This window comes from Malania oleifera, chromosome 8, assembly GCF_029873635.1.
Source record: "Malania oleifera isolate guangnan ecotype guangnan chromosome 8, ASM2987363v1, whole genome shotgun sequence".
In the NCBI taxonomy this organism is placed as follows: domain Eukaryota; kingdom Viridiplantae; phylum Streptophyta; class Magnoliopsida; order Santalales; family Ximeniaceae; genus Malania; species Malania oleifera.
In genome coordinates, this window is record NC_080424.1 from 63942499 (window position 1) to 64014587 (window position 72089).

Genomic DNA, 72089 nt, shown 5'->3' on the forward strand with positions numbered 1-72089 from the left:
CCAAGGTTGATTCCCCAGACTTTCTGCTCAGTGCATCAGCTACCACATTTGCTTTCCCTAGGTGGTAACTGATAGTACAATCAAAATCTTTAATTAACTCCAACCACCTTCTCTATCTCATATTCAATTCCTTCTAGGTGAAAAAATACTTTAAACTCTTGCGGTCAAAGAAAATCTCACACTGCTCGCCGTATAGGTAATGCCTCTAAATTTTCAATGCGTGTACCACTGCAGCCGATTCAAGATCATGGGTAGGGTAGTTCTTTTCATACTCTTTCAACTGTTTGGATGCATACGCCACCACCCTGCCATGCTGCATCAATACACAACCAAGTCCTTTCAAAGACGCATCACTGTAGATAGTATAACCCTCACCTCCAGACGGGATGATCAGTATTGGCGCTGTGACTAGCCTCTGCTTCAATTCCTAAAAACTCTGCTCACAGCTGTTGTCCCATTCAAATCGAGCATTCTTTCTAGTCAGTTGTGTCAGAGGCCCTAATAAAGCTGAGAATCCCTCAACGAAACGACGGTAATAACCAGCTAACCCCAAGAAACTCCTGATCACCTAGACATTCCTCGATTTAGCCAAATTCACTACCGTATCAATCTTGCTAGGATCTATAGAAATTTCGTCTCCTGAGATAACATGCCCCAAAAACACAACTTTCTAGAGCTAGAAGTCACATTTACTGAACTTTGCATACAACTTCTTCTCCCTGAGCACCTACAAAACCTGCCTCAAATGTATCTCGTGCTCCTTATAGCTCCTCGAATAGACCAGTACATCATCAATAAAAACAATCACAAACTAATCTAAATATGGATGAAAGATCCTATTCATCAAATCCATAAATATCATAGGAGCATTCGTCAGGCCAGATGGCATAACCAGGAACTCATGATGCCCATATCTGGTCCTGAAAGCCATCTTCGATACTTCTTCTGCTCTCACCGTTACCTGATAGTAGCTTGACCTGAGGTTGATCTTAGAATATACCCGTGTACCCTGGAGCAGGTCAAACAAATCATCGATATGGGGTAGAGGATACTTGTTCTTGATGGTCACTTTATTAATCTCCCTGTAGTCTATGCACATCCTCATAGACCCGTCCTTCTTCTTCACGAATAGTACTGCAGCTCCCCATGGAGATACACTAAGTCATATAAAACCCTTATCAAGTAAATCCTGTAACTGATCTTTTAGTTCTGCCAACTCTGTTGGCGCCAATCGGTATGGTGCTTTAGATATCGGCGCTGTACCTGAAAGTAGATCAATGGGAAAATCTATCTCACAATCAGGTGGCAAACCCGGTAATTCATCTGGAAACACATCAGTAAACTCCTTTACTACTGGCGTACTGGTGAGCTTCACTTCATTCTCTGTTGTTTCCTTCACGAAGGCCACAAATCCTTGACAACCACTCAAGAGCAGTCTCTTCGCCTGAACAACTGTAACCATCTGAGGTAGAGATAGCACTCATGACCCTATAAATTTGAATTCTAGTCTCCCTGGCAGTCTAAAGATTACTTCTCTCACATGGCAGTCTATATTGGCAAAATTAGCTGCTAGTCAATCCATGCCAAAAATAATATCAAACCCATGCATGTCTAGCACTACCAAATCAGTAGATAGAATCCTCCCCTGAACATCAATTGGACAATCACGGAGCACCCTACTACATCTCACTACTAACCCAATTGGTGTAGCTACTAATAATTCAACATCTAGTGTTTGGGTTTCGACCCCACACAATTTAATACATGCCACAGATACAAACAAGTGTGTGGCCCCTGAGTCAAAAATTGCAATAATTTTAAATGAAAACATATTAACCGTACCTGTCACCACGTCATCGGCTATCTCAGCATCACCCGGCGTCAAAGAAAAAACCTTGGCTAAGGCTATATTCTGCTACTGGCCTCCACGTGGCGCCTGGTAGTCTCCTTGAGCAGGTCTAGGAGCAGGAGCAGTGCCAATCTGAGCCTGACACTGCCTCATCATATGTCTTGGCTCCCCACACCGGTAGCAAACACCTCGCCTGGCATGACACTCCCCCAGGTGTCTCTTCCCGCAGAACGAGCAAGCTGGAGATGGCTACACACCCTGAAAACAATGATTCCCAGTCTTCTACCTCCGATCTCTATAGTAGCCACCTCTCTTTCACGAACCACAGCCGACTCCCTGCTAGGAACCAGAAGGTGTGGATCTCTTTTTCTGCCTCTACTTCTTAGCCTCCAACTGCTCCCCAATCTTCACTATAATGGCTCTATCCACTAGCTCAGCAAAATCCTGCAACTTCAGAATCGACACCTGCTTATGTATTTCTCTCCTTAGACCTCTCTCAAATTTTCATAGCTTCTTTGCTTCATCTGGTACGATGTACGAGGCGTAGTGAGATAATTCGATGAACCTCGCTGCATACTGTTGTACGGTCTGCTCTCCCTGCTTTAGATTCAAGAACTCCTCAATCTTCGCTTCCCTGGACGAGGCTAGAAAATACCTGTCTAAGAATGTCTCCTTAAACCGCTCCCATGTCATCTCCACAGGTACTGTCCACTGTTGCTCTAAAATTTTCACTGCCGACCACCATCTCCCGGCCTCCCTGGACAGTATGTAGGTAGCAAATAGCATCCTATACTCCTCTAAACACTGCAGCACTGCAAATATTTTCTTGATCTCCTACACTCAATTTTCAGCTACTGCAGGATATGTTCCCTCGAGCTCTTGGCAATTTCGGCCATAACTTGCTATGCCACGCTGCGCAAAAATGCATTCGAATCACCACCCGCAGCACCTGAGGGTCCAGCACCCTCATTCCCACTGGCATGGGCACTACTGCCACCAGGGTCCATCCTGAAAAACAAATAACTTAACTCAGAACCCCTTTACTATACATATCACGCAACCAATATAGTACTTATTCCTAATTAATTCTTCTCTCCTAATTTTAATTCAAGGTTCAATCCTGCAACCTAGATACCCAACCCGATGAGAGTTTATCATGACTTTCTTGAAATCGTCACCCTAGGAAAATCACACAAACCACACGAAAGTCCTGCATCTAGACCACAAAACCAGACCTCAAATTCCCTTATCCTATACTTTGGTATTATTAGTGCTACATTCTAGAGTCCACAGAACCTAGTATCCTAGGCTCTAATATCAAACTGTAACGACCTACTTATCTTAATATAAATGAAACATAATAAATAAAATAGTCAACCCGAATCTGTGGGTAGCGGGGACACCTGTCATACACAGCGGAACCTAGGCAGTAGTAAATGTAAATAACATTCATCAACCATAAATTACATAATACCAGAATCTACTATATTCCCAAAGATACTGTGTTTATACATTCAATTTCCAAAATATCAAAATAAACCAAGGATCTTACAACAAAAATCTCCTGATCCTAGATCAGAACTTACCCTTCTAGCAAGAAAGCTCAACTCACTCAGCGGCGGCCCTGACCCGCCGGTCTCTCTAGGTTTCCTAAAATAATTTAAACTTAGGGTGAGAAACCTCTCCGTAAGGGTAGATAAATTAAAATCAGTTGTGTGGCAACATGAATATTTAATGTTGTAATACATATACCGTACATTTCACATATCATAAAACATAGATCGTAATATGGTTAAATAAACATATAATTTCATACTTCCAAGTAATCACACTAATCATGTATTATCTGATATAATCTAAGTACTGAAAACTACCTAGGATGAATAGTTTGCTGATGTCATGTATTACCCCCCATGAAGGGGTGTGCAGTCCGAAGGCGGGACCCGATAATGGCTGGCCAACCACTGCCAAGTCAAAAATGTCTGTAAGTACGATGGGCCTACCACACCCTAGTCTGAACTATCAGGTGGATGTCTACAACTCTACACTGAAAGCCACATTGACTATCCATCTCCCACCCTCTCGTGGGGTGGTTAGCACCAATCTAATCATAGATATCTGATCTATAAGCTACGATACCATGCTTGAAACTGTGCTAAACTAACATCCGAGTTCTGATAATATATAATACATAAACATATACTGTTTATCGTAAATCAAATAATAACATTTTCTGAATACTACATTAACATAATAATTATGGCCTCGTGCCGAAAATATGAATAAATGAGTCCTTGCACCGAATAACATAAGTAATTACGGCCTTGCGCCGATCATCAATTACGGCCTTACGCCGAACATATCATATATTTTGAAATCATAATTTACTGTGTTTATCATGTTATTCCTGAAAATATTTGTCAACATGCTTATTTTGTAAATTTAATTTAACATGGTATAATATATATATATATATATATATATATATAAAAAATAATATTCACGCCACACGAATTAAATGAAACCATATATTCCGTTCTAAAATCACATTTCCTGTACATTTGCAGTATTTTCCCAAACTTACCTTTTCTCAATTATACTCATATATAATCACATGCTTTCTGAAAATTATTCTACTATTAAATAATAGTAATTTCAATGGAAAATAACTGTTTTAATTTATCCCCTTACCTGGAAACTGAAAAGTCCCTCTATAATATTGGTCTTACACCCGTAGGAAACCCTGAGCAGTACCCTGAAAATGATAATTCCCAGAACTAAACTTCAGTATTTATTCGAGTACATCATTTCCTTCAACTGTGGAAAGACCAAATTTCGAATAAAAAATCTTACCTCAACTTAGGGATGAATTTCGACTTGCTTCCACCAACGATCATCTCCGGCAGATTTGGAGAGAACTTCCCCAGGAGCATTGTGGTGGCCTCGGATCATCGATCCGGTGACTAAAAGGGTTGAAATCGAAGATAGAGGAGAGAGAAACCGTAGGGAGAGAGAGAGAGAGAGAGAGAGAGAGAGAGAGAGAGAGAGAGAGAGAGTGTGTGTGTGTGATTTTCTGATTTTGCTGCAGTTAAATCCAAGTTTTAGGCTATTTATAGAGTCGGATTCGTCGACGAGACACATCACCTCGTCGAAGAGTCCTGTAGAAAGTTCATCGACGAACCTGCACCCTCGTCGACGAATTTCAGACTTCCAAAAATTCTCTCTTAGTATCTTCTCATCGAAGAAACTTGGCTTCGTCTACGAGGCCCTTTTGTACCCTCGTCAACGAATCCCCTGTGTTCGTCAACGAGGACCTGATAAATTTTCTTGGGTCATTGCATCCCAAAGTGCAACATCGTCGATTGCCTCCTTCTATTACTGTTTCCATTTCCCTTCCTCTCTATTTAAGTTACATTATTATTATTCAGGTCATTACACAAGGAGAATTTTTTGGGCATCGTAAGATTCGGCACGTCCAACTCAATGTGATGGACGTGTCGGGACTGACCAAATTCATTTTGTACCTCGTATGCCCAAATTGGACACTTGGGTTGGTTTGTGACGAAAGCATGCATATTCCATGTTCTCAGCACCTTGAACCCCGATTTTAACATGTTTTTTAGGTCAAATAGTACAAACATGGGAATCATTGGCTCATTTCATGCAAGTTTCCTTCTCACGAGTCATTTTAAGAGTATTTTTGCAGTACTTGGACTGTGACAGAAAACATTCTAATGCGAACCTTAAACGACATGCGTAGAGACCCAACAACCAATATTAGAATGCTTGCCCAAGAAAGCTAAAATTCAGATTTTTGGTAGGAAACTCCGACTCAACGTTTATAAATGAAACGTGAATCGAAAGTATAAGGTAACGAACCCTGACCCAATGATTATAACTTAATCATGAACCGAAGGTATAGTAACAAACCTTGACCCAATGATTATAATTGCACCACGAATCGAAGGTATAAAACCTCGACCCAATGATTATAATTAAATCACGAACCAAAGGTATAAAATTTGAACGCCACAAGGAAGGATTCCTTGATAAGTTCACAAGTTCTCTAAAGAACCAAGAAGAAACAAAGTCTCACATTTTTATTCCATTATCTTGTCCTCTTACAATGGTGAGATATATATAGCTAGTATGGGAGACAAGGACATTAAACACTTAGCAATTCCTACACAAGCATGGGAGACACACATAATAAATACATCAACTTACTAGACACATTAATGACTCTCACAACTTACTAAAAACTCATGTAAGCTATGTCTTGCAATATTACACCATTAAGTCAAATCCCATAATTGAATAGCACACCATTAATAAGGAGATTACAACCATTAAGCAAGATTAGCTCCATCAAAAACTTGAATTAAGTTTATTAAGCCTTCATTTTTCTTTGGGCCAAGCTTGGAGTGCCCCGTTTTTGAATAAGCCCAAATATCTTGAATCAGCCTATGAAGTACTTCTTTGATCTTCTTGGATCTCGCTCTGGTGATAGGCCTAACTGAAACATGCAATGGATCCTTCAATGGTGCTTATTGATTCTCATCATTCCCCCTCTCTTCAAAAGGATTCGACCTCGAATCCATGTAATATTAAACCAATACGACAAGAAAATATTGTAGAAACAACGAATCAAAGGAGTAGGAAAAAAAAATCTTTTTGCTTTCTTTTCTTTTTTGACGTCTCTTCTTTCTTTCTTTCTTTCTTTCTTTCTTTCTTTCTTTCTTTCTTTTCTTTTCTTTTCTTTTCTTTTCTGACATCTATTTTTTCTCAACTTCGTACACACCACAAAAAAAGAACAATGATGAACACGAACGGAACAAGATAAGACGATAATGAGAAACAAAAGATAAAAGGATAGTAAACCTGATTTTAGAGCCTAAGCCCTAACACCAAATTATGCGAACCTCAATCAACACGCGTTGAGACCCAGCAAACAATGTTGGAATGCTTGCCCAAGAAAGCTAAAATTCAGATTTTGATAGGAAACTCCGACCCAACGTTTATAAATGAAACGTGAACCAAAAGTATAAAGTAACAGACCCCGACCCAATGATTATAGCTTAATCATGAACTGAAGGTATAAAATTTGAACGCCACAAGGAAGAACCCTTGATAAGTTCGCAAGTTCTCTAAAGAATCAAAGAAGAAACAAATCCTCATTTTTTCTTGATTTCTATTTAATGATCAATTTAGCTCTTACAATGGTGAGATATATATAGCTAGCATGGGGGACAAGAATATTAAACACTTAACAATTCCCACACAAACATGAGAGACAAAGACATTAAATACTTAGCAATTCCCACACAAACATGGGAGACAAGGACATTAAATATACCAACTTACTAGATACGTTAATGACTCTCACAACTTACTAAAAACCCATGCAAGCTAAGTTGTCTTACAAATTACAAATTAAATGTAAAGACAAAAGGTCAAAAAGTCAAATCCCCCAATCGAATAGCACACCATTTATAAGGAGATTACAGCCATTAAGCAAGATTAGCTCAATCAAAAACTTGGATTAAGTTTATTAAGCCTTCATCATTCTTTGGGCCAAGCCTGGAGTGCCCCATTTTTGAATAAGCCCAAATATCTTGAATCGGCCCATAAAGTGCTTCTTTGATCTTTTTGGATCTCGCTATAGTGATAGGCCTAACAGGAACATGCAATGGATCCTTTGATAGTGCTTGTTGATTCTCATCATTATTCATATTTCACGTTTTTGGTACCTTGAACCCCATTTCTAACTATTTTTGTCTACTGGCTTTGTCAACACGAGGACGCGTGAACTCTACGAAATCATGTACCCCTTTCACGTATTCATCCAAAAACCTACCCCGAGCCTTCATCCAACCCTTATCCATGTTCACTAATTACCCAGTAACATGTTCAAGTAAATGGTGTTGATTATGACGCGTACATCTTGAATCCTAAAATCAATCATCTTCCGTCTAAAGGGTATAGATCATGTCCTATTCCAGAATGTTGCATTGGTATTGCAATCAATCACTCAAATTCCTTCGCCATAGTCATTCTAAATTTTGGCAGTATCTCCCTGCGGCTCTCCATGTATACGAGATGGGGGAAATGAACATGTTACTAGTTTTCCATCACTAACAAATTGTCACGACACCCCACTATGCACCCAGAGAACACAAGTAGAGACGCGCTCAAAATTTATAATAACAATGAACAAAGTGTTAACGATGGAAACAATGCAAATACAACTTCCTAAATTGTCCACATTGGACAATTCAAGAATGGTTGAAATACAAACATCACTAATCATAAATGAAACAAATAATTAACATGTTCAATTGATTATTAGTCTACATAGTATAACTAATAATCAATTGAATTTCAATAATTGATTTGTCTCATATGTATGATGAAGCATGAATATATAGTAATCATTCTTGAATGGGTCTAAGCGTCAATGAACACATGAAATTCAGTTCTCAATTTGTTCAATTAACCGACATGCAGCATCCTAGTCAACTAAGCAGCATGCATTTCAAAAAATCTACATCAAGCATGCAGATGCTTTCAACTCAACCAGCAAGTAACATCCTAGTCATCTATCCAACATGCATTTCACAATTTCTGCATCAAGCATACATGTAACACCCTAACCTAGAAGGGTCTGTGATATTTACTTTTTACTATTGATTTACAGCGGCGGAAGTAAATAAACTCAATTATTATTAAACCAGAGCGCTAATAATCCATATTACAATCATTTATTTCAAAAGAAGAAAAATTACACAAGCATAAATATCTGGCATCGTACTAATATTTCTAATCAATCTTTATTTTTCTAATCCCTGCCCGCATGCTTGCTAAGCCTAATTTCCGACATGCCCTTCAGAGTCATTTGAAATAAAAATATGATTAGAGTGAGACGATGCTCAGTAAGTAAATAAAATTATTATTAGTGTGTGGTCAAAATGAGCTTTTTAAAAATTTTGTAAAACAATATTTAATACTATAACTTCAAAACTGCTTCTAGAATAAATATAAAATTAAAAATTTCTGCATAAAACTTTTGTCATCAATTACAACAGTAAAATTTTATAATCATATACTATAAATGTTAAATTAAAATTTTAACTTTAAAACTGTAAAAATATTTAATGATAAACATACATATATTTTTCCTTATACGTTTTCCTTATATCGTCATTTAAGCACAAGAATGATCCTTTTTAGGTAAACTTGCACTTTTCTTTTAAATCATCAATAACTTTGTACACGTAATTAAATATGTATAAACATATATTGTAAAAACCACTCTTAGGCCTGTTTGTCGTAAGTCATGTTTACCCCTATGACTGGGTTGTGCGGTTCAAAGACTGGACTTAACTGACTAGCCGACCAAACTAAATCAACGTACGTAAACTTTAAGTGAGATTTTCCTTATTAAGTCCTGGTCCGGAACCAGGTGTGCACTCAGGAGAAATCCACTAACATAAATAACCACTCTGTAAACAGTGTGGGTACACTCTGATCCGTTTAAACTTTAAGCTGCAGTACCGAGCATCTGTAACTTTGAACTTTCGTTGCCATAAGGAGTTTTAAAATCATCTTATTATAATTTATGTGATTTAAAATTATATCGTGAAAATCTCATCTTTACTCATATTTTCATGAATAATGCAACGTAAAAATGAACTCATGCCACACAATTTTTGTGTTAAAAATATATATAATTTTTTTTTAATAGAAAGAAATACTGGAAATTTACCCGAGGGGATTAGAACATTTCTTAACCCAAAAATGAATGCAAGTATATTAAAGATAGAATTTGTATAATTAAATATACGTAAAAATAAATTCATGGAAATTTTATGGAACTAAGTAACATAGTTGAAATTTACTTACAAAATAAACTTGGGTATGAATTTTAAATAAAAAAGAAACTAACATAATCAAATTTACTTACAAATAAATTCGGGTATAAATTTTGAATAAAAATACTAACATAATCAAATTTACCTACCTTCTTCTTGTGCTACGAACACTGTAACTATCTCTAAGAAATGAGATCGGAAAGAGTGGGTGAGTAAGAACTTACTCAAAAATTCTCTCTCCACCACAAATTCTTTCACTCACTAATCCTTCTCTTCCTTGAAAAAATTGTTGTGAAAAATGAAGGTTGAGAGCTTCCTATTTATAGGAAAATTTTGGGGAAGAAATGGAATTTATAAAAGTGTGAGGAGATGAGTGAAATTATAATTTTTTAGAATTAAAGAATGGGCAAGGGATGGGTAAGGTATGGGTTGAATATGGGATGGGGATGGAGGCCATGTGGGAGTGATTGCCACTGTAAAGACCCGAAAAATTAAAATGATTAAAATAATTTTTTTAAAAAAATAATAAATAAAATAATAAATGAACAGATAAAATGAATAGTATGAAAAAAAATAAAAATAAAAATATATATGAAATGAAATGAAATTAGACTAATTATTAATTAGTTAATTAATCGAATATTATTTGATTGAATTAACAAATTAATTAAACGTTATTTAAATAAATTAATTAAGTCATTTATATGATGAGTGTGTGTGTGTATATATATATATATATATATATATATATATATATAAAATATAAAATAATATAAAGATAGAATTATGTGAATTGGATTTCAATTTGAAATCCAACTCAATGTCAGATTCATCCCTTCCCCCCTCTCTGCAATTGCTCCTACTGCTTCTGCTTCCTACGTGCAGCCGCTCACCTCCATCTCCGTCTCTCTCCTTCTCTCAATTACTCGATGAGTTTGCGACGGATTGAGAAACAGAAGGTGCCGTTGGAATCCTGGATCCGCTGCCGACATTTCTACTAGAGCAGATTTTTCATGGGAATGGCTTAGGCATTGCTCCTGGGGAAAGGTAATTTTTTCCCATTTTCTCAATTTCGCCGTTAATATGTGGCTAAATCGACGAACGAACACCACCACGGGGTCCTAGTCATCGTCATCATCATTTTGACGTAGGTAATTTTTCAATAGGGATTTTCTAGGCCCTACTCCAAAGCGAGAATGAGATTTGAGAATTTGGCTAAATTTAAGGGTATTGTTGTTTATTTAGGAATTATGGCCCTAGGAAATATTTAAATAATATTTTATTCAGGAATAATTTATTGAAACTAGGAATTTAATTTCAGGGTCCGGGTGAGCACCACAGGTATTTTTCGGAGTCCCTGTTGGCATAGTTCAAGAAACCAGGTAAAGGGAAAAATATATATATATATTAAATCAGAATTTTATGAATTAAATGAAAAATAAATTGTGTTATATGTACGTGTATATGTTTTGGTATGGGTAAAATGCCAACTGTTTAAATTATATTTCCTTTGAGTTTAGGGTTGTTTATTAGATATGTATGTGCGAAAATGAACTGATGAAAGTGGAAAAATATCTTCACGGTAATTATGTAAAGAATGAAAGGTATTTTCAGTATATAAATATTAAATGTTGGTTGGCTTATTTTACAGGCAGTGTATGAATTTTATTGCTAAATTGTGTGGCATGAGAATCTGTGCAAATATATGTTAAATGTATGAGATGCAGGCTAAGTAAGTTAAACAATAAGAATAAAATATGATATGGACAATGTTGCCTGTGTATGTTAAATGCAACCATGTAAATGTAAGACAGTTGAAAGACAGTCATGTTAGCAGATCTAGCACACTTCTGTGTAGACTAACTGATGACAGCTAAAAGGAGCTGTGTTAGCAGATTTAGCACATTTCTACGTACACTAACTGATGATAGCTAAAGACCAGCTGTAGTACGAAGTAATGAAATGAAATGTTATGTAATAAAATGACGATGAAACGGCAATGAAATAAAATGACAAAGGTAAATGATGTAAATGGGAAAGAGTCACTTAAAGTGAAATGAAATGCAAAGTTAAGTTATGAACATGAATGAAAGTGCATGAATGTATAATGACAGAAAAGAATGGTGTATTATGATATTAGAAGTATGTATGTATGTAGAACATGTTACGATTGGGCGATGCGTACTCTTCGCCTGAGGGCTTGCTGAGTAAGGCGAGTGTACTAGTAGCTTCAGATGTGGCAGTAGCTGCATAATGCACTAGGGCAGAGGGAACCTACTTGTATGGGCGGTTAGAATTCCCTATCCTTAGGGCATTTGCCGGTAAACTATTGTTGAATGCGTGAGTCAAGATCAATTTAACACTTGAGGGCTTACTGAGTAAGGTGAGTACTTTGGTATGTTTTAATTGTGACCTTAGGGTTACCTAAGTATCATAGCAGAGGGGTGCTACTTGTATGGGTGGGTAATCACCCCTATCCTTAGGTAATCTTATGGGTTAAACATTTGTATGTGTTTGATTAGGTTCGGGGAATGATTTCAGAAATTATGTTAACGATTTTTCAAATGTTAAATAATATGTCATATATAAACTCATGTTGGTCACACACTGTTTTAATATATGGTTTCTTCCCTTACTGAGATGTGTCTCACCCGAATATGATTATTTCTTTTTCAGGACATCTTCGAGATCGAGCTTAGAGAGCTCGAGGGTTTTTATAGCATTATTGGAAGATATAAGAAAAAGGGTATATTTTCAAAACACTTTGGGGGAATGTAAATATTTATGTATTAAGCTTTTATGTTTTAAGCCTATTGAGAACAGAATGGTTGTGAAAATACTGAAATGCTTTTGGAGATGTATGTATATATGGGAATGCAAGTGTTGGATGGATACTTTGGATTATAGATAGAAATTAGAAAACTCTGGTATTGTGTTATATGGAGATTTTGATTATGTTTTTCGCTGCGTATGTTATGTTAATTATGGATTATTAGGTATAACGCGCCGGACCTGGATTAAGGGTTCGGGGCATTACAGCCACCATTCCCATTAAATAAATTTTTAATTAATTACTTACTTAATTATTTATTTATTTATTTTATTATTTTATTTTATTTTTATCATTATTATTACTTTTAAACTATTTTTAGTATTCATTTCTTTTATTATTTATTTTTGAAAAAGAATTAAATTTGAATTTTGAAAACTTATGTGGGCCCCATATGGTCTTGTAGGCCCCACACAACTTCGAGACCTAAATGGATCCTACGTAACTCCAATAATCCTCATACGATTTTATGAGCCCTACACAGCTTCAAGACTCGTGAAAACCTCCACACGACTTCGGGACTCATGTGGGCCCCACACAGTCTTGTAGGCCCCGCATAGGATACTTATATTATTATTATTTTATCATATATTTCTATAAATTATGTCAGCCAAAATATTATTTTATGTACTTATTTACGTATATAAATAGTGTCTATCCTGTTTATCTTATGAAATTTCATTTTGACCAAGCCAACCTCCAGGGAGCGACTGAGCCGCAATGGTCTCTGAGCACTCGCTAAGATAAGGTCTTTCTTAGGCATCAAACATGGAATCAAGGATCCTACAAAAAAGCACTTCTATATTGATATTAACTTAATGACCTTTTTTATTATTTTATTATTATTGTGCTTTAATCGTATATATATTTTTGGGTCATCACAATACAGATGCTTTCAACTCAATTACATGTAATTTAGGTATAGAATTAGATGCTTACATTTTCCAATAGAATCCAGCACTTCTAACACCCATGTTAGAAAATGATTTTGTTATATATAATACTATCATAAATGGTGCACTTATATCTAGGCTAACCATGAATCCCTTCAAATTTGGATTTAATCTAATGAAATGGGAAAAAAATGCTATATAAAACTCATTTTAACTAATTCAAATGTTGGTGTGAATGAAACTTGTATTACTATTCATAACTTAAAATTCTGACAATGTGTCTGTGTGTCTATATATATATATATGCATATATTATCAAAACCCACAACAAAGTTAGCAAACGAAAAAATGTAAAATGAGAAATCACAACAGTCAACCCCGCAGAACACACAAATTTGCAAGGTTCAACAATTCGCTAAGTTCTCAAAATCATATCAAGTCACTGGTTCCACTGTTCAACAACAATTATAAGTAGAAAACTCTAATCCCTTAACCTCACTCTCCTTATGTACAACAATACTACACTTCAACAGAGAATATAACACAATTTTTAATAAATTGTTTTGGTGTGTAATATGCTTACACACTAATATTCTTCAAAGATCATGAATAGTACTGCACACTCAAAATAGGATAACATTTTAAGTCACTCCTCATTTTAAACCCTAATTTTATAGATTAGGGTTCATTCAAGGCAAAGAACAAACCAGTAATCACAAAGAGAGGGTTTCAACATATTAAAAGGAAAATGGAAAATTAATTACATAACAAAAATGTAAAAATTACGCCACATCAACATCTTCAACAGAAGAAGAAGAAGAAGAAGAAGAAGATGTCAAATTCCTTTATCTTGTGTTTACAAGCTTGGAATTTGGATTTGTGCAAGTTTGGATAAAATGCAATATAAACTTATGCTGAATTCTGTCTAAAACCTATACAAATTACAATCTAAAACTACAAAATTCATACTCTCAAACACAATTTCACCAATAGAATGGTGTGCTATACAATTGAAAATCAAATTACAAATTTCAATTACAACAAAATATAATCAATTATTAATGAGCCAAAATTATTAATTCAGACATTAATAAATATTATTAATAAAATATTAACTCAACTATATTATCAATTTTAAAAAACAAATTACAAAATCATTGAACAGAATCATTGAAGTAAATTAAACCTAACACAGAAAATTGATACACAACCAGCAATTGAATCTGTAGCAGGAATTGATACACAATTCCAGTCCATGATACACACATCAAGGGAGGCTTGGAGAATTGGGTAAAATTGGGACATTAACTAGAGTATTAGTGACGGTTTTAAATCCGTCACTAAAACTCATAAACCATCACTAATAGTATGTTATTAGTGATGGTTTTCCTAAATCATCACTAATAGTCTGCCATTTAAAATTAAAATTAAAAATATTGTACCAATTAGGGATGAGCATAATTTGGGGAAACCCGAATTCACCGAATTAAGTGACCAATTTCAATCAATTCAGTTCGGTCGATAAATAGGGTCAGTTCGATTCGGTTACAATTTTATCAATTTTTGGTTCATCAGTTATCGGTTCGGTTCATATAAATTTTAATTCAGTTAACCGAATTAACCAAATTAATAATTAATTACAAATTTGAATATAAATTAAAGCTACTCTAGAGTGTTTTGATAACCATTTAGTCACTAATTTATATTTTATTAATTTTATTATTAAAATTAATATATGAGCTACTTAATTAATTAAGTTGAATGATTAGTGATGGTTCTAAAAACCGTCACTAATATAAAGACTATTAGTGACAGTCTTTCTTCCTGGACAATATATATCAGGAACAGTTCCTATCTGTCCACTACTACGAAGATAATAGTCTCATACTGGCTCATCTGAATCGTAATCATCTTCATGAGCAACCCACCCATGCATGCATTGACATGGCTAGTGCAAAATCTTATTTCGGATTAACTGCGTCTGATACCAACCTCGAATTCCTCCACTCAGATGGCTCCTGATAATCCGTATATACACCTAGTTTCACTATTAATAATAGCTCTTCCATTTTTTTCCTCCACTATGTTAAGAACAATCCCAGTACATGGCCAGACATATAGATCGCTCCTTCATATTTGAAAAAGGTTGCTTCTATTAGGAAAAGTGAGAAAAGATCTTCAGGACCTGATTCATTCAAGAAGTTAAAAATGAGTAATGCTTCTGTGAAACCTTTGCACATTAACACTACAAAGTCAGTCTTAAAAAAACTAGAAAAATCTTCCGCAAATGATAAAAGTGGGACTTCCTTGGGGGAAAAGCTATATAATATGATGTGTAAGGGCTCTGGTCTCATTAAACCTAGGACATGCTCTTCTCGATGTATTTTATATTCAATTCATCCAAATTCTCATTTGTGGTGTCAAGTTTTGCATACTAGACAATATCAGCAACTCTTTTTATTTTCTGTCCACTGCTACGAAGATAGCCTCTTAATTAGCTTACTGGTTCTACAGAATTGTAATCATCTTCACGAGGAACCCACCCATATATATATGCGTAGACATTTGAACAAAACACACTAGTTCCCTTTCGTGCATCCCAATATTCCTTTTTACTGTACATGATGAACAACTTCAAAAGATCTCTCAAACTTTATTGCATTTAAAAAAATTAGTCCAATCATTGTAAAACTTCACCACACTGACCTACCGTAGTCTGTACACGATCATTCCAAAAAGTATGAACTTGAAAAGTTTTAAATTTAGAGAATCTTGAGCACGCAGGTTATTTTCACTAACAATGACAGCTCTTACATTTTGTTTCATCCACTATGTTAATTAATAACAATCCCAGTCCATGACCAGACATATTGATCTTCCCTTCAGATTTGAAAGAGGTTGCTTCTATTAGGAAAAGTGATAAAATAAGATCTTCAGGACCTGATTCATTCAAGAAGCTAAAAATGATAGTAATATTCCGTGAAACCTTTACACAATACTACAAAGTCTGTCTTAAAGAAATTAAAAAAAAATCTTCTGCAGATGATGAAAGTTTGTCTTAAATTGCTCATTCAAAATGTACATGATTTTGGGTAGCATTGGTTTTGTTGTGCATGCATCTTGGGCACATAGGTGACCTAGAACACTAATGGGGATGGCATGTTTGTCTGGCATGACGAGGTGATTCCTTAGCCATCTCTATCTCTGTGGGAATGCCTAACCTTTAGGTTTGGATTATCTTTAAGGTAAACTACTTTTTTTAATTATTAGTGACAGTTTAGAAAAACCATCACTAATATTGTTAAATAAATTGTTCTTATATGTTTTAAATAAAAACACTATTAGTGACGATTTAATAAATTCGTCACTAATAATAAGATATTAGTAATGGTTTTAATAAATCGTCATTAATATAGTTGACTTTCTCGGTCAACAATTGCATTATTAGTCACGGTTCCACAAATCATTACTATTAGTAGACTTTTAGTCACGGTTTTCGTAAAACCATCACTAGCCTAGTTAAATAAATAATTTTGATTTTTTTTAAAATAAAAAATACTATTAGTGACAGTTTAGCAAATTCTTCGCTAATAATGGTATATTAGTAACGGTTATGATAAACCGTCACAAATATTATTAACTTTTTCCTAGTCAAAAAAGGTATTATTAGTGACAGATCAATAAACCATTACTAATACAAGACTCTTAGTGACGGTTTAGAAGAACCATTAGTAATAATGCATTATTAGTGACGGTTTTAAGGAATTGCCACTACTATTGTTGACTTTTTCATAGTCAACATGCATTATTAGTAACGACTTATTGAACCGTTACTAAAATTTACTATTAGTGACGGTTACATAATTGTGACTAATAACCTCCTTTTAGTAATGCTTTGAATTCATCACAAATACACCAGGAAACGTAGCTAATATTTTCTCCAGATAGTTTCCGCGCGAAAAGTGGTTTTTCGCCATGGTTCGGGAAAGTTGGGTTTTAGTGACGAAAGTATTAGTGGCGGTTTTAATTTCGTCACTAAAAGTACTTATTAGTGACGGTTTGGGAAACTGTCAATAATACTTGCACTTGTAGTGACGGTTTTTAAAAACCATTACTAATAAGGTGTTTTTAGTGACAAAATTAAAATCATCACTAATACTTTCGTCACTAAAAACTAGTTTTTTTTTTTTTTTTTTTGTAGTGTATGGTAGGAGTCCTTATATGCACTCAAAATTACTTTGATATTCTTGTGAGAATCCAATTAATATTTGAGATACTTCGATGATTTTGAAGAATATAAGAAATTTGAGTTTAATAATATTCTAGAATTTCATGTCTTAACTACATTGAAATTATTACACATTAAATAGCAATCTTAATGTGCTTATCATGTTTACCTTTTTTATTATTATTTTCTTTTAAATTAGTAAGATCTCAAAGTTCAAATCAAATATTCGACCTATTTCTTTAAATAATGACTAAGTGTCAATATGGTTTGCTAGTAAGAAATTTATTTGCTCAATGTATTTTAGTGCTTGTATATCACGATACAAAGAGAAAGTATTTTCTTTCAACTATGATCAAGTTTGTTAATTTTCCTTGTGTAGGATTTTGGTTGGTAATACTATTGATCTACTAGTACTTAATTTGAGTTTGAAAAAATGCGTGTGAGGTGGACAATAGTATTGCACATCTTGGAGTCTTTCAAATTTTACGTTTTCAACTTGATTTCTACTTTAATAATATTTACAAATATGACTCTTTAGTTCCTTTGGATATTTTGCATTTAATGATTTAATGTGATTAATAGTAATATGCCTATCATCATGTTCGTTTCTACAAAATTATGAAGTACTTATCATATGTGCATTGTGTTGTGCCGGGCACCCCACTTGTGCCAAACACCAATACTACAACTATTGGTCCTCAGGGGCCGATGATCAATCCACTACTTTTTGACAAAGTACAACTTTGAGGTGTGTTTTACAAATGAAGAGTTGAGCTCTTTATATAACTTCAACCTCAAGTCTAAAAAACATATTTCTCCAATGTGGGACAAATAATATAAAAAATTCAAAACAACCTTTTATACTATTGTGGAATAATTCTACCAATGTGTGACAAAAAAACAACAAATCTCCACCTTGACGATAAATTCAATAAATTTTTCAGTCACCAACATTTTCTGAAGTTCTACATCATTAGCGCCTTCCAAAATTATTCATACTTGCAAGATATTGATCAAGTCCAAACAATGTTTGAACTTGATTGTTATCACAATCTTGGTCAACATATCTGCAGGATTTTCAATTGTAGCAATCTTTTGAAGAAGTATCTTCCCTCCATCAATAATATCCCACATAAAATGAAACCGAACGTCGATATGCTTCGTTCGTGCATGGTAGACTTGGTTCTTTGCCAGCACTCTGACTATCACAAAACACAACAATGCTCTTTTGAATAACTCCCAAATTTTCAAGTAAACCCTGCAACCAAATAGCTTCCTTAACAGCCTCTGAAGCTACCATGTACTCTACTTCTATTGTAGACAAGGCAATGGTAGACTATAAGGTAGACCTCCAACTCACTGGACCATTAGAAAATGTAAAAATATATCCAGTAGTTGATCGACGTTTATCCAAATCACCTGTAAAATCCGAATCCACATATCCAACAACACGTTGATCAATAGTATTATTTTTCTCAAATACTATACCAATATCAATCGTATTCATAATATATCTCAAAATCCATTTTACAGCTTGCCAATGTCCTTTACCCGGCTCATGCATATACCTGCTCACCATACTAACAGCTTGTGAAATATCAGGTCTAGTACAAACCATTGCATACATCAGACTACCAATAGCACTTGCATAAGGAACCTGTGACATATACTTACGTTCCTCATCTGATTTAGGAGATAAATCCGCACTAAGTTTGAAATGAGGAGTAAGAGGAGTGCTTACTGGTTTTGACCGCTCAGACATGCCAAAACTCTGTACTACCTTCTTTAAATACTTTTTTTGAGACAAACTAACTCTTCCTCTCATTCTATCTCTGCGAATCTCCATGCCAAGTATCTTCTTTGTTCTTTGCTTCACCGAGATCTTTCATCTCAAACTCTTGATTTAACTGAGTTTTCAACTTGTTTATTTCTTCCCTATTCTTTGAAGCTATCAACATATCATCAACATACAAGAGTAAATATATAAAAGATCCATTTTGTAGTCTGCGAAAATAAACACAATGATCATGTTTATTTCTGATGTACTTCTGACCCATCATAAACTGATGAAATCCTTTGTACCACTGTCTTGGAGACTCTTTTAAACCATATAATGATTTACCCAGTTTACATACCCAATTTTCTTTTCCAGCAACCTGAAATCCATCTGGCTGAGTCATATAGATTTCCTTTTCCAAATCACCATGTAAAAATGCAGTTTTTACATTGAGTTGAACTAGTTCAAGATCAAATTGTGCTACCAAAGCCAACAAAATTCGAATGGAAGAATGTTTAACAACTGGAGAAAATACCTCATTATAATCAATGCCTTCCTTCTGTGCATAGCCCTTAGCTACCAATCTAGCTTTGAAGCGAACATTATTTGCATCTGGAAATCCTTCTTTCTTTACATAAACTTATTTGCAACCAATTCCTTTCTTACCCTTGGGTCGTTGGGTTAGCTCCCAAGTCTGATTCTGATGAAGAGACTGCATTTCTTCATCCATTGCTTTTTTCCACTTGTCTGATTCAGAGTTCCTCATTGCTTCTTTGAAAGTGTAAGGAACATTATCATCCACAACTGGAAGTGCATAGGCCACCATATCAGTATACCGAGTAGGTTTTCGAATTTCTCGTCTTGGCCTTTGAGAAACAATTGATTCTTGTTGCTGTGAAGATTCTCGAATTGAAATCTCCTCTTTTTGTACACTATTCCCCACCATAACTGGAGAGTTACCTTGTGTAGTCTCATTTCTTACTGGGTTTCCCAAAATTGTCTCAACCTCCACCTGTTGTTGAGTATTACTGGTCTTCTCTTCAACTCGTGACTCCTTGCGTATTGTTTTCTTCATCATCACAAGTTCATCAGAAGTTACATCTCTACTTAAAATCATTTTTTTCATCTCTAGACACCAAAGAAGGTATCCTTTGACTCCTGCACTTATCCCCAAGAATATTGCTTTCTTGGCTCTTGGATCCAACTTAGATTCTTTAATATGATAATAAGTCATAGTACCAAATACATGTAAAGAATCATAATCACTAGCAGGCTTTCCAGACCATACCTTATAGGGTGTTTTTCCCCCTATTGCAGATGATGGTAGACGATTGATGAGATGACATGCATATCTAACAGCCTCAGCCCAAAACCTTTTGTCTAACCCAGCATTAGACAACATGCATCGAACTTTCTCCAGCAAAGTCCGATTCATGCGCTTTGCCACCCCATTCTGCTGTGGTGTATTTCGAACTGTGAAGAGTCGAGCAATACCTTCATCCTGACATACCTTCATAAACGGGTCACTCGTGTATTCACCACCATTATCTGATCTGATCCGTTTAATCTTTTTGCCAGTTTGAGTTTCAACTAATTTTTTTCACTTAAGGAAAATATCACACATTTCATTTTTATGCTTTATAGAATACACCCAAACTCTTCTAAAAAAATCATCAACAAAAGTGACAAAATAATGCATACAACCCAACGAAGCCATTTTTGTGGGCCCCCATACATCTGTATGGATGTAGTCTAAAATACCTTCAGTCTGGTGGATTACTGTGCCAAATTTCACTCTAGTCTGTTTTCCCAAAATGCAATGCTCACAAAATTCAAGTTTGCACGCCTTTGCACCTTTTAACAAACCTCGCTTAGCTAATTGTTGCAAAGACTTTTCTCCTACATGTGCTAACCGCATATGCCATAACTTGGTTGTATCTGAACCTGCATCTTTCTTAGAAACAACAGCTGCTGAGCCAATAACTATACTACCTTGTAAATAATACAAGTTATTTTTCCTTATTTCTTTCATCAGCACCAGCGCACCTGATTTAATCTTTAAGGTTCCATCTTTCAAAGTGATAGTGAATCCTTTAGACTCTAAGGCGCCCAATAAATTAGATTCTTCTTTAGGCTTGGAATATACCTAACATCAGTCAAGGTCTTAATAGTTCCATCTTAACATTTCAACTGTATTGATCCTATTCCAATTGTTTTACAAGTATTATCATTTCCCATAAAAACAACCCCACTATCTAATTCTTCAAAATTAGAAAACCATTCCCTATTGGGACACATGTGATAGGAACAACCAGAATCCAAAATCCACTCACCAAAATAATGTGACGAAGATGTTCCAACAAGAGAAAAATCTGACTCACTTCCATCATCATTGGCTATATATTGGCATTTAAATGTGTTTTGCCTTTATTTTTCTGCTGTAATTTAGGGCAGTCTTTCTTCCAATGCCCTCTCTCACGACAAAAGGCGCATTCATCTTTAGCAGGTCTCCCACGAGATTTACTCCTCCCATGAGATTTACTCTTCCTTTCAGGCATACGACTCTGAGAACGTCCCCTTATTGATAGTGCTTCTGCTGTTTCCTTGTGGACCCTCTGATCCTTCTTTCTGCATTCAGTACTAATCGATGCAGTATAAACAGCATCATAAGTAACTTTATCTTTCCCATATAATAAAGTGGTGGTCAAATGTTCATACTCATCAAGGAGAGAATTCAATAACAATATGGCTTTATCCTCATCTTTCACCTTTTCATCCAAATTTAACAAATCGGCCAAAATTTTATTGAAAGCATTTATGTGGTCATTAATCGAAATACCTGGTTGATACTGGAAGAAAAACAATTTCTTTTTCAAATAGAGCCGATTTTCCAGACTCTTGGTCATAAATGTATCTTCCAATGTCTTCCACAATTTTTTCGCAGATGTCTCCCTCATAACACAATATTTTTGATTTTTGGCGAGACACAGACAAATCGTACCACATGCCTGATGATTGATCTTTTCCCAATCTCTGTCACCCATATCTACAGGTTTATCATTCAAAGCAATATCTAGTTCTTTTTTATACAAATGTCCATCACCTCACATTGCCACATACCAAAATTATTAATACCATCAAATTTCTCCACCTCAAACCGAGCATTAGCTATCGTCTTCGATGATGATGTCGAAGTCGAAGGGGTTAGAGTTCGTGTGGACAGAGTTTCTACTGCTGCTGCACTAGTTTCTGTCATCTTCTATATATTCAATAACAACCAACAAAGCAAAAGGCCTAGGATGAATAGTACGTACCAACTGTGTCTACTCTGTTTTATCCTATGAAATTCCACTTTGATCAGGCCGACCTCCAGGGAGCGACTGAGCCGCAATGGTCTCTGAGCACTAGCTTAGACAAGGTCTTTCTTAGGCATCAAACGTGGAATCAAGGATCCTAACAGAAGAACACCTCCGTATCAACACTATTCAACCGAGCTCTAATACCAATTGTTGTGTCGGCACCCCACTTGTGCCAAACACCAATACTACAACTATTGGTTCTCGGGCGCCAATGATCAATCCACTACTTCTTGATAAAGTACAACTTTGAGGTTTGTTTTACAAATGAAGAGTTGAACTCTTTATATAGCTTCAACCTCAAGTCTAAAAAACACATTTCTCCAATGTGGGACAAATAATATAAAAATTTCAAAACAACCTTTTATACTATTGTGGAATAATTCTACCAATGTGGGACAAAAAAACAACACATTGATACTATCGTTTGTTTTTTATAAAAAGGAAAATTATTAATTTATGTAATTTACTTGAACAGAATTGGTGCAGCAATGTTTTAATGATAACACATTAAGGAACTTTATTTTTCTAAATTTACGATTCTCACGTATTTCATTCATTATATTATTTATTTCATCTATATAAAAGTAAAACTGCGAATGCAACTCAACTCGACCGTTGAACTCAAACGAAACACAACTCGTATTCTTTATTTCTCGACTCGACTTAAGATTAATTAATGATATTAGATTTGTTAAAATTTTAAATCCAAATGAACACCCTTCTTCTCTTTGATGGGCCTATAAGACGCTCACACCCAGACCAATTGAGTGAGATTGAGATTGAGCCCACTGGCCCCCAAGGGGAGCCTTTTTCAGCTGGCAAAGCTAAAACTTAAAAAGAAGAATTTTTTTTTAAAAAGGAATAAAAAATAAAGCCGGCAACGGCCTTTTAATTTAAATTTTGAAAAAACTAAACTTATCTTTTTCTTACGCTAAGAAGCGAGGGAAAGATGAGGAAAGATCTCCGCCACTGCCGTGTTGAGCCTTCCACAACCTCTCCGCCGCCGTAGCTGCAAGCCTGCAACTGAAGCTGAGACTCAATTCTCATGGCACTAACTCAATGCAGCACTACCCTTCGCAAAAACCCACAAACCTAACCCCCAATTCTGTCTCCTGCAAGCTTCTTGGCTGCGAAACGGATCAGAACAAGATCGGCGCACCATCACCGATGAGCAAAAATTGTGTCTGCCACGGGGGCGGCGATGGCGACGCCGCTTTGTTAGATTCGCTGCTGTGTGTCTCGGGTTCAAGACTGATTCGAGCAGGGCTTGCCAAAAATTGTGCAGGTATGAAAAGTACTCGTTATATTATTATCTTGATTTCTTTTTTAATTCCTTCTTCTTCTTCTTCTTCTTCTTTTTTCTTTTACTTTTTCTAGTGGTACTTTAATGAATTTGAACTGAGTTTTCAAGATTCTTGGTTTTCGCTGAGACTCCAGTTGTGCTTGGTAGCATGGATTTCAAGCTTATGGGTTTATTTGTTGAAGATGCATTTGTTTTTTTATCCCCAACCTCTTATTACTTAATTTTGTTGGCAACAAACCTCAACTGTTATTTTCTTGTCAAATTTATTGTTTTTTGAATCAGATTACATAGTGATGTTTGTGAATGCTGGAGGTGGAGCCCTTGAAGAAGGACATTCCAGTTTCAATGCAAAGCCCGATATGTATTTTCAAGGAGGGGATGTTTTAAGAACTGATGAAATTGTAATTGAAGGCGGTGATTTTCCCTCCATTTATCAGTCAGCAAGGTTTGGGGACTTCTATTATCAATTCAACAGTCTATCCCCTGGAGACTATTTTGTCGATCTTCATTTTGCAGAAATCATAAACACAAATGGTCCAAAAGGAATGAGGGTCTTTGACGTTTTTGTGCAAGAAGAGAAGGCAAGAAATTCTTAAATGAAAGTTGATACTTAGAGATCAATTTTTTCAATAATTCTGAAAAGTTTCCTTTAATGGGTGACAATTGTAGGTCATATGTGAATTGGATATCTATTCCGTAGTTGGTGCCAACAGGCCATTGCAATTAGTGGATATCAGAGTTTCTGTGGGGGAGGATGGGTCGATTGTAACAAGGTTTGAAGGAATTCATGGAAGCCCAATAATTAGTGCAATTTGTATCCGCCGAGCACCAGAATTACTTGGTATCTTTCTCTCCCATGCTTAATTTGTATTACTACACACTTCTGTACAGATAAATTTTTTAGATTCATTTATGTTTCTTTTAATTTGAATAAAGAATCTCAGGTGGAACATGGGTATCTTATCTGCAACAACTGTGCTGCTGAGATTGAGGTTACTTCAGCTCAGGTGACTAAAAATTATATGTAGAACCCGGAAATTTTTTAATTGGCATGTACCTCAGAACTAATTTGATGTGCATATCAGAATAAACTAATAAGAACAAAATATATGGCCAAGTACGAAAAGAAAATAGAGGAGCTGAGTACCAAGTGCCACATCAAGACCAAAGAATGCTATGAGGCCTGGATGTCACTGACAGCTGCAAATGAGCAGCTAGAGAACACTAGGACAGAACTTGACAGCAAGTTCTTCCAATATTACAGTCTAGGTAAGATGGATCTATAGGATTCAATAGCCTTGTTCTGAACTGTTTTTAGGTCGAAAACTGAAAATTTTTGGGTCATGCACAAAATTCATTCAGATCAAGCTATGGAAAAACAAACAGCGCAACTGAGGTATGTTTCCAGTAGGTATGCTCAGGATAAGAAGCACTGGTCTGCAGCCATCAATGACTTGGAAAGGAAAATAAAGGTAAAGCTATAATTCGATAGTGCACAGAGAGCAAAAGAATTTTTTGACAAGCAAAACTTTATTTTAACTTTGGAGGAGCAGCTAAAATATCAATTGATGATGTATCACAGAATCTGAAGCAAGACCATTCTCAGCTCTCTCAGGAGGCACACAAGTCTGCTGATTCAACTCCTCAATTGAATAAGATGGCCTGTGCAGTACAAGCATTGGGTAAGTTTTCTTGAACACATACAGAAATTATTCTTGAAATTTGTGTCTTATGTGTCATTTTGGTGCAGTTTCACAGTGTGATGAATTCAAATTGAAGTACTGTGAGGAGCAGGCAATGAGAAAGAAGCTTTATAATGAAGTTCTGGAAGCAAAAGGCATGTGTGTGTGTGCGCATTTATATTTGCAAGAATTGTGTGTGTGTGTGTGTGTGTGTATTTGCAATGTTTGTAGAGCTTGGTTTCATTTGCATGAGAATGGAACTGACTCGATCTTCTCAAACTAACTCTGCAATCAGGGAACATCAGGGTGTTTTGCAGATGCCGCCCGTTAAGCAGGGAGGAGGTATCAGCAGGACAGGCAGCAGCCATAGATTTTGCTGCAGCGAACGATGGAGATATTGGGGTACTTACAGGTGGCTCCACAAAGAAAATTTTCAAACTTGATCGAGTTTACATGCCGAAAGACAATCAAAGTATGTACCATAGTGATGAAATTCTCTAGATTATTGTCAAGTCCAAATTTTTGCCTTGTTTTCATCAATAGTACGTAGCTTAATTTTCTTTTTTATTGTAAGTGTTCTTTGAATCCATGAATATTTAGTGCAAGTTTAAACTTTTGAAAGTTTCCTCAGTTATTCTGAACATTCCAAATCAGCAAATTTAGCCTGCATGTTAATTCTCTGCACTTGAAGTCACCAATTTTTTTTTTTTCCCTTCCATAAGTTTTTGTCAGTTCTGGATTTCTTTCCTTTTTTTTCCCTCACGGCCAATTTAGTGATCATTTCATGCAATGTTCTAAACTAAAATTCCCAAATTATTTGTTGTAATTTCTGGATCAAAATATTTATGGATATTTAGTTGAGAGATACTAAAACATTCTTCAATAAAAATTCATATTGATTTCTTGTTCTCTTTTCTTAACAGTTGATGTGTTTGAGGATGCCTCACCATTGGTCATTTCAGTATTAGACGGATACAATGTTTGTATATTTGCATATGGGCAGACAGGGACAGGAAAGACTTTCACAATGGAGGGTACTGAGCAGAACCGAGGAGTCAATTATAAGACTTTGGAGCATATCTTTAGAACTTCCAACCAACGAAAAGAGTCATTTGCATACAACATATCCGTTAGTGTGCTTGAGGTTTACAATGAGCAAATCCGGGACCTGCTTGCTGCATCACCAACATCAAAGAAGTATAATCATAATCTCATGCATTCCATTCAAATACCCAAGAATCTGAAGTTCCAAGTTGGTCATTCTATGGTCTTTATTATCCTAGGAAAAACTCCTTGGCATAGTCCATTAAGAAATTCCTAGTCTTGGTTGGATGATAAACAAATTTGCCTCGATTTAAGATCCCCTGCTTTTGGAATGGAAAATAAACTGAGGTTTGTGAAATTGTTTGTATTTTAGGTTGGAGATAAGGCAAGCTTCTGAAGGGGTTCATCATGTACCAGGGATTGTGGAAGCGAAAGTTGAGAACATTAGGGAGGTATGGGATGTGTTGCAAACTGGGAGCAATGCTAGAGCTGTGGGATCAAACAATGTGAATGAGCACAGTAGCCGTTCTCATTGGTTAGTGTCAACCTTTATTTATTTTCAAATTTGATCAATTTTCTTCCTTGTTTTATTTCAAGTACTAATATTTTATTTACCTCTGCTAGCATGCTCTGCATAAAGGTAGAAGCAAAGAATTTGATAAATGGTGAATGCACAAAGAGCAAGCTATGGCTTGTGGATTTGGCAGGCAGTGAAAGACTAGCAAAAACTGAGGTGCAAGGGGAACGGCTCAAGGAAGCACAAAACATCAATAGGTCACTTTCAGCTCTTGGGGATGTGATATCTGCTTTGGCAACAAAAAACAGCCACATTCCATACAGGTCTGCTTTTTCTCCTCCTATTTTTAGAAGACATGTCTTAGCAGTTCCAATATTCTGATATGACCTGGGGTTTTGCAGGAATTCCAAGCTTACACATTTACTTCAAGATTCATTAGGTGAGCAAATGCATGAAGCAGATTTGTGTTTGAATGCACTTTGAATAGGAGGATTTTTGACACAGCTTGGCATTGAAATGGGAATCCATTGTTTATAATGAGTTTTCCTGGATAATATGGCAGACATAGCTGTAAATTATGCAGCTACTCTGGATACAATGGTACCCCTTTCCTGTGGCCACACATTTATAAATTACTAACATCTCTTAAAAAAAAAGTATCAGCAGGATTTGGAATGGACTTGAATCTGAATGCTTTGTGAGTGCATCAGTGTAGGACACTTTTAAGTTTGGAGGGAATCCCTGGTTTCAAATGAGTACTTGCTAACATCTCTACAAAAAGTATAATCTGTGAGGTTGAATGAGCATTGTGTTAAGTCTTGCACATTTAATATAAATAGATTGGAAATATAATTATTTTGAGTTATTTGTGCGACAATCCATGTGCAGACACTCTTGACTTACAGCCTCCACTTTGATTGATTCAAAATGGTTATTAAATTATATACTATGTAATAGAATGGGTTCATTTTACATTCTTCTTTTTAATACTTTTAATATATTATTCTCCAGAAAAATCAGGCCAGTTTCCACAATGCAGAAATTTATTTTATTTGACTGGTAAAATATTCCCTTCACATGCCTCAGGTGGCGACTCCAAAGCATTGATGTTTGTTCAAATTAGTCCTTTAGAGCGAGATCTGTGTGAGACTTTAAGCTCGTTGACATTTGCAACTCGCGTTCGAGGAGTTGAGTTGGGTCCTGCAAAGAAGCAGATTGAGACTGGAGAGATTCAAAAGTTGAGAATGATGGTAAGCTTGACAGTAGCCAACTTCTAGTTCATATAGAGCATTCTCTCACAAGCACATATCCTAGATTTCTTCTTATAAAAGATGAGCATGGTGGGTAAATGAAGTTTGATTTTCCTGTCTCTGATTTTCTGAAGCTTGATAAGGCAAAGCAAGAATCCAAATCCAAAGATGATGCCTTACATAAGCTAGAGGAGAATTGTCATAACTTGGATGGCAAGGCAAAAGGAAAGGTTCGAATTTGTAGAAATCAACAGGAGAAGATTAATGAACTAGAACACCAGCTAGGGTGCAAGACACGGTTATGCAGACAGCTTGAGCAGCAGCTCTTACAACTTTTGGAGCAAGTGAGAGTGAAGGAAGAAATTTCCATGGCTCTTCAAGAAAAGGTTGGTGTCAGATGAATTACATTGATGCACCTACTTCCTTTGTTCCTGGGGAACAAATAATTGTCTTATCAAACTTCTATTAATTTTTCTGAAGGTGAAGATAGTAGGGGATAAGCCAAAAAAGCATGGGAATGAGGAGGTCATGACTCTTCAACACAAGGTAATCGCAACCCAATTTAACTTGTTTGACATGATTCTAACAGAAATTTCAAAATACTTGAACTTTTGCGTTTGCATCAATACCTTAGATTCATTTGAACCTTCTTTAATTTTTTTTATTGTAATGTAATTATATCACGCCACATCCAGGTATTGAAAGTCCTACCATCATTTCCCCTTTCTCTCTTTAGCATTGAATTAGCGGCACCTAATATGTGATGTGGGCTATTCTTGGAAATGGTTTGAATTCCATTGATTTGTAGGCTGAGCCTTCTGAACGTACTATAAATCTAATAATAAATAACATTAGGGCAGTGTCAGTTGGTGATATTGGTTGTTGTCCAGTTAGGAGGTGATTTTCATGTCTTGTACGGTGCAGTGAGTGGGCTAACCTCGTCTCTGGAAAGAAGATGCTTAATATATTGCTGAAGATGGGAGTACTTGAAATCAACGTGAAATTTTTATTGCTTTTCTTATGCTACGCAGGTTAATGAGCTTGAAAACAAGTTGAAAGAGAGAGGACAAGAGTTCGAGTTTCAGGCTGTGATCCTTAAACAAAAGGTTGTTGTAACAGAAGATTCGCATTTCTCTTATTTTGTATGGAAATAGATAAAAAAAAATTCTTCTTTTTCTTCCTCTTCTTCTTCTTTTTACGCTGTTTAAAAATGCAGGAAACCTTTTATGTTTTGTGAGATTTCCTCTCATTATTATTATCTCTCGGCCCTCGGGGCTGGATGTGGAATGTTTGGGTAAGAAAAGAAAGGGTCATTTGCTTATTCATTTTGTGGGAACTCCCATTATTTTTAAGGTTATCATACCCAACATTCTCTCTGTTATTTTGGCAGATAATTATGGACTCACTATCAATTTATTGCTGTCATTACAGGTCAAGGATCTTGAAAGCAAGCTGAAAATGCAAGGTGACAACCAGGGAGCTGATAACCTACTTCATCGAAAGGTTCTTTTGACATTTTTACTCATAAACATCTGAATATTTAAACCCACAAAGGAAGATACAGCTGCTTATTTATTTGGGCAAAAGACACTGATCTCCCCCGAGGTTTCAAAAATGTCACAACCTCCCCTAACATTTGATTTTTGGAATACTTACCCCCCTCAAAAAATTTATCTTTTTGCAAAACACAAAGGGAGGGCTATGTCTTTTTGACAAATCTCAAGGGAAGTATGTGAAAATTTTGAAATCTCAAGGAAATCGGTGTTTTTTTGCCAAACATCAGGAGAGGTTAGTGTCTTTTACCCTATTTATTTCTATTGCTCATGCTACATTGCTTAATTTCTTTTCCTCCTGTCGAGGCAGATCAAAGAACTTGAAGAGAAACTGAGGCAAGAGAAACACATGGAGAAAAACCCACCACGGCTATGTTCTGCTGAAAAACTGAGCACCACCCCTCATGAAGGGAAAACCTGGCGAAGAGTGGAAACTGTAAGCAGTGTGGAACCTCCAAATCCAAGGAGCATAAACTCTAGTGGCCACTCACTGAGCCAGGGGTCTGCCTTGCTTAAAGGAACAGACTCCCTCCGCGAGTTGGGAAGGAAAAGAGAGTTACAAAGCAGAGGGATGGAAAACAACTTCTTATTATCAGCTTCTCGAGCTGTGAAAGTGATCTTACCAGCTGAATCCCACAAGACTAAACACATTGATCCATCTAAAGCATATGCAAGGGTTACTAGAATGCAAAAACCAGCTAATACCGCCCTTAGGCCCTTTTCAAATAACAGAATTAACAAAGAACCAGTCCTGCATAGTGTCAAGGACAATAAATCAAGGTTTTGGTCAAGATAAAGATGGTGTGCAAGTGCATTTCATTTCTGTAAAGATTTCTGTATACTCTCTCGCTTGGCCTCTGTTATGCTCCCATTAACCGATACCTGTTTTTGCTTCCTAATACCCTTTCCCTGCCGTGTGTTGTTGCATACTTGCATACTTTGGAGGAAGGGAAAATAAAAGAAATGAGGCATGCCCAAGGAAGTTTCATTATGTCATCTGTGTTATGTATCATTTGTAGGAAGAACAAAAAGAACAGGAAGGAGAGGGAGAAAGGATATTTAAAAAAAAAAATCAAACTGAAACAGTCGAACAAAACGAATGCAGGTTGATTTTGGGGGAAGTGAATAGGGCACATCTTCATCTTTTTTGGATTGTTGGTTTTCCATCATACCAAATGAGAAGTTTCTCATCAACCTTGAAATTAAAGAAAATAAAAATAAGAATAATAATTGTAAAAAAAATTAAATTATTTTTAAAAAAATTTCAAATTTTTTTTTTTTAAAAAGTAATTTTTTTAGTGGTTCAATGTGTATAAAAATAATAAAAATATTTTTGCACTATTTATTGTGAAAATATTTTTAAAATTTTTTATTTTTTAAATAATCACAAAATACTACCTTATTTTTCAATTTTTAAATTTTATTAAATAGTAAAAAAAATCTTAGTTTTCTAAATTTTTAAAATTTTTCATCTGACATGCAAGAGGGTAGAAATCAAATATTAAATTTGAATTTGCGTGCATTTCAGCATAATATAAAATTATATAAAAAAAATTTCATCCGCACATCTAAATTCAAACCCCAAACATCTTATACTTTTTTCAAAAGCTGAAACTAATTGTTGTTTTTATAATTATTTTAAAACTAAAAAAAAAATCATTTTACACAACTTAACAAACCTTTCATGCTTTATCTAAGTTAAAAATTTTATAATTCTTTAGAAAATAAAATAAAAAAATAAAAACAATTTTCATAACTAAACAAACCCTTCTTTTATTATACTCACACTATCAAATATTTAAAAAAAATCAAAAGTATATATTCTAATATTCTTAAAACTTTCTTAAAAAAATATATATTAATGATATACGAAACAATTTGATATATTCTATTTTCTTTACCACCTCCATGACAAAATGTGAAAACGTTACAAAAAAAAAAAACAAGATAGAAAAGAAATCAATTTATCATTCTGAATCCACGGATCGAGTAAGCTAATAAATTAAAAAAGAACCATGTCATATAACATCATTTAAAAAAGAAACTCGTCTTTGAATCAAGAAGGAATAAAATTGGATAATCTTTGCAATTATTATCATTTCTTTTATTTGATAATTCTATCGAATCCATTTTCGAACTATAAGGGAAACCAACAATTACCAATCTATTTGAAATCACTAAATTCAAACTGAAAATCTAATAAGGAATGGGAGGCACCCATATCACCGGGTAAGGATGAAGCAGAACAGAAGAAGACGTGATAATACGGGAGACGAACAGCAGATTGGCAAAATGAAAAACTGCCAGCATTTGCCAGTGGATATACGACTGTACAAAGTCATATAAACATGTATTAATTTGAATTCCGAATCTCTCAAGATTTTCTCCTAACAAATATTATCTACATGGACTATTTGTGCCCTCGTTCCTCAACCAAACCCAAACCCTTCGTTGGCTTCATGAATGGCAAGCAGCAGTCTCTCCTCCAGATGCTGTTTGGAAGGATACTCTGGCAGGTCTAGCTGGTTGAAACTGCAAGAAGAGAAAAAGGGAAAAATTAAAAGAAGTAAGCTCTGGATGATATCTGTAAACTGTCTACAAGTATCAGATAAGAAATATAAAACAAAACAAAATTAAAAACCAGCAAAATATTATCTACAACCGCAGCACAGAACAGAATTTGTGTCTATGCACGCACGCGAGAGGGAAATGGGGGTATACCAAGTATGAGCAGAAGGCAGGTGTTCAGGACTGCCATATGCCTTGTGAATTTGAAACTTCTGCGAGCCTGAAATTCCTTGGAGTGCACTAAAGCCCTCTAGGGGTACCTGCAACAATTTGAGAAAGCATCATTCACATCAGTCATGGTGCATTTTAAATAAAATACATAAATTTTTTGAAGTTTTGACTTCCTGCTATCAAGATACAGGCGAACTTTCTTTTCAATAGAGGTTCAACTTGAATAATGATAGGGCAGTGAGGGTTTGCATAAATAACAAAGCCTTTTGCAGGTTCAAAATTTGTAAGGAGGTTCATTCAGAAAGACGAATCCTAGTTGTTCTCCAGAGTGTGTACAAACAGATCCTATCGTTCTAGTGTGCTGCCCACCCCCCACCACCCACAAAAAAGACGAACAAAAGCTCCAAACAAGACAAAGTAAGAACTCGCACAATTACTAGATAGAAATACAAGTATAAAATTTCTAAACACGCATTTTTTTTTTTTTTTTGGACGAGTAAACATGCCAATTGAGGACTGCATCCAGGATGACAGTCCAATTGAGTGGTGAGGCCCATACAAATGGCAGAGGTGATTCAAGGGGAACAATAGACCTCCACGGTTAAAAGGAAGAAGAGACGCTCACAATGAGAGTTATAGGTGCCAAGAAACCAATGCATATGATCAGCAAGAAAGAAACATCAACCAAACAACAGCGCCCAAGAATCTGGAAACTGATCCTGAATTCTCTCTTCCCACCCCCTATCAAAAATAGAGTCTTGCAACCCCATGGAAAAAAAATTGAAAAAATAAAAAATAAAAATACAAACGAGCAAAACAAAACAAAAAAAAAAAACAATAACTTCCCAATCATTCAGAGAACTCCAAAATGTCAATGACAGAAATATCCACACCAGCAACTTCTAATGAGCTACCATTTCTTTTTACCTCATACAATAGCAAACAATGAACAGAATATATCCTATACAGGACACTCACAATGAAGCCAAATTATCTTCTAATTCTCAAGCTAATGGGTAAACGACATTCCACATTCTTAAAATAAGGAAAGAGTTCCATTCCACAGGTTAAGGAAGACAGTTAACAGCTTGACACCTCAGCACTATCTCGTCCACTGGAGCTCATATACTTTATCAAAATACACAAGGATTCCAAATTTTAATAAAAACACCCAGTGTCACTTAGCCAAAACAGCTTTGAGGAATGACAAACAATAATGAGGTTTCAGGGAAAAGGGCATGAAAGAATGCTATCACATTACCACAATTTACTCATATAAAAACTGTCTAAATGGTCTATAGTAATCTTTTGCTCTAGGGACATGGGTCATCAAATTCCAAGTGACTGCAAACCAGTGCTACATAGAGCATGGCACGTTCCAGTCCATGGAATGGGAATGGGATCACAGTACAGCACATGATCTAAAATGCAATACATTAAGGGTATACTTATATATTGGTGAAAATGTGTGATGAATGTTGAGGTGTTTTTAAATCTAAAAGTGATTGCCTTGGTAAAGTAGATTAATAATTATCAACAATAAAGTTATAATGTGATAATGCTCAACTTTTACTAAGAGAATATACACTGGCTGGAAAATATTGAATTAAAACTTCAGATTGCTAAGTACCAAATTTCAGAATGTGCTTACCAATTCATGGTTGACAGGGGTGTTAGTGTTTTCTAGTTAACTATGCTGCAAACCTTCCATAATGTATCATGTCAACGTCTTTAAAAAGACAAACCTAAAGGGGAATTTTGCCACATAGGCAGAAGATTTTGTACCCATCGTCCATCCCAAGTCCGCCATGAATTGGGAAACTCAAACATCTAATAATATCTTTCTCACTTTAGGGTCTTTACCACGTCCCTGTTTCTATAGGATCAGTCCAATGATCTGAAGCACCAAGGCATTCAACTAAATTTGACCCATTCCAATTTTATTCATTATATCTCAAAGGATATAGCAAGCTTCCAGTGCATATTCAGAACAAAAAGCTGAAATGCTTTTACCATATTCATCCAGACAAAATAAAAATAAAAAAGAAGTAAGCTGAGGAATGTATAACATGTTCCATTGACAGCTTTAAAAGGTTATTTACTATTTTTTTTTTTTTTTTAAATGTTCTATTTCTTTTGAACAGCATTCAACTACCTAAGTCACGTAACAATAATCATGGACAATTTGGTTTTCAGCTTTCTATTTTCTAAAGAAAAATTTTATCAAAATTCAAAGAAGAAGCTTTGAAGCACAAGACAACAGCCTAAAAAGAAAAGGTGCCTAAAAGCATGGAAAATACCTTAGAGGTTCCAGTCACAAACTGCAAAAGACGAGCCTTATCCTCCTTGCTAAAACCTTGAACCACCTCCCAGAACCACTGGATAACAGGAGATGCAGCACTGTATCCAGAATACTCAGTATTCGCCCTCATATCATCCACTGAAAAAGATTTACATAAAAATATTATCGAAAAAGCATGTCTAAATTTTCTAAGGATTGAAATTGAAAGTGGAAATGCCTTGGAATCGGAAATAGGTAAAGAAACAAATTCCAGTACTACTCACAGTCAATATCTGGAAGACCACTAATCAACAACTCCAGTTCCTTATCATTAAAGATAGATATTAAATCCCGAGGAATTAGTTCATTAAACCCTTCCAAAAAAGCATTTATTTGAGGACGAATGGCAGTTGTTAATCTGTGCTCAGCAACTAAATCAACATATTTATGCTTGTTCTCCTCAGTAACTCTAATGTTACGTCCACCCGGTATTAGTTCATAGTCAGTTACCTGTAATGTTAACCAAATTAAAACATTGTAAAGAAATATGTCATCAATTCAAGAAAAAATTACAACAGGATTTGGGGAAGAAATTACCTGTGTCCTTTCATACAATATCAGCTTTTCCTCATCAGCATCAATGCTAAAAGTAAGGTCTGGAACATCACTTATATCATTCTGCAAAAATAAGAAGAAAAAAGTTTGGCCAATACCAAAGTTAATGTAATGGACATGCACAATTTATGATAACCCATGAAAATATTTGCTATTAAAAGTTTAAGGCATTGCTCAGTATCATGTTTTCTTAAATTTTTTAATTGTATTTGTTGTTTTCATTTTCGTTTTCAAACTATGACAAAATTGAGTAATTCAATGCATTTGTTTCTGTTGCACAATGCCAAAAATCTAAAACCATAGTGGCAGGTTGCTGCAGCAATGCATTGCCAGAAGAGGCCAGGGACGGTTCACTCATTCCCCTTTACTGCCACTACAGATCCCCACTCCCCCATCTGTCACCATCGCAGGACCTTCCCAAACCACACCACACCCTCTTTCACCTCCCCAACCCCGCTACTACATTGTACCATCCTTCATTTAATCTATTGCAATGGAAGCACGCAAAGGATGGTTGAGAAGGCTGATACAATTTTGGTCTTTCCAAATCAAGTTTTTCCTTCATAACATGCATAGGACATTGAAGCACACATGCACAAAGGTTTAGTTATGGATATTCTTTTTATAACAAAAGAAGAGATTTCATCAATTTATTAAGAATGAATTTACATAAAGGATAATAAGACATCTCCCCATAAAATCTGGGGCAAACCAGAAGGAAAAACTAAGAATAACAAAAAAAATAAAAGAAAACAAATAAAACCACAACTCCCAAAATCAAATCAACAGATTATTCCAATCTTGCTGAACTTCCAGAAAGCTCACAACCTAAATATATAATTTTAGTTTTCAATGCTTTTAACTTCAATTTCAGGTTTTTTTCATAAATATACTTTTTCTTTTTAATTTGTTTACATCTAATGTATCGTAACCAAACAGGTTTTCAGTAGTTTTTTCCCGAGTTTAACAGGGTTAGTTTTTTATTTTCATTTTCTGCTTTCTATTTTTGGTGTTTTTTTTTTTTTTTTTTTATTCAGAGTATTTTGAACAGTAAAGGGAAAAGCCCTAGGTTCTACACACAAATTAGATCAGGAAATAATAAATAAATAAAAAAATCACACACTCATACCTCAAGCATCCACTTAAGATTTTTGAAATAATCAGGATCAATTGCTTCAATATCATGATATGTAACCTTAACCCCCAGGATATGCTTGTAGAAAGATCGAGTGAAATGGACATCCAACAATTGTCCATCGAAAAGTGCTTTACCAACCTGCAGAAAATTTTAAAAATAGAAGGATAAACAAATAGTTAATGATCAAATCCTACAAATGGTTCTTCCTAAAAATATTCCTACAAATGGCAATTTGAAGGCACTTACAACTCGACCAACAAACTTGAAGTATGAGAGATGTTCTGTTTGATAAACAGAGTTGGGGTTCGGCTGAAATGTTGATTCATTGCCCACAGTTGTAAATAATAGCGCTCCCTTGTCAAAAATAACCCTAGACAACAATTGATACCATTCCCTTGTAAGTCCACCAGCATCAATGCCTTCCTCCCCTTGAAAGTGAACAGTCAACCTCCCTTTCAAATCTAGAGTTGACCGCAGTCGCAGTTGGTTATATGAATCTTCAAGAATGTAAGCTCTCCTAACTGAAATTCTAAGAGGACTGTGATGATGATCATGCTGATGCTTTATCTTTGATCTGAAGTGAGAACGTTTATTATCAAAATCTATGAAGCGGGGAACCTTCAGCATAAGTGAGAAAGACTTCTCTAGCAACCCAGGATTTTGCCGGATGAAAGCATTAAGAAGCTTCCGGTGCTTCTCTGAGAATTTGACAAAAGGAATGTGTTTTTCATCAACTTTTGAAACAATTCCTGATGTCTTCTGCTGACCAACAGAAGTAGTAGCATCTTCAGCATCAGAAACTACAACAATACCAAAGTCATGACTTGCACCTGACTGCCCTGGATGCAACTTCTCACACATAACAAAGAAGGATTCTATGTACGGTAGGATGTTCTGTGTACCCGCAGGAAGTGAAGGCATTACATCCAATGGTTTAGATGCTGAAATTATAGCTGCAGTTGTCGAGTCAGGAGTGGAATCTGAATAGCTCTCTATTTTGCTTATGCAGCTGCTTAATTCCAGCCATAAAGGCTCCAAAGCTGCATTTATATCCAATATCTGAGAAATAGCTCCTGTATGATCCTTTTCGTGTAGCCTTTGATGATCCTTCTCTCTCTCATTCATTGAACTGATGAGAGAACTTAATGCCTGCAGAACCCTCAGAACTGCTGCCCCATCAGAGGATGCTGAACTGAGAAGAGCTTTCTCAGCTTCTCCAAACATGTGCAACTCATGCATAGCAGATTTCGTTAGATTGCGCACGGACTTCGCTAACTCAGTAATGAACAAATGACCATGAGATGGAACAATGGCCACCAACTTCTTCAATACCTCCGCCACAAGAGCATATGCATTATCTGACAGACTGGGTGAAGGACAAATGTTAGACCAGGCACAAATGTCAAGAAAAGCATATAAAACTCAACATTAAAGGACAGGAATAATATTCTGAAATGCACGAGAAAAACTAAGGGCCTGTCTAGTTGTTAAAAACAGTTTCCATTTTCCAATTTTAATTTTCCAAAGAATTACTAACAAAAAAAAAAAGTCGGCTAATTTTTCAGTTTTACAACATTTATATAAAATAAATAAATAAAATAAAAATCTTTGACACTAATCTCTTGTGAATAAAGTTTTATTTTTCAATCTTAAATTTTCAAATAATTACAAAAAAAACCACCTTGTTTTTCAATTTTTCAACTTTATATAGAAAGTTAGAAAACATATGTTTATTATTTTCTAGATTTCGGATTTCTTACACAGCGTTTGGAAGCTTGGGATTTATATATTGAACTTGGATTTGTGTAGATTTTGACAAAATACAATATAAAATTATATTCAGTTTCTTTCAAACCAACATAAATCCAAATCCACGCACCAAAACACATAACCACAAATAGTACCTTAGTACCATATATATTTTTTGAGAAATTGGAAAAAAAAAAAAAAAAGTTGTCTTTTTTGTAAATATTTTGAAATATAGAAATAAAAGTGAAAAACAGTTTGCACAATTAGAACTCCTCATTTTCTACCTTTTAAATACAAGTCTTTAAAAACTAAAAAAATAAGCTGAAATTTTTATAATTCTCTTAGAAAACTAAAAATAAAAAATGAAAATTGTTTTCCGCAACTAAAGGGGCCCTAAACTAGCTTCAAAACATGTGTAGAGATCAGACATGGAAAAATGCTGCTGGGTAGAATGTAGATTTTTTTAGGGTGTAAGTGTATTAAGATCATGAAGATCTATATATTACAATAAACAACTTATTAAAAGTAAATCAGACTCAACGTGTGATGCGCATGTCATTTATTTTTTCTTGCAGTTTTTTTTTTCAAAAGGTACTAAACCTGGCAAAGTTTATTGGTCAATTGAATTTTTATTTAGCCCTATAGAATTCGAATTGCTCATCTTTGTTTTGTTTTGTTTTGATTGAGCATAAAAGAATGAAAGAGTTCCTCATTTATTTCCATCATTGTATAGAACAAAAAGACAAATCAAATATCAAATAAGGAATTATTATTCCTCAGTTGTAAATAGCCAAATTTTGACACCAAATGCTCCATAGATAGTTATTTTGAGTCTTCTTTTTCATCTCTAATTACTCGATAATTTCCACAAGCACAAATTCCAGTTTTTATAAGCCCAAAAATTCTTTCACAAAATAATCCATATTGGTTTTGTAATGAAAAGTATAGGGTTTGTCACCTCTCCAACCATCTCTCAAATAGGTAGGATTTTATTGGCCCAAGCACTTATTTGTTGAGGAGAAACTAATCCAATATGGAGTTGTTGATGCTTGTACCAATTGATCATAGAAGAAAGAACACCACAAACATGTCACAAGAATTCAGGAAAACATCAAAAATAGAAATTCCAAGCATGATGTATCATTGCACAATCACTTCTTTTAACATCTAGGCATAGAATGGCCAACATGCTAAAGCAATCCTTGCACTTGACATACAAGTAGCAAAATAAAATCTACACATTTTTATTTTTTTACAGAACAATGTTGAGATAAGGATAGAACCGAAAATGAGTTGCAGAAACATACAAGTATCAAGGTAATCCCCCATTTTCAATGACGACAAAGGCAAAAGTATTAAAGTAATTAAATGCCACAGGAAGTTCTTAATACATGCACTGCATTATAGCACCTATGAGAACAAAACATGAAAAATGAATACAAGAGGCAATAAAGTTGTTAATAAATGCACTGCATATGTAGATCTATTGCCTATGGGAATAAAACACAGAAAAAATGACTAACATATTTCCAGGTTATGCAATTGCAGAAGAAAAAAAAAAGCACCAAAATTTTTAACAAGAAACACGACACAACCCAACATACAAATGCGTGATAATCATGCATCTTCTACGTACCCTTCTCTCGCAAGAAATGAACATAAAAGCTGGAGTTCTGCTTGTGGTAGATTAAGTAAAACTGTCAGAGAATCGCATTCCCCATTCGCACTAGAAGTTGAGGGTTTGGTGGAGTCGTCAGCCTTAGAGGATGTTACCTCAATAGCAGAGGACGTAGCACCAGAATCTGCACTTACCACAGCATCTGAAGCTGAAACCTGAGGACCAGATCTTTGTTCAGGAGCAGATGCCCCAGAATTGCTGGATGAAATTGACTTGCTTTCAGCATCATCAATGATTACCTCCAATAAATTCAGGAGCTGAAACAACAGAAGCATAAAGTATTAGAACATTGAAGCATGCTGAATATTATATCAGAAAATATTTGAAAAGCTTTGTGTGAGGTGTCACCTGTTCGAGATGAGTTATACTCCTTAGGTAAAGGGGTTGATTCAAAAGGCTCAAAAGCAGTGCAATGGGCACGTATCCTTCATTAAGCTGCTTTCCTCCTGTTTCAACCTCTTCAATAACCATCACAGCCTTGCCACGAGCCTGATCAAGATTCTCCGGCTTTTGTAGGACTGACTCAGGCAGTCTAAACTGAAGCAAAATCTTTGCCACATAGGGATGATTTCGAGCCAAGTAAGTGAGAGTTTCAAGAATGCGCCGAGACACTAGGGGAGGTACTCCTATAAAGTAAAAAATCAAGGCATAAAGAACTCGTAACTTTCTCAGGGATGACCTTTTTTAATAGAAAAAGAAGAAATGTCATTAAAGATGAAATATCATATCACAGGTATGACCATTACACCTCAAGATCACAAAAGGGGCAACAGAAAAATTTTGACAAAAATATTACCCATAATCTTTAGCCCAAAAGGAAAAGGGTATAAAAACTCCACATTAACATATACAAAGTTCTTATGCTTAATTATCTTTTTGAGTTTTCTCCCATCTATGTGAGCAGTCCAATATAACCAGAGTACACTAGCATACAAAAAATACCATAATTTCAGAGTGGGAAATAATTTGCGGGAGAGTATAGAAGTTTAAACAATGCATCTGGTATAGAGTATTTTAAGCTTTATGATTAATCCTAGGTAAAACTTTGTCAACATTAATGTATGGGGTTGATTAAATGCTTGAGGAGTTTTGAGTGGATACATTTGGTATGTACAGCAAATAAAAAGTAACGTATAAACTAGGCACTAAGCCATGTGGAAAAAAAAAAACCACAATTCTTTTTTTTTTTTAAGTTTTAGGTGTGGCTAGAACATCAATCACTATGATAGTAAAAACATCATATCAAACATAGTCTGGAATTTTTTTTTTTAAATAAGTGTACCTGAAAAATGTACTAAATAATTTTTTTTATAGAAAAATAAGAAAAAGAGAAAACACAAGGAGCATAAGAAATCCTCCTTAGGAGAGAAGAAAACCAAAAACAACAGAGAGGATCAAAGCAGTACAGCAAAATGTACTAATGAAATATCAGCCACATAAAGAAATGACTCAATGTATTGGTCATTAGTGCATGACTTTACCCGCACGTGCAAATGATTATAATATAATTATATGATGGGGAATGATGAGTTCCTGGAGAACCACAGATCCCTCATTCGAGTCACTGCATGCCAATGACTCCTTGGGGCCACCCCTGGGCCCCATCATCATCCACTTATACTGTTTGTAGGTGCATGGGGATGGACAGCGGTTCCCAGAGTAGCCATCTAATTTGTAATTGTAGCCATGACCTCCATTATTCAAAAATATTCAGACAAGTAGAGGCCTTTAATTCATTTTAAGTGGTGAGATTTAAAGCTAGTAAAGAATACTACAAACTGAAATATCCAAAACTCTGAAGCAAAGGTACTTAATAGGTTAACAGTATCTGTTTCTGTATTGAACACAGATGCTCGTCAACACTCAGATCAGTGTCCTATACTTCCAAATCATATCAGATACTTAAAAAATGTACCATGACATGTCCACAAAGCATCTTATACCATTTCATGCAATGACATGTGGCATGCATCCTATGCATGCATGTGAATATTTTTAGAAATGAATCAACATCGCATTTGGAAGCATGAGTTTTAAGCCTTGAATTTGGATTTTTGTGAATTTTGATAAAGTACAATTTTGTACCATATTTCATTCAATTCATAGATTCCAGATCCATGGCTTAAATTACGTGCTTCCAAACCCCACACAAATGAATATTTTTAACAAGTTGTAAACCACAAATGTTTGCATTCATTTTTATTGGTCAAAATTATTTTAATTGCAACTATTAGATAATTAAAGAAACCAATATGACAAAGAAATAAAATCTTTAATTCCTTGTACTTCTGCTTGTTTCATATTCTATTTAAGCCTTTTGATACGGGTTAGTAGGTCGCATACTTTTTATATGGCAACCCTTGGAATATGTGGCACCGTAGGGTTTGTTTTATTGTACACGTGCAACAAAACTAGCATACAAGTATCTCAACTTTATGGATATAGCAGTTGCTGGCAAGGAGGAGATTATAAAGAGTTCATACCATCAAAGAATTGAGGACGAGAATACATCACATTACTCTGGCAAGCATACAGCCGATATGATGGTTCAGCAGCACTTAAGTCATTGACAGGCTTCCTTGTATCAAGCATCAGCATGTCCATCAGAATTTTCACCAGAGCAGTTCTAGTTTCACTGTGGGCGCACAAATTCAGGAGAAGCCTTTGCAGCTGGCCTTTATAAAGTGGCTGCAAAATTGTACTAGTAAATACATAAAATCACAAAGGACAACAAAAATACAAAGGATGAAGCTGTCATGTTGATTGAACACCTGAACCACACGAAGCAACCGAATCATGGCTTTCAGAGCTTCTGAGTCAACTAAAGGAGCCCCATCAGCTTCAACTGGCTTACCTCCCATAGATCTGCGTGAAATGATGCTCCCACCAGCTCGATCTAGGTTGGATCCAATACCCTCACCTCGTCTAGAAGACTCACCTCTACGGCTTCTAGGGTACATACCAAAGAGTGTACGATTATGATAACGATGTGCAAATCTTTCTCGCAACATGTGTGCCTCCGCAACAAGAGCAGGTGTGAGATTCGCAAGAATTGCATCTGACGATGTTAGGAGAACCTGAGTATGCAAATTACAGGGAACATGTGAAGTGAAAGAGACAGGTTTCAAATCTATAAGACCACAATCCAATGCCTAATGTACCTCTTCTCGTAATTCTGAAGGAAATGTTGCAATTATTGAAACAGTGTCCATTTCAACAGGTTGACCTTCAAGTTCTTGTGATTGATGTAGCCTTTGTGCTTGCTGTTGTGCCAAAACTTCTGCTCGGATGTCTGGAGGAAGAGCTGCAAGAAACTCTGGATCAATATCTCCAGCATTCGGGGGTTCAGCATTTGAAGGCTGCGCCACTTGACCCTGTTGAGCTGAAAGAACTTCAGCACGCAACTCTTCAGGAAGAGCGTCCAGAAATGCAGGATCAATTGGTCCAGAATCAGCACTACCATTGATGTGCTGCTCCTCAGCTGGATCACCCTGATCGGCTTCTGCACTAGGATTTTCAGAAACCTCAGTTACACTGTGAAGGGACAAATCCCTCACACTTGCAGGAGCTGAATTACCAAATGATACATTTGTTCTTCTTGAACGAGTTGCCTGAACATCACCCAGAGGTATTCTATCTGCAGAACCTTGCCTTTCTCCCCCACCATCATCATGGCCATCAGCACTTCCAATTTCAACATCAAGGCTTCTAAGGCTTTCACCTAATGTTGCCCCACTTCCACTACTTTCTTGGCTCACAGCTTCAACATCCCGCACAGCCACATCAGTGTGCTCAAACTGCATTTCAACAGATTGAGAGTGCATGCTTGAAGCATCTGCTCCTTGCTGAGATTCATTCCCTGTAGGCCTGATGTCAGCATTGCCAGATCCATCTGCTGCTGTAGAAGATGGAGGGGGAACATGATCCCTTTCACTGTTACAATTGTTTTCAGCTGGGATTTCAGGTCTTACACCAGCTTCTGGTTCTTGTAACTGAGCAGGTTCACCCTGACTTTGAGGTTCCACAGCTGATGTGTTCTGATCAGAAGTTCTCTCAGGGGTTGGTCGCCTCAACTGGGAAACAAGCAACTCCTCAAGGCCTTGGGGTACAACAGGTGCATTTGAAGTCCCACCATGATGACTGTCATCTATCCACAAATTAAGCCGGTGTCCATGGCGTCCATGCCTCAATGACCTAAAAATTGTTTCCAATCGCGATGAGGTGCTCTCTGAGTTCCTATCAGGGAAGACCATATCACGAGCATTCTCTGAAAGATCAAGGGCGACAATCAGCGAACACATGTCAAGAGCTTTAAAACTACCGAACAGAAGTACAATTAAAAAAGGTGAATAAAAAACTAGGGTTTAAACATTCAGAATTTATATGGCAATATCTTCAAAAATACAGTAACCGGAAACTAAAAAAACCATCAGATGAGGTCACCTGTCTGTCTCAAAGAGGCTGTGGTGAGGGAGGAAGAAGGTTCCACTAAAAGTGGATGGTGTGAAGGAGCAGAGTTGTCACCAGTTCTACCCAAGAGACTGTAAATGGATGTAGTACGCCCTTGTCGTCTAGAACTAAAGACTTCAACAGGCATCACGTGGAGAGTCTCATTGGGAAAATTATTATCTCTATCAAAAACCTCAATATGATCAAAAACATTTATTCCATTGATGCTCTCCTCAAGCCTAAGTATAACCCCATCCTCATCATCATCGTCGTCGTCATCCTCTTCCTCCAACACCTCCTCATCAAACTCATCATCATCAATCTCATGATCATCCTGATCTGTGTCAGGATGTGGCAGGTGATGGACTTCATCTTCTTCCAGATCATTATGGTCATCATCCTCATCTTCATCTTCATCTTCATCTACTTCGTCTCCATCCCCAGACATTTCCTCATCATCATCCTCGTCAACTATATTCTCTTGCACACGTGGCTGGATTTCAAATCTTATCCCTACTGTATCAATGCCATTTTCAAGACCCCTCGCATCCTCTGAAGTTTCACGCATATAATCATCTTCGGTAGCAGGAGCAAAACTTCCAAGATCCTGGTCATGCTCCATATCATCTGTGACAGCTTCAGAGCTGCCATTGGTTTGTGCATTACTAAAAGACTCAACATGGTCAGCTGCCACAGAATCATGATTTGGTTGAGATGTTTCCATGGGCTGGGATATATCACCATCATTATCAGCTCTTCCAGTTTGATTACAGTCAGCAGCTTTTGTTGAATTCTCACTCTTCCCAGCACTAGAATCTGCAGAATGGACATGTTCCTTGGTAACCAACTCCAGAGCTTTAATAAGCCCTGTAGCAACTTTAGGTGAGTCAACATGATCCAGGTCCAACACTTGAAGAACTCGAGTCAGAGACCTAACAAGGCCAACATCAATAAAAGTTGCAGAAGCTTCTGCTGAGATGTATACACCTGAAGGTGAGCGAGCAGCCAGTATATCATTGAGCAAATCAATAAACGCTTGAATATCACTGCCTGGGGCTTTGAAACCAGAAGGTAAATCAACAAAATCATTGAAGACGTTGCTGATATCTGCAAACACCCTCTTCCTTGCCTCTGTGGAGCGAACACAAGATGCCACCAAAAACTGACCAGCCTTAGTTGCTAGTTTATTCCTCCAGTCACCATCTGTTTTCTTCTTCTCCTTCGAATTTCTAGAATATGGAAGAAACTTGTGAAGAATATGATGGAATATTCCACCAGTGCAGTATCCAGTAGGACTCCGCTGAGGAGGGCCCCTGCTGCTACCAATTTCAACATCTCTTCGGAGCAGAACATGGACAGATGAAGCATACATCAAAAGAATTTCGGTCAAAAGCTTCAAAACAAAAACAATCTTTGCAAGGGATGCAGAAGCTTCCTGGTTGTGGGCTTCATTCTCTTCGGAGACAGTTGCGATGGCTTTTCCCTTTCCCTTGCTTGCAGCTATGTCAATGTCCATGTCACTTAATGAAGTTTCAGGTAGCGCATTCATCACGGCATCATCTTTCAAATGAGGCACATAAGTTATTAGAGAATTCAAAAGAAGCTCAATCACATTAATAAAACTCTGGGGGGATTTCCGATGGACTTTGACATTCTTGGAGTTTGAATCAGGAAGTTTGCCCTGTCCATTCCCAGAACCAGTAGAGCCCATATTACCCATAGCAATTTTTCCATCAATATTCTGTGGTTTATCTTTTTCCACTGCTTTGTCCTTCTCTTTATCTTTTTCTTTGCATTTATCTTTGTCTCTATCTTTCAACAAGATGATATATGGTCTGTCACCTACCATTTCAACTTGGCACACAGACTGAGCAGCTTGCATAAAAATAACTGGATCCCGTGAAATTACAGAAGTTAAATTCAAGAGAAAATTACGAGGACTCAGTCTTCCATTGGGATTTCTGTTAGCCGCAGCCACAAGGCTGTGACGTATCTCAGACTCCATTGCTTGCTGCAGAGTTTGGGGATCTTCAAGGATATGACGGATTATAGTAGCAGCAACATTGTCAAAACCAGAAAAGAGGCTACTTGTTGGCAAAGAAAGCAGAAAGGGTAGACCTCCAGCATCAAGAAAACTAACAGCAACAGAATGATTTCTGGTCAGAGTAGAACAAAGCTGCAGAATAGCATGCATCGTTTCCGATGGAAGCTGATTCTTGATGTAACCACAAGCAATCTCAATAAGTCTCTTCTGCTCCTGTATATCTATATGCCTTGATGAGGATCCTAATGAAGACTTGTTTTGCTTATTCTCATCTATATTAACAGATGGGGATTGACAACTTATGTCATCCTTCTTTAACTGCTCAAGAATTTCAAAGTTCAGTTTCTGATCCACTTGCAACATACGGTCAGTAGCAAGAAAAGCAGCTGTTACCCATTTTGGCACATCCGGCTTCCCTGTATTGCACAAACCAGAATCCCATTGTGAAAGTAGTTCCAATGCTAGTTTTACTAGTCCATTCTCAAAGGCAACTTCTCTTGCCATTTTGTCTTCATGAAGAATTAAAGCAAGAACATGAAACAGAGCTGATAGCATTGCATTGTTTCCACGGTCAGAAATCAAATTACAGAGTTTCACCTGACTGACAATAAAGGAAATAACATTGGATCTGTATTGACCATCATTCTGGGAGCATATCATTACAAGCAGATCACGAACTGGAAAAGCTAGATTTTCCTTCATTTGCAAAAGCTTCACACATGTCGATAACAACTCATCCACAGGCGGAAGCTGAGTCATTTCTTCCTCAAGTTGCCGACTGTTTTCATTTGAAACATCTTCCCTGGTGTCTGGCCCAGAGTTCCCAAGAGACATGGCAAGGGCACGAGCAAGTTCATCATCTTCTTGGCTTTCCTCGGGATGTGAGAACAACCACTCCATTGCCAGCTCCACACTATTGGCTCCGACTTGTCTTAGAGCTTCTTCTGCCCTAGACCTGGAAAATCCCATCTCAACAATTGTTGAAATAGCTGATTCATTCGGAGGAGGACCAGTTATTCGAGCACCAGGATTACTGTTGACACTTTTTACTTCAATCCCAGAATAAACGTGCCGAATAATAGATATAACTGTAGATATGAAATCATAACTGCAATCAGTAAACTGTGGGTGAGTCCAAACAGGAAGCACTGCCTTCAGCACCATGGATTGAAGGACCTTCACAAATGTCTCAGCATCCCTTGGGAAAGGAATATCACCACTCATCAAAGGTTGTGCAAGCAGGTTTTTCGTAAAAGGAGATAAAATAATAGATGACGTTACCAAGTGGTCCATAAATTTGGCATAACTAGCTAAGGGACCATATATCCATGAATGATCAGTTTCCTCCTTTTCATCTTGCTTCGAGTTTACATCGTCAGTCTCCATAGGAGAAGCAGGGGCCCTATTGACCGTAAAAAGCAATTGACTGGTGGCTTCAAATGTGGTCAAAACTGATTGAACAACTCCACGTCCATACAAGCAATTTAACAATATAGGATTACAGGAATCTGGCCTCTCCAGTAGAATTCCATCAATGAAATCAATAACCTTACCGAAGTAGCGACACTTTGTTGATATAGAAACCTCTGATCCAGAAGGATTCACATGACCCCCAAAATTCATGAGTTCCAGTGAGGTTGAGGCGAAAACAGAAGCCACTGATTTTGAAGGAGGAGAAACATTAACAGTATCCTCCCGTCGACGAGAAGGAGACAACATTACCTTTCCCAATTCTTGAAACAAATGAGTAATGTGAAAAGAAAGTGACCTCACCATGTCACAACAAGATGAGTAATAAGTTTTCTGCTTCTCATCTTCCTTTTTACTAATATCTCCAGCAACATCAGAAGAGCTGGACTGATGCACTTGATGACTGGCTCCAGACCGCAGGTTTGGAGGATTATCATTACCCAGTCTTTGGTGAAAACCAGTGGCACGCCCAAGATCACGATAAAGATTCAAAATATCAAAAAATTGGGATTCCACATTCCATCCTGACACCCTTCGCCTCAGCAATGGATCAAGAAACTGACGAAAGGAGTTGAATCTTTGCTCTTCAGTTTCGTCTGTGTTCAAATCCGATTGCTGTGAGCTTCCAGCTGAAACAGCACCATCATCCTCTATTTCAAACTTGGCATCATCAAGGAGTGCAATCTGCCATAGAACTTCACGATGGACACGTCCAATATCTTGCAGAACATCCTTGCTATCATTTCCAAACTCTGTTAGCAATGCAGTTGCCCAACGGTTGTCTTTGGAGGCAGCAAGAAACAGAAGGAATTCAATAAGAAAAAGTGAAGAAAACAGACCACTATCTAGTTTTGCTCTAGGATCCAGCAAAAAAGACCCTGAAACCACACTAAAACCAGTCAAAGCTTTCTTTAATTGGTCCCTGAGGGAGGAACAGAAGGCGCGCGCAAGTGGAGTAGAATGATGCTGACTAAAACCCTTAAAAACCACAGTGCTGTGTAAAGCAATAGCCATCCCTTCAGATGACTGTGCAATATTAGGCCGTAATAGAAGCTTAAATAAAGATTCAATCCCAGATTTCTCCACAAATAATCGGCATGTTTCAGAATTTTCCATAGTTTTGTAAAGCAGTGCCATCACATGATATACGCATAGCTGAATGAATTGTTCATCACTGATTCCTTCATCAACTGAGACTGCACTAACCACAGGGCAATTATTTTCATTTTGTACATCTTCAGAATCCATTTCCATTTCAGCAGCCCCATTGACTTTTCCTGTTGCCCTAACATTACCATCCCCCATGGAAGCAATCCTATCAACAATTTCAATAATTATATCAACACCAGTGCTTCTCAATGAAGATACATGACGCAGAAGCTCTTCCAATGCATTTGCCAATGTTGAAATGCCATCATTCATTGCTCCTATATATTTCTTTGTGGTGAATATGTCAACAAGACACCGTAATGCTGAAGTTTCTTTCACTGCCTCTAAGCCTTTGGCATTGAGGCAAATGGCACCAAGACCATTGGGAACACAAGTGAGAGCCTTTGAAGAAGGAAGAATTCCAGCTACTACTGAAGATAAAAATGCATCCGGAAGACCCAATTCATGTAAGGCAGGAAAACAAGTTGGGTCTTTGTGGATAATTTCACTCATAACAGTGACAGCTGAGAAATAAATATCACCTCCAAATTTATCAGCGTTCCTGAATATCAGTGACAGAGTGATGGGCAAGGAATTATCCTGGCAATTTTGAAATCTGGTGGAATTTACAGGGGCATATGTAGCAGACCCAAGTGCCTTCAACAGAGCTTTTATAAGTCTCTTTTGGGTGTGCAACTGAACATCATTATATCTTGAGCATTCACCAATGATCATTGAATTATCATTTGCTCCTTCCAAACCAATAACTCTATGTACTTCTATTTGCAGTCTGTGAGCTAAAAGCTCTACTCCCCCCAAGTCTTTAAACAGTGTCACTGCTGTATTACTGTAATCCATGAGCTTTTGCAGGGTTTTTACAGCAAGAGAGACAAGATGCATGTGAGTTGGATCAGAATCCTCCAAAAGAGGTAAGAATGTGGGGACCATTCCAGACCCCCTAATGACACTCATAGAACTTGTAGATGACATGACATGGAGCAGGTAGAATTGTAGAAGTGCTTCAACAAAAGCAAGAGACGATGGATCATTTGAATTGTTCAAAGACATGACTGCTCTTTGGAGCACATTTAGGAGAATCATACGATTTCCCCCGGCAAAATTAATACTTGATCCGCTCAAGATACGTGCCCGCTCATGCGATGATGAATATGCAGCCAACTGAGCTCCCAAGGCAAGCATAGCAAGAGTTCTAATGGTTCCAGGAACAGTTTCTTCTGACCGCACAATCCTAATTAACTCATTTGTGTACTCTGGTTCATTAGCAAAAAAGGAAACAAGTTCATCATGAGCATCGTTGGACTGCACAAGCACAATAAATGCAAGAAGGCAAATCCTACTGTACAGCCTGCATATTCTGGGAGAACGAAAGGCATGAGCATATCTGATTCTGTTCAGCAAAGAAAACCTGTGCTCCTGAGGTACATTGTACTGCTCAATACACTGTTTCATGAGTAATAGGTCATCTTCCTTACGCATATGCATATCTGGGATGTGTATAACACTCGAACAAGAAGATCTAGCACAGCCACTGCTTTCTCCAATGCTTTGTGAATTGAGCCCATGCAATTCAAAATAAAGGGTTGAACCTAACCTGCCCTGAGACTTGTCACAATCATTCTGTATTTCAGAAGGAAACAAACAAAGTCCTTCCTCTTGGGTTTTCTCATTTGCAATAACACATGAATACAAGCCCAAGCCCTCTTCCTTGCTTCCCCATCCTTGTGCTAGAGACAAGATACAGCTGTTTACTGAGCCACATCCAATCAACTTCCCGCTCGGATGTAGCTTGGAGGGATTTATTTTAACTAGTGCAGAAAGAGTCTCTAACGTAGCTATGAGAATCTCAGGATCTGTTGATGCAAGCAGGAGCCTGAAATGCTGGTGAGAAGAAGATCACAAATACATCAAATGGCCAGAACAAATCTTATAGGGCAACAAGAAAAAATATCTACAAATTCAATATGAGATTTAGAATGCAAGCACAACATGATAATTTTTGGGCAAACAACACTAACCTCGCCTAAGGTTTGGCAAAAAGATGCAGAGGTTTCAAAATTTTTATTGACAAAAATGCTACAGACCTCTCCTAAGATTTGCCAAAAAGACACAAACCTCTCCTAAAAGGACACATCTTTTTTGCAAAATACAAGGGGGAAGTTTTGTATTTTTTTTGACAACTCAAGGAAAGTCACTAGAATTTTTGAAACCACAGAGAAGGTCCTCGAAATTTTTGACACCTCAGGAGAGGTCAATGCCTTTATGTCAAACCTCAAGGGACCCTAATTTTTATCTTTTTACAAGCCTAATAATTTGTACTCAACTATCTCCCACATACCTCCAAGCCACCAAATGAACTCTTGTTATGGCAATTCTCTAAAATTGTTTGCATCACCCGTAAAATTTGTAGAACTGCAAGTTTTGGGAATGGATTATCATCTTCTAAAATGTTGTCTGATAGTAGGATATCATTCCGACAGGATAAGTACGTCTTGAAATATGTATCAAAATGCAGAAACAATGGCCTCCAGTGATGAAAATTCCCCTGAAATCAAAGCAATGAATAAGTGAACAACAAAATAAAAAATATAATATTTAAATAAGATGAACTTATGACACATGGTAGAAAGTAGGGCTATCACCTTATTGTACTCCCAACGAAAGCCAGAAAGAGGAATTGCTATATCTCGTAATGGGCACTGAATCACCTTGTCGATGAATGCTTTTATTTTAGGAGGCTGCAAGAAATCATACAACCATGAAGATAGGAGACTTCCCACTCACTAGAGAAGCAATTGTATTCCCTAAGCCTCACACAGTTGAGGAACCCATGCAAGACTGCGTCTACAATATATACAAAATCCAGATACACAAACAATTCCTAAGACCTCTGCCTTATTGTTTAGATTCCCAGCAACTACAATCCAAGGGACACAGTTTGCAAAACTAACAATTTAACAATAATAATGATGCAATCTATGCAACATATATGCTATTACTACATTCATAGGCATGAAGACGAACTATGGAGCAAATGTTGTTTTAGACGTTAGGGACCATTTGGTTCACGGTGTTTTTCAACACTCCCAGGAATGTCATGTCCATGGTTGGGACTATAATCCGACATGGTGGTAATATCTCATTCCTTGGGAATGAAGGATTCCCACAAAACAGGAAATCCCATTCAAATCCTCCGCCATGGGTAAGTCTAATGAGAATTTCATTCCCATGGGAATGGTACTTTTGGGACCAAATTGCCCTCACCATTTTGTCCGGGAAATTTAATGCCCTCATACTATAGTACTATTACACACTATTATTATATATTTAAAATAATAAATTATTATAATAACAAAAACAGAAATCAATAAAAAAAATGGAAGAAATATTATTATGTTATTATAATATAACATAATGGTTGAAATTTTGCGACCAATTTTTAAAAGGGAAAAAAACAATTATATTAACAACAAACCAAAAAGTACAATAAGGGGAGAACAAGGCGCCATGCCATCCCAAGAACAAAATCGGAATAACCAGAAAAATTACAGAACCGCTGCCTGCCAATCCCTAATAAGATCAGGCAGCAGCAAACCCCTAAAAAGCCCAAAAGAATGGACCCTGAGAGAGGCTAAAAGCACAGCTCTATCTCATAACAGACCCAGGGAGGTTATGCAAACCACTGAAGGTTCTGGCAAATAATTAGTATTTATGTTAATTATATTGTTGAGTGTTGAGTTTTTTTATTTTAATTTATGGTGGTTGAAATTTTAACATGGATCTAATTAGGTGCCATTTTTAGTAGGTTTTGTGCTGAGAACATGATTATTATTCATATATTATTTAGACACAAGCCAACTTATCCTCGTTGAAATGTTTGCCAGGATTCCCATGTTGACCAAACCCAATCACAGGCACCCTATGTACATTATGGGAATCTTACAATGTGAAAACCAAATAAAAATCTTCCCATGAGGCATGCATCACATTCCAAGACTTCCAAACATTCTCTTAAAAAATCTAATAAGGTTCGCATTTGCAGCTTCAAACCTTTTTAAGCAGCAATCCTATCATACAAGCAACTAATTTGGGCATGTATAAAACCAAAACACATATTTTTAGCATGCAATGAATTATTTCCATTGTGGTCAAGGCAACCCCTCCAATCAATGAGACAAATCATTACTAGCCCTGTGTCCAAAGCAAGATATTGTGGGCAATTTACTACATGACATCTATGCTATTAAATCGAGACAAAGAGAAGTGACAGTAGGTGTCAAACTATTGGAAATATTTGATTTCATGGAGTAGGAGGATTTGATCAATAGTTTGAAATCTGAAAAACCAGTAATCTATTATGCCGCTTCAATTCCCCTGCATTTTATAAGAATTATGTACATGGTATTATGGAATATACAATAACTTAATACAACATACTCTTATAGAGCATGTACATTATCTATACTATTAATTAAATGAGGAAGAAGTAGTTTTCAATCAACATTTTTTCTCTTCATTATTCCTAAAATATTTTCAGCCCTACAAGTTATCATTTTTTTAAAAGATCTACAAACCATGGATACATAAATAATTTAATATAATAATTTCAAATTTAAAGTTGGAAGATATTTTTAACTCCATTATCTCCAAGACCCCCATCATATAAATAACTTCCATTCTTTCCTCAAAAAGGGGACTATGGAACACACATGCAGCATGCGCCACATCTAGTCTTAATTTATTGTAACTCGTGAACAAAGAGTATGCACTCCTTATAAAGGGAAAAATACAGTTTAAAAAAAAACCATTATATTTTAAATTTTCCATCCTTTTTTATGTTTGGTTGTTTTTTTAGGGGGTGTAATAAATCAAACTTTTAAAAAATAATAATAAAAAAATAAATCATCCAAAAGCCACACAACCAGTAAACTTCCTAGATCTAAAACTTCCATAGAGAACTTGTGACAGCACAAAATCAAACAGTAAAAAATCTGTTCACTTGTGCATATGCATATTGTGTTCTACATATTTTAACCCACAAAGTACAAACAATCTGAAAATTTCCTTCACAAGTGACATCCTGTAATCCGTGAATTAGTTTGTACAAGTTTCATTTGCCACTATAATTTTTTCAACTATTTTCTCCTTGAAAAATGTAGTTCTACCTCTATAGCTTAGCTCATGATAAAGTCGTTAATTTTAGACTTGATTTCCCCCAAAGTACCCCCCAAGATAACCTTAAACACCTGCATCAACCTCAGTACATCTGTGAGTGATATACAAAAGTTGTACAAATTTTCCTCCTTGAAATAGATTTGATTTCTTTTTAGTAATTTAGTCAGTAAAAAATTTAGAAATTTATCCAGTTAAAAACAAAAATATGCTTTTATTATCTAAGCATCTGACCATTGTACATAATACACCCATTGCCTAGGCACATACCTCATTATCCATGGAGGCTCAACTCCTTAAGCATCACCTAGGTGGCTCCATGGCATTGGTTATGGCTAAAGCTGAAAAAATGAAGCTACCTCTATTGTTTTTTGTATGATACCATTGGCCGAAATCTAAAACTACTGGCACAATCAACTATGCATGAAGTACTAAAATTCTGTAAACATGCACAACTATGAGTACTAAAATAACTCCCAACAAGATCAAACACCAACACATAGATGATATCCCATGATTTTATCACTTTACATCAACCCAATCAGACAAAAATGTACACTCCTTTGTCCTCTTAACTCTTAAGTCAAAAGAGCTACATCTCATTTATGTTGTTTCTTAATTTGAGTCAATACTTTGAGGATAAGTATTATCCCATAATACTAGTTTTTATTTTGCATCATCAAATCCATTTTCAAGTCTATCAAGGTCTTATGCGACCTGGTCCAAGCAGCGGGTTCTCAAAAATCCTAAAGACCTCTTACTTCCTTGTTGTGAAGACAAAAAATTTCTAAAGAGACTATTGATGAACAACAAAAATTAATCTTTGCTGTCTTCCTGGATGAAAATGGACATTTCACGTGATTTTCTTCAATAGGAGTAAATAATTTTAACAAAGCTGCTAGGTCATAACAATGTTATTAAATTCCCTACAAAAACAGCCATAGAATATGAGCAAAGAAATTAATTTATATTGACTATTAACAATGAATTGATCAGTTATGCAATTCATCACTACATATTTATAACAGCAGCAACTAATAAGGTATATGAACTCCAGTTTTTTTATCAAACCAAAACCCCTATGTTAAAAAAATAAGCCGTCGCCAATCACAAAACGGAATTCCATTCTAGCAATCCAAACAAGATCGTATTCACAATCTATTAAAAGAATAATGGTACAACTAAAAAACCCCCCTATTATCGCATGTTAACAGAGAAAACAAAGCAAAATTGTGCGTGCAGGGAGAGAAAGAGAGAGAGCGAGAGAGACTTACTGGCTCGGAGTCGAGTTTAAGAGATGGACCTATGGCTTCACCAGACAAAAGCCGCCGCAGCCTCGTCGGCATGCTCGATCTTAGGGTTGTCATCTCACCTCAACTTCTCTACTTTCAGATACTGAAAATAACAGAAACAAAAAACAAAAATACAAGCAAGAGAACCAAATTAGAGACTCTGATTTTAACATATACAAATACACAAAAAAGTACAGAAAAAGATTTCTATTGAGAGAGAACGACACAGAGATCAGACGGCAGAAAAAGCCATTAACAGACCAAGAAGGGAGAGAGAGAGAGAGAGACCTGGTTCTGGAGACAGAGAAGAGCGATGGATGCATACACATCCGAGTTCGACCATACAAGAGAGAGAGAGAGAGAGAGAGAGAGAGATAGGAAGCGAAACCCCAGAGCAAAGAGAAATGGAACTAAAAATAATTGATGGTATTTTGTTTAACCCTCGAGGAGGAGAAATGGAGTGAGGGCAGCGTTTTTTATATGAAGGCGGAAGCTCGAACAGTCCCCACCACTCCACAGGATCCACAGCCAAGGCGGTTCTACCTCCGGGTAAATCCAACTAGCCCACCATGGCAAATAAAAATAAAATATTTTTGAAAAATCCTTCTACCTTTCTTTTTTTCTTTGTGAGACAATGGTTCGTCATTCCTATCAAAGCCCGACTTAATTATAAAACTAAAATTATCACATAAAATAACTATAAATAAAGCGGCTAATGGTGTCTTCTAAGGGTATTAGGGTTGTATGAGCTAGAGAAACGAAAAAGATAATAATAATAGGACAAGTAGTAAAATACCCTCGTGTACTCTTTGTAAGATTTTATACTTAATGAATTGAGAGGTTCACGATTCAATTTTCAAGAGATACCTTGCGGTTCTAAGATTAAGTACTATTATTTACGAAAGAGACGTCCTATTTGGGCTACTTCAACTATATATGGAATGATTTTTTAACTTCACCTTACCTTTGTTGACTTGATAGCATTAAGATTGATCTTGGTTAAGCTTGACACAATTGGATAATGTGTAATATTAGAGTCATATATTGTTGAAAATCTAGGTTGGTTGTATGGGCCTTGGTTCATGTATTGGGTCGGAGCTACTCAACAAAGCTATAGTTGTGTTTTCCCACTTCCATATGAAATGGGCTTTTAACTTCATTCGGCCTGCATCAAACTAATAGTATTGAGATGGAAATTGGCCAAAAGTAGGCTCAGTAGTAAAGGTGAACAAATGTCGAATAAGGTCTTGGGTTTGATTTCCCTTTAGGTCTCCTTGACTTGCCTAAGGGCTAGCTGTTGCAAGTGCACTCAATTCCCTCTTTGGTTTTGGCAAGGGGGTAAGGACCCAAAGGGCCCCGACCACCCCAAGTTTCTCAAGATATCAAAAAAAAAAAAAGGAAATTGGCCACAGTGGATAAAAATTGATGAAATGGATGGATGACTTGGACTATTAGGGATTGCACTATTGATGATCTAGGTTGATTGTCTTGGGCCTAAAGCTACTTGTTAAGGTAAAAAGGTATGTGCCCAAGTGACACTTGAAAGTGTTATTGGCCTAATCAAATCTACAACACATACTACCATTGTGATATTTTTTTACCCTTAAACAATATTCACCACAAGGGATCAGTACTTAACAAGGTGCTACATCACTCCTTAAAACACATCATAACCCACTCTAACATTTGGAAATTTGACTACTAATAAAAGGACCTCTCTCTTATGAGGGAAGGACATTTTCCTTAAGTTACAGCAAACCCACGTAAAGTGGGCTCTAAAGACTTGGAAAAAATAGTAGGGAGAGAAACCATCTTGACCACCAATATCGTCATTAGCATAAGCTACCACTTAGCCCAACACCCACAATCACTAAGTACTAAAATGCAACCAAAAAAAAGAAAAAAGTAAAGTAAGCAACTACTTTTAAAAAATAAAAGCCACACTCATGGGAGCGGTGAAACACTCCATATTCCTTTTCACCACAATTTTATTCACCTCATCTAACACAATTTTCTTAACTTAGGTGAGTTCCCCCTTTCCTTCCCCCTAGGTAGGCTTAACCCCCTTTGAAAGTTGGGTAAATAAAATTTTAAGCTTTGAAAAAGCCAATTTGTTGTTTGAAGCTCAAACAATTGCATATGAAGCAACATAAAGAAAAATAACAACTTAAGTGAGAGAGTCAAAGATGGAAGAGGATTCATGACTTCTGTCTCCCATTCAAATACTTGCATAAGACTCTTTTCACACAACTTCTACATGACAAAAAAAAAAGAAGATGAATTGTCCTTTTTTTTCATTACCTTGCTTGCCTGTATAAAACTGAGTTGTTATACTATCCTGAGGTGTTGCTAAATGAAAAGATATTATCAACATCAATGAAGGTTAAGTCATAGATCAAACTACTGAATTCATGAGTCGTAGACAAGCAGGCTCAAATGGCTTACACCTGTCATAGGGTAAACCTCGCCTCACTAGCCCTTGCCTAATTCTACTATAAAGACCAACAATAGAAAATAATTCCCTTTCCTAAATACAACTTACAATTTCATGATATGGTGCTCTTAAAATAGCAACTACACTCAAAATATTAAAAGATATTTTTTCCAAATTATTTTACTATATAAGTATCCTATTTTTTTTTTAATAATATTATAAAATCACACACATGTAATCTACATCTCCTAAAATGAGAAATCCATTTTGGTCATTTCATAGATTTCACTTAACTTGTAATTTATTCCCAAACACTCACAATCAAGCTTTTCTCTTTAGCAACTCATTTTCTTTTGACAATGAAGGAACAACCATTTTATAGGAACCTGAACCTACTCATTATCATTAGCTCACTTTTAACAATTTTTTTAAGGGAGATTAGTGTTAAGCATCATTGAGACTAGTTGAACATTCACTCTCTGAGAACACTTTGTGTATTTTATTTATGCGTACTTAAAGTCACATGATGAAAACTTCGCTCGATAGAGTCTTACCAATTCATTGACAAAACAAAATAGCTAGTCAAGTTTCCCCACTTTGAAAGGAAGAAGCCAAGACAATTGCTCGTGTTCCAAAGGGGAGTAATTGTCTTAACTGCATAATCAAGGCATAAAGGACAAAAGACTACCAACTTAGAGGCAAAAGAGAAAATGGAAGCAACTCACCCATTTGCTACTCATACTTGAAAACTCAAGGAGATGCACAACATTAAGAGAACCTTGAAAGCTATCAAGAAAGGAGAGCTTTGTTAAGAAAATATGGAAACGGAGAAATAAATATGAAATTTAATGGCTTGATGAGGATGAGTTGCAAATCGCAGAGCAGCCAGCTCATGCGCTGGAATGAAAATACTACGTGCTCATTTATCCTATTAAAATGCAATAACTCATTTCCTTCTTTATTCATCATATGTATCTGTTAGCTTTGGTGTATTCCCAATACGAGGGGTGAATTGGGTATTTAAACTTTTTAGGTTGATTTCAATACAAACAGTAATACTCAACCTAGGGTCTGTTTATATACACATAAACCCAAATGCACAGATAAATGGCATGCGGAAATTAAATCATGCGCAACATTCACACTATAACATACATGTGTGGAAATATAAATTGCGAAAATTTAAATAGTGCACACACGATATGTTATTGGGATTCACCCAATACTACCTATGTCCCCGCCTCTAGCTCACAAGCTCAAGAATTCCACTAATACTCACTTAACGGGTGAAGCGGCACTGGTTACAATCAGGTCAATTAACGGGACCAGCCTTAACCTACACCTTACCAGGATGTTTCTTAACCGGGTCTAAGCCAATCCGAGACTATTCAACAGGGCTAGTCTCCCTCTTTAGGCCCACGCCTAGAATACAACAAATGTATATAGATTTGCGTACATGGAAATATGCTTCCACACAACAAGTAGGTATGTACTACAATACGCACAATATAATCAATCAACCACACATCAACAATATAGGAATTGTAAGCTTGATGATGTGATTTTGTGCAAGCAACACTCGGCAATGTATAATCTCAAATATGCTCAAGAGTGTTCTAACAAGCTAATCTTTGAAACAAGATATAACAAATCTCAATAATAGATTAGGGTTTCAAAGATGTTGGCAACAATATTCAAATCAACTCAAAAATATTGTCCTCAATGAAATAAGCACAATAGTTGTTTGAAAAATATAGCTTGTAAAATATTTTGCACACAAAAATTTTTGCTTAAAGAAATCTTGCAATGACAATGCTAAGATCCTCAAGCTAATGAGTTTTTCCCAACACAAGATTTATCAAGTTAAATCTGTGGGAAACACTCTTGTTTAACTCTAAAAAATCAAACAATTAACAACCACAAAGATGAGAGTTTTAAGCAATGTAAAATAAAGCACTATCACATTTAGGAACTCTCACAATGCTTGAATGATCAATGAAATGAGTGTACGAGAGTATTTGGAAGTAATATAGGCAAAATAGGCTATTTGACTTTAAGAGGATTTTTCACTAATGATCTTACTAATCCTATACTAATTTTCACAAATGAGCCCCTATATATAGAAGTAGGGCAAATTATGACTATTAAGGACATGTAGGGTATTATTAAAATTATTCTAAAATTATTTAACAAAATTAACCCTATTTAACCGTGCTTAACTGTGGTAAAAATTAAAACAAGCCTAGAGTTTCGGGTGGCTGATCCACGGTTCAGTCGCCTGAACAAACTCTGTCAAAAAAGTTATTTTTGAAGGTTCGAGTGCCTGAGTCAAGGTTCGGTTACCCGAACCGAGGCGATTTCCAAATGGTTTGCGATTCAATTTCCTAATATATAGTTCGGTTTACCGAGCTCATGTGTTTGGTTGCCTGAGATTATTTAAAACGTATAAGTTCGAGCTAACGAGTTTGTGGGAAAAGTGAAAGTCAAGGTTCAGTCGCCCGTGGACGATGCGTTCAAAATGGTTTGGTCACCCGAAACCCAAGTCAACAAGCTAACTTGTCAAGGGTTTGGTCGCTCGACCTCTTACAGTTTTCGCCTATTAAGCACTATTCATTTTAATTGATTCCCCTGATAATACAAGTGATTATGGGGACTATTTTATGTGTTTGTGTGGGGAACTAAGGACTTTCTAAGGTCTATAAGCTTACAATTACCTACATGCATGACATGTAGAGATTATTATAGATCTTTTTCCTATATTTACTAGTACATACCTGAATTGAGCAATAATATAAATTACAACACAAGAAAACTTCAGGGTCATTATACTTTGAGTCTTTATGTGCCAGCAATTGATCTGCTAATATATACCTACACACAAACTGGATAACCATCAAATACTTGAGCATTTGTCATTATCAAAACTAGGTATGACCCATGAGGTCAACAGTATCTATAAATGAGAGCATTTGTGTTGTGTGAATAGTGCAAGCAATTAAGTGAGCGAAGAGTGTGAGAGTGCAAAAGGTGAGAGAGAGAGAGAGAGAGAGAGAGAGAGAGAGAGAGAGAGAGAGAGAGAGAGAGAGAGAGTATGAGAAGAGTTGAGTTGAGTGTGTGTCTCCTCCTCTTGTTTTTCTCCCAGATTATAATATATTCAGTGTGCTCTGTAGACGTAGGTCAGATTAGACCGAACCACATAAATATGATGTTCTTATTTTGTGTGCTTGTTTTGCTTATGTGTGTGATTATTGTTCCTAGATCCCTAATAATTGGTATTAAAGATAGATCGGAACAAAGTCACCAGATCAGAGCAAAATTGCTAGATCGGAGCAAAGTTGCCAGATTAAAGGTCTTAGGAGCTATATTGTGCTAATTACGTGTCTAAGGAAAATTATGTCTAGGAAAGTGGGACTTAAGCAGTCCATTGTGACCCCCCACATCCCTGGGAATTTACCTAGTATAATTTAGCCCAATCATCACTGGGCCCCATTGCCACATCATCAGTCAACCCACTCTAGCGTGACGTCATTGTGCCGCATCAGCAGAGTTGACTCAACATCCTCATCAGCGCTGCGTCAGTGCTGTTTTAGAGCCACATCAGCAGACACGTGTTAGTTGCCACGTCATCCTTGGGCCCACTACCACGTCAGTTTCCACGTTATCCTAGGACCCCACCTGCCACATCAGCAGCCAAGTAATGACATTAGTAACAGCGTTAGGAATATTCCATTAAGTGGGATATTTTGTTAAGTTTAATGAAAAATTAACATTGACTGGAAAGTTTGACCAGGTTTTCGAAATCATTTCAGGTCCGTTTTTCGAACAATTTGAACCATTTCTAAGATTTTCGTCCATTCCGGATTCAATCGTGTTTTTTGTTTGAGCTGATTTCATCTCTAGATTAACGAATCGAGATGTAAAATGAAAAGAACTCAAAAATCAAGATGTTTAACAACACCAACTTTGGTTTTTGGAAGATGTCGATTGAGGACTACTTGTTTGGTAAGGAGTTGCACTTACCATTGAAGGAAAAACCAGATTCCATGATGGAGGACAAGTGGGAGTTGCTTGACTGAAAAGCTCTCAGAGCTATTAGGGTGATGCTGGCAAAATCTATTGTCTTCAATATCAAGTACATGACAACCACCAAGTCTCTTATAATGCACTCTCCAACATGTACGAGCAGTCATTAGCTTCTAATAAGGTACACTTAATGAAGAAGTTATTTACCATGAACATGTCTGCAGGTGAAAGCTTTAATAAACATCTGAACAATTTCAACAAGCTGTCGGATCAACTCACTTCAATTGAAATCAAGTTTGACAGTGAGACCCATGCTTTACTGATTCTTAGTCAGTTGCCTGAGAGTTGGAAAGGTATTGTTACTGCAACAGTAGCTCCGTAGGAAAATCAAAACTGAACTTTGATGAAGTAGTCATTATGATTTTGACAGAAGAGATCAGGATGCAGTCAAACAATGCTTCCACTTCAAGTTCAGCCTTGAACGTGTAAAGCCGAGGGAGAGATTCATGGAAAGGAAGCGGGCATGGATGATCAAACAATTGCGACAGATCTAGGACCAGGCGGTCTAAATCAAAAAATCCTAGAGGTACAAAGAATATTGAGTGTTCGAACTGTGGAAAGTTCAGTTATTTTAGAAACTAGTGCAAAGGTTTAAGAAAGGAATATGAGGCGAAGACAGAAGCAAATGTTGCTTCTAAAGAAGGTCATATGTTGGTATGCTCTTTGGAGAGCAAGAAGGAGTCTTGGGTATTAGACTTTGTAGCCTCATTTCATGCCACTTGCAGTAAAAATTGCCTAGAGGAGTATATACTAAGTGACTTTGGTAAGGTATACCTTGACAATGATCAACCTTGCGACATAACCGGCAAGGAAATTGTGAAGATCAAGATGAATGAGTTAGTATGAAGGCTGAAGGATGTCAGATTTATTCTAGATCTGAGAAAGAACTTGATCTCTATTGGTCAACTGGCAGATGAGGGATACACCACAACATTCATTGGCAATGAATGGAAGATATCAAAGGGTGCACAGACAATTGCACGAGGTAAGAAAAATGGAACACTTTATGTGACTTCTAATGCATGTATGTCTATTTCAGTTGCTACAGGAAATGATGATAGCAACAAATGGCATCAACGACTAGATCACATGAGTGAGAAATGACTCAAGGTGATGCACTCAAAGGAATTGCTTCGTGACATTTATTGACGATCATTCTCGGAAGGTATGAGTTTACTTTCTAAAATAAAAATCTAATGTCTTTGACGCTTTCAAGATTTGGAAAGCAATGGTTGAAAATGAAACTATTTTGAAAATCAAGAAGCTAAGAACTGATAACGGTGGTGAGTATGAAGACACAAGGTTCAAGAAATTCTGCTATGAGTGTAATGACCCAAAAAATAATAGTATTTAAATAATGATTAAAAGGGTGGAAAATGGAAACAGTAACAGAAGGAGAAAGTTGACAAGCGTTCATCGACGACATTGCACTTTGGAAGGAATAACTGAGAGAAATTATTAGGACCTCGTCGATGAACATAAGGGATTCATTGACGAGGGTATAAGAGGACCTCATCGACGAATGTCGGATTCGTCGACAAGGAAATACCGAGAGAGGTTTTGAGCAATTTGAATTTTGTTGACGAGGAGTGGGTTTCGTTGACGAAATTATTAAAGGACTCGTCGATGAGATGACGTGGCTTGTCGACGAATCTAGCCCTATAAATAGTGAAAAACTCGGATTTTTGATGAAATTAAGTGCAAAAACTCCTTGTCTCTCTCCTCCCTTCCGCTCCCTCTCCTTCTCTCTTCGATTTTGGGTCGAATTTACTCCGGTTTGACGATCTGAAGTCACTACGACGCTCCTGGAGAAGTTCTCTCCATATCTGCCAGAGCGGATCGAAAGTAGAGCTGAGTTGAAATTCGTCCCTAAGTTGAGGTAAGGCTTTTTATGCCAAATTTGGTCTTTTTGTAGTTATAAGAAAGGTTATTTATGAAGAAATACTGATGCTTGATTCTGGGGGTTGTCGTTTTTAGGGCTTTGATCAGGAAACCCTATGGGTGTTAGACTGGGATATTTATAGGGGCTTTTCTCAGTAGCGAGAAAATAAACTAAAGCAGTTATTTTTCATGCAAATTACTATTATTTATGAGCAAATTGATTTTCTAGAAAATATGTACGATATTTGAATGTTATGGAATAAATGCATATTTGGGAAAATACTGCTGTTGTACAGAAATTATAATTTTAGAATGAAATGTATGATTTACCCAGCTTTGTGTGGCATGAATGTTATTTTTCATGAAAAGTATTATGATATGGAAGATTTTATGAGTAAAGCATGTTTTCAGGTATTATGAAAAGATACAATATGTTATGATGATTTTGACAAATACATGATAATTGATTTATTTTCAGAATGTATATTTATGAAATGATTTCAGCGCGAGACCGTATATACCTGAAATGATTCTCGCGCGAGGCCGTGTATATATGAAATGATTCTGGCGTGAGGCCGTGTATATATGAAATGATTCCGGCGCAAGGTCGTATTTATGAAAGGATGAAAAATGCTATAATATCATGTATTATATGTTATCAGAACCCAAATGTTAGTTTAGTTCAGTTTAGGAGTTCGGTACCGTAGCTTGTAGATCAGATATCTATGATCAGATTGGTGCTAACCACCCCACGAGGGGGTGGGAGATGGATAGTCGATGTGGCTTTCAGTAGAGTGTGGACGTCCACTTGGCAGTCCAGACCAGGGTGTGGTGGGCCCATCATACTTATAGACATTTTTGATTCGGCAGTGGTCGGCCAGCCATTGTCAGGTCCCGCCTTCGGGCTGCACAACCTGTCATGGGGGGTAATACATGACATCAGCTAACTATTCATCCTGGGTATGTTTTCAGTATTATTAGTTATAACAGACATTTCATGATTAGTATGAATTATTAGAAAATATGAAAATATATAATGATTCAGTATGTTATGACGAATGTTTACAGATATATGAAATGTATTGTATATATATAACTGCATTATATATTTTGGTTGCCACATAGCTGTATTTAGTTTATTTTCCCTTACTAAGATGTGTCTCACCCCCGAACCTAATTAATTTTTCAGGAGACCCTGAGAGATCGGCAGGTCGTGACCGCCATTGAGTGAGTTGAGCTTCCCTGCTAGAAGGGTAAGCTTTGATCTAGGATCAGGAGATTTTGTTGTAAGATTCTAGATCTATTTTGATGTTTTGGAGATTGTATTCAAATATTGTATTTTGGGAATGTAGTAGACTCTGGTATCATGTAATTAATGGTTTGATGGATGTAAATTATTTTTACTGCTGCTTAAGTTTCTGCTGTTTATGTTAGGCTATCCTCGCTACCCATGGGTTCGGGTTGATATTATTATTATTATTATTTATGTTTATTATGTGATAAGTTAAGCAGGACATTACAGTTTGGTATCAGAGCCTAGGATACTAGGTTCTGTAGACTCTAGAGTGCAGTCGTAATAATACTAGAGTATAGGATAAGGGAATTTGAGGTCTGATTTTGTAGTCTTGATGCAGGACTTTCATGGTGGTTTGTGTGATTTTACTGGGATGACGATTTTAGGAAAGTCATGGTAAACTATCGTCGGGTTGGGTATCTAGGTTGTAAGATTGAACCTTGAATTAAGATAAGGAGAGATGAATTAATTTGGGAATAAATACTATATTGGTTGGGGGATATATGTAGTGAAGGGATTCTAAGTTAAGTTACTTGTTTTTCAAGATGGACCCTGGTGGCAGCAGTGCCCACGCTAGTGGGAGTGAGAGTGCTGGACCCTTAGGTGCTTCGGGTAGTGATTCAGATGCCATCATACGCAGTGTAGCATAGCAAGTCATGGCATAAATTGCTAGGAATTCGAAGGAATAGGGTGGTCCATCGGCAGGCCATGGTAGCTCAATAGAAAAATTCATAAAGATGATTCCTTCGGCTTTCTCAGGAGGAACAGATCCTACAGTCGCTGGAAACTGAGTGCAAGAGATAGAGAAAGTGTTTGCAGTACTGCAGTGTTCGGAGGAGCAGAGGGTAGTATTTGCTACATATAAACTAACTGAAGAGGCCGAGAGATGGTGGTCGGAGGTGAGATTATTAAAGCAGCAGAGGATTGTACCTATGGAGATGACGTGGAAGCGGTTTAAAGAAATATTCTTCAACAGGTATTTTCCAGCCTCGTCTAGGGAGGCTAAGACTGAAGAGTTCTTGAATCTAAAGTAGGGACAACTATCAGTGCAACAATACGCAGCAAGGTTCATTGAGCTATCTCGCTTCTCCCTGTACATCATTCCAGATGAGGTGAAGAAGGTACGAAAGTTTGAAAGAGGCCTGAGGATAGAAATATACAACCAGGTATCGATACTGAAGTTGCAGGACTTCGCCGAGCTGGTTGACCGAGCCACTATAGCAGAAATTGGTGATCAGATGGAGGCCGAGGAGTAGAGACAAAAGAAGAGGTTCACACCTTCTGGTTCCCAGTAGGGGGTCGGACGTGGTTCGTGGAAGAGGGGTGGCTACTATAGAGACCGGAGATAGGATACCAGGAATCGCGATTTTTAGGGTGTACAACCACCTCCAGCTTGCCCAACTTGTGGGAAGAGGCACCTAGGGGAGTGTCGTACTGGGCAAGGTGTTTGCTATCGATGTGGGGAGTCCGGGCATGTGATGAGGGATTGTTAGGTTCAGATTGGTGCTGCTCTTGCTTCTAGACCTGCTTAAGGAGGCTACTAGGTGCCATGTGGAGGCCAGCAGAGGAATATGGCCCCAGCCAAGGTTTTCGCTTTGACGCCGGGCGATACTAAGGCGGCCAGCGACGTGGTGACATGTATGATTAATATGTTTTCATTTAAAGTTATTGCACTTTTTGATTATGGTGCCACACATTTGTTTGTGTCATTGGGGTGTGTTAAATTATGTGAGGTTGAAACACAATCATTAGATGTTGGGTTATTAGTGGCTACACCGACCGGGTCAGCGGTGAGATGTAGTAGGGTACTCTGTGGTTGTCCAGTTGATGTTTAGGGGAAGATTCTATTTGCTGAGTTGGTGGTGTTGGATATGCACGGGTTTGACATCATCTTTGACATGGATTGGCTAGCAGCTAATTCTGCTATTAAAGACTATCGTGCAAGAGAAGTGATATTCAGACCTCCAGGGAAACCAGAATTCAAATTTACAGGGTCAAAAGTGCAATCTTTACCTCATATGGTCTTAGTTGTTCAGGTGAGGAGACTGCTCCAGAATGCCTATATGGGATTCATGACTTTTGTGAAGGAAATATCCGAAAAGAAAGTGAAGCTTATCAATACGCCCATGGTGAAAGAATTTACAGATGTGTTCCCATATGAATTACTAAGTTTGCCGCCTGATCGTGAGGTAGATTTTCCCATTGATCTACTTCCAGGTACATCGCTGATCTCTAAAGCACCGTACCGAATGGCGCCAGCAGAGTTGACAAAACTGAAAGATTAGTTGTAGGATTTGCTTGATAAGGGCTTCATACGACCTAGTGTATCTCCGTGGGAAGCTCCAGTACTGTTCGTGAAAAAGAAGGTCGGGTCTATGAGGATGTGCATAAACTATATGGAGATTAATAAAGTGACCATCAAGAACAAATATCCTCTACCCTATATTGATGACTTATTCGATCAGCTCCAGGGTACACAGGTATATTCTAAAATTGACCTTAGATCAGGTTACCATCAGGTAAAGGTAAGAGCAGAGGATGTATCGAAGATAGCTTTCAGGACCAGATATGGGCATTATGAGTTTCTTGTTATGCCATTTGGTCTGACGAATGCTCCTGCGATTTTTATGGATTTGATGAATAGGATTTTTCATCCATATTTAGATCAATTTGTGGTTGTTTTTATTGATGATGTACTGGTCTACTGGAGAAGTTATGAGGAGCATGAGATACATTTGAGGCAGGTTTTGAAGATGCTCAGGGAGAAGAAGATGTATGCAAAATTTAGTAAATGTGACTTCTGGCTCGAGAAAGTTGTGTTTTTGGGGCACGTTATCTAAGGAGATGGAATTTCTATAGATCCTAGTAAGATTGAGGCAATAGTGAATTGGGCTAGACCGAGGAACGTATAGGAGATCAGGAGTTTCTTGGGGTTAGCTGGATATTACCATTGTTTTGTTGAGGGATTCTCAGCTTTATCAGGGCCTCTAACACGACTGACTAGAAAGAATGCCAGATTTGAATGTGACGATAGTTGTGAGCAGAGTTTTCAGGAACTGAAGTAGAGGTTAGTCACAGTGCCAGTATTAGTCATCCCGTCAGGGGGTGAGGGCTATACTATCTATAGTGATGTGTCCTTAAAAGGACTTGGCTGTGTATTGATGCAGCATGACAGGGTGGTGTCATATGTGTCCAGATAGTTGAAAGAATATGAAAAAAACTACCCTACCCACGATCTTGAGTTGGCTGCAGTGGTACACACATTGAAAATTTGGAGGCATTATCTGTACAGTGAGCAGTATGAGATTTTTTTCAACCATAAGATCTTAAAGTATTTCTTCAACCAGAAGGAATTGAATATGAGGCAAAGAAGGTGGTTAGAGTTAATTAAAGATTTTGATTGTACCATCAGTTACCACCTAGGGAAAGCGAACGTGGTAGTTGATGCATTGAGTAGGAAATCTAAGGAATCAGCGTTGGCAGCTATGGAGATCCAGCATCCGATCATGATAGATCTAGAGAGACTCGACATTGAATTGATTGAGAGCAATACTCCAGTATGTATCGCTAGTTTAGTGGTGCAGCTTACGCTGCAAGAAAGAATTAAAGCTGCTCAGAAGGAAGATCCAGAATTAGCAGAGATGATGGACAGAGTGCAGAGTAGTCAGGGGGAGGCATTCTGTATTTCAGATGACAGAGCTTTGCGGTTCCATTTCAGATTATGTGTTCCTGCTGATGCTGACATCAAGAAGACTATTTTAGATGAGGCTCACAAATCTTTGTATACGGTTCATCCCGAGAGTACGAAAATGTATAGGGATCTGCGAGAGTTTTACTAGTGGAACGGTATGAAGAGAGAGAGAGATTGCTGAGTATGTAGCCTAGTGCTTGACGTGTCAGTAGGTAAAAGTTGAGCACCAGAGGCCAGCGGGTCAGTTGCAGCCGTTATTTATCCTAGAGTGGAAGTGGGATCATATATTTATGGATTTTGTCTTAGGGCTGCCATCGACATCGCATGGCCAGAATGCGATTTGGGTGATAGTAGACCGGTTAACTAAGACCGCCCATTTTCTCCCTATCAAAATCAGCTATCCCTTTAGCCGTTTAGCGGAGATTTACGTCTAGGAGATAGTTTGTTCTCATGGGGTGCCAGTATCTATAGTGTCAGATCGAGACCTGCGTTTCACGTCACGGTTCTGGAGAAGCTTATAGGAAGCTTTAGGGTCTCAGCTATCTTTCAGCACAACATTCCATCCTTAGTCAGATGGGCAGACTAAGAGGATGATACAAATACTAGAAGATATGCTCCGTGCATGTGTATTAGATTTTGGAGGTAGCTGGACTCAGTTCATGCTGCTGGTAGAGTTCGCGTATAATAACAGTTATCAGTCTAGCATTGGCATGACACCATTTGAAGCACTATACGGTAGTCGATGTCGATCTCCTTTGTATTGGGATGTGGTAGGTGAGCGGCAAGTTGTGGGGCTAGAGCTGGTACAATAGGTGTATGATAAAGTTCGGCTTATCAGGGAAAGAATTAGTGCAGCTCTGAGCCGACAGAAAAGTTATGCCGATAATCGCCGCAGGAATTTGGAATTCGACGCTGGTGATCATGTGTTTTTAAAGATAGCTCCATTGAAAGGAGTTATGAGATTCGGAAAGAAGGGTAAACTTAGCCCTAGATTCATCGGTCTGTTTGAGATTTTAGGAAAAGTTGGACCGGTGGCCTATAGGTTAGCTTTACCGCCTTCATTATTCAGAATGCACGACGTATTCCACGTTTCTATATTGAGGAAATACGTCCTAGATCCTCATATTATCAGCTATGGTGAGTTAGAGCTCAGTGATTCACTAGTCTATGAGGAGGTACCAGTGCAGATTCTGGATAGAAAGGAACAGGAACTATGTAATAAGAAGATTCCTCTGGTAAAAGTTCTATGGAGGAATCATGCAGTAGAAGAGGCATCTTGGGAACTCAAGGAACAGATCAGACAGAAATACTCGCAATTATTCCAAGAAGTCCATATGTAAATAAGAAATGTAAGTAAATATGTAATGTTTCTTTTGCAGGTACATGTAAAACTTTAGTAGTAAGTGGTATTTTAGTTTTGGGGGAAATTTTTCTTTTGTATAGGTAATCTCCCAAGACTTGAAATGTAACCACGGTATTCCTCCGCCATAAGTGAGGATAAGTAATAAAATAAGTAGACCGTTTACCTTCAAGGGATGATAAATTACATGAATAATAAATTTCAAGAATGAAATTTTATAAGGAGGGGAGAATGTAATGATCCGAAGAATAGTATTATTTAAATAATGATTAAGAGGATGGAAAATGGAAACAGTAATAGAAGGAGGAAGTCAACTTCACCGACAAACGCGAAGCGTTCATCGACGACATTGCACTTTGGAAGGAATAACCGAGAGAAATTATCAGGGTCTCCTCGACGAACACAGGGGATTCGTCGATGAGGGTATAAGAGGACCTCATCGACGAAGGCAGGATTCGTCGACGAGGGCAGGATTCGTTGACGAGGAAATACTGAGAGAGGTTTTGAGCAGTCTGAATTTTGTCAACAAGGAGTGGGTTTCATTGACGAAATTATTAAAGGACTCGTCGATGAGATGACGTGCCTCGTTGACGAATCTAGCCCTATAAATAGTGAAAAACTCGGATTTTTGATGAAATTTAGTGCAAAAACTCCCTCTCTCTCCTCCCTTCAGCTCCCTCTCCTTCTCTCTTCGATTTCAGGCTGAATTTACGCCGGTTCAACGATCTAAAGTCACTACGACGCTCCTGGAGAAGTTCTCTCCATATTTGCTGGAGCGAATCGTCAGTAGAGCTGAGTTGAAATTCGTCCCTAAGTCGAGGTAAGATTTTTTATGCCAAATTTGGTCTTTCCATAGTTATAAGAAAGGTTATTTACGAAGAAATACTGATGTTTGGTTCTGAGGGTTGTCATTTTTAGGGCTTTGATCAGGAAACCCTATGGGTGTCAAACTAGGATATTTATAGGGGCTTTTCTTAGTAGTGAGGTAAGGGAATAAACTAAAGCAGTTATTTTTCACGCAAATTACTATTATTTGTGAGCAAATTGATTTTCTAGAAAATATGTACGATATTTGAATATTATGGAATAAATTCATATTTGGGAAAATACTGTTGTTATACGAAAATTATAACTTTAGAATGAAATGTATGATTTACCCAGCTTTGTGTGGCATGAATGTTATTTTTCATAAAAAGTATTATGATATGAAAAATTTTACGAGTAAAGCATGTTTTCAGGTATTATGAAAAGATACAGTATGTTATAATGATTTTGACAAATACATGATAATTGATTTATTTTCAGAATGTATATTTATGAAATGATTTCGGCGCGAGGCCGTATTTATGAAATGATGAAAAATGCTATAATATAATGTATTATATGTTATCAGAAC

At 36.9% G+C, this 72089-nt stretch overlaps 2 protein-coding genes across 4 annotated transcripts; one reads left to right on the forward strand and one right to left on the reverse strand.

Moving 5' to 3' along the window:
• The first annotated feature begins 23724 nt into the window (after positions 1-23724).
• On the forward strand, positions 23725-31033 carry LOC131161835 (kinesin-like protein KIN-14R). 3 transcript variants are annotated; one of them, XR_009138632.1, is made up of 20 exons: positions 23732-24092; positions 24393-24691; positions 24780-24951; positions 25047-25117; positions 25196-25379; positions 25473-25582; positions 25693-25792; positions 25861-25947; positions 26088-26264; positions 26716-26989; positions 27210-27371; positions 27461-27676; positions 27755-27792; positions 28440-28603; positions 28738-28989; positions 29084-29149; positions 29635-29709; positions 29820-29897; positions 30035-30106; positions 30467-30532. XR_009138632.1 is itself a non-coding variant. In XM_058117815.1 (19 exons), exons 1-19 carry the CDS (start codon positions 23867-23869, stop codon positions 30950-30952), a joined length of 3231 nt encoding a protein of 1076 aa, XP_057973798.1. In that variant the 5' UTR covers positions 23725-23866; the 3' UTR covers positions 30953-31033. The 3 variants fall into 3 exon arrangements, 2 of the variants coding, with proteins under 2 accessions (XP_057973798.1, XP_057973799.1); XM_058117815.1 differs by lacking the exon at positions 29820-29897 and having other exon boundaries at positions 23725-24092; positions 30467-31033; XM_058117816.1 differs by lacking the exons at positions 23732-24092; positions 29820-29897 and having other exon boundaries at positions 24498-24555; positions 24627-24691; positions 30467-31033.
• A 1195-nt stretch (positions 31034-32228) lies between these two features.
• LOC131161499 (E3 ubiquitin-protein ligase UPL2-like) lies at positions 32229-56462 on the reverse strand. Its single transcript, XM_058117309.1, has 17 exons — positions 56239-56462; positions 55933-56053; positions 52129-52224; positions 51825-52031; positions 44800-51367; positions 43518-44623; positions 43128-43433; positions 42840-43044; positions 40705-40982; positions 40315-40613; positions 37176-38295; positions 36921-37067; positions 35774-35854; positions 35461-35686; positions 35196-35335; positions 32878-32984; positions 32229-32688 (listed from the first exon to the last, which is right to left on the reverse strand). The coding sequence occupies exons 2-17, from the start codon at positions 56023-56025 to the stop codon at positions 32586-32588; spliced, it is 11082 nt and encodes a 3693-aa protein (XP_057973292.1). The 5' UTR covers positions 56026-56053; positions 56239-56462; the 3' UTR covers positions 32229-32585.
• Between the last annotated feature and the right edge of the window lie 15627 nt (positions 56463-72089).

Bases quoted from the DNA above. Each gene is read 5' to 3' on its own strand.
- LOC131161835 (XM_058117815.1), top strand. From the start codon at position 23,867: ATGCAGCACTACCCTTCGCAAAAACCCACAAACCTAACCCCCAATTCT. The intron at 26,265-26,715 runs GTATGTACCATA...TTTTCTTAACAG, and splicing joins CATGCCGAAAGACAATCAAA to TTGATGTGTTTGAGGATGCC. The intron at 27,793-28,439 runs GTGAGCAAATGC...CACATGCCTCAG, and splicing joins TTTACTTCAAGATTCATTAG to GTGGCGACTCCAAAGCATTG.
- LOC131161499 (XM_058117309.1), bottom strand. From the start codon at position 56,025: ATGACAACCCTAAGATCGAGCATGCCGACGAGGCTGCGGCGGCTTTTG. The intron at 52,032-52,128 runs GTGATAGCCCTA...CTTTGATTTCAG, and splicing joins TTCGTTGGGAGTACAATAAG to GGGAATTTTCATCACTGGAG. The intron at 40,614-40,704 runs GTGACACCTCAC...CTGTTGTTTCAG, and splicing joins GTATAACTCATCTCGAACAG to CTCCTGAATTTATTGGAGGT.